The 72,089-nt window shown below is 34.7% G+C and overlaps 7 protein-coding genes across 7 annotated transcripts; 5 read left to right on the top strand and 2 right to left on the bottom strand.

The window, feature by feature from the left end:
• Positions 1 to 6,096: 6,096 nt before the first annotated feature.
• Positions 6,097 to 6,791, top strand: LOC140005805 (mini zinc finger protein 2-like). Its single transcript, XM_072046765.1, has one exon. It carries the CDS (start codon positions 6,307 to 6,309, stop codon positions 6,577 to 6,579), a length of 273 nt encoding a protein of 90 aa, XP_071902866.1. The 5' UTR covers positions 6,097 to 6,306; the 3' UTR covers positions 6,580 to 6,791.
• Positions 6,792 to 14,518: 7,727 nt separating this feature from the next.
• LOC113739399 (gibberellin-regulated protein 6-like) lies at positions 14,519 to 15,905 on the top strand. Its single transcript, XM_027266608.2, has 3 exons — positions 14,519 to 14,710; positions 14,862 to 14,895; positions 15,396 to 15,905. The coding sequence occupies exons 1-3, from the start codon at positions 14,621 to 14,623 to the stop codon at positions 15,581 to 15,583; spliced, it is 312 nt and encodes a 103-aa protein (XP_027122409.2). The 5' UTR covers positions 14,519 to 14,620; the 3' UTR covers positions 15,584 to 15,905.
• Positions 15,906 to 20,707: 4,802 nt separating this feature from the next.
• On the top strand, positions 20,708 to 21,532 carry LOC140005649 (uncharacterized). Its single transcript, XM_072046672.1, has one exon. The coding sequence runs from the start codon at positions 20,708 to 20,710 to the stop codon at positions 21,530 to 21,532; it is 825 nt and encodes a 274-aa protein (XP_071902773.1).
• A 5,929-nt stretch (positions 21,533 to 27,461) lies between these two features.
• Positions 27,462 to 31,601, top strand: LOC140006136 (probable arabinosyltransferase ARAD1). The gene is made up of 3 exons (XM_072047979.1): positions 27,462 to 27,742; positions 28,044 to 29,357; positions 30,425 to 31,601. The coding sequence occupies exons 2-3, from the start codon at positions 28,410 to 28,412 to the stop codon at positions 30,956 to 30,958; spliced, it is 1,482 nt and encodes a 493-aa protein (XP_071904080.1). The 5' UTR covers positions 27,462 to 27,742; positions 28,044 to 28,409; the 3' UTR covers positions 30,959 to 31,601.
• Positions 31,602 to 34,793: 3,192 nt separating this feature from the next.
• Positions 34,794 to 41,173, bottom strand: LOC140006135 (uncharacterized). Its single transcript, XM_072047978.1, has 8 exons — positions 40,943 to 41,173; positions 39,804 to 40,103; positions 38,716 to 38,787; positions 38,056 to 38,120; positions 37,463 to 37,619; positions 36,627 to 36,710; positions 36,434 to 36,523; positions 34,794 to 35,297 (listed from the first exon to the last, which is right to left on the bottom strand). Exons 2-8 carry the CDS (start codon positions 40,074 to 40,076, stop codon positions 35,139 to 35,141), a joined length of 900 nt encoding a protein of 299 aa, XP_071904079.1. The 5' UTR covers positions 40,077 to 40,103; positions 40,943 to 41,173; the 3' UTR covers positions 34,794 to 35,138.
• Positions 41,174 to 53,734: 12,561 nt separating this feature from the next.
• Positions 53,735 to 54,751, bottom strand: LOC140005648 (protein FAR1-RELATED SEQUENCE 5-like). The gene has a single exon (XM_072046671.1). It carries the CDS (start codon positions 54,749 to 54,751, stop codon positions 53,735 to 53,737), a length of 1,017 nt encoding a protein of 338 aa, XP_071902772.1.
• Positions 54,752 to 69,069: 14,318 nt separating this feature from the next.
• On the top strand, positions 69,070 to 71,350 carry LOC113738443 (uncharacterized). Its single transcript, XM_027265644.2, has 2 exons — positions 69,070 to 69,558; positions 70,826 to 71,350. Exons 1-2 carry the CDS (start codon positions 69,142 to 69,144, stop codon positions 71,147 to 71,149), a joined length of 741 nt encoding a protein of 246 aa, XP_027121445.2. The 5' UTR covers positions 69,070 to 69,141; the 3' UTR covers positions 71,150 to 71,350.
• The last annotated feature ends 739 nt before the right edge of the window (positions 71,351 to 72,089 follow it).

Genomic DNA, 72,089 nt, shown 5'->3' with positions numbered 1-72,089 from the left:
AAAATTGATAAAATTTCAGTATACTACTAAAGTTTGGTTAAACATTGATGACCAAACAAGATTGATAGAAAGGCTTATTTGAATGAAACTCCAAGAATTTGTTCACTTTTAGAATTGAATTGATACTTTGGAGGGCTAAATTGAAATTGACACCTTTACTTTTTCATAGATCAAGATTTACACCTTGATGCACAAATTTGTTCATAACCAAAAAAAAAAAAAAAACACACACACACACACATATTCCACGTTTTTACTTGAATTTGGTGGAAGACATGTCAAACCAAATCTTCTCAGATTGACAATGTCGTTTGGTGATAACTTAAAGTCTTGTATGCTTTTTAAACGCATAAGATTTGACTTCGATATTAAACGGATTTGCTTTAGAATTCCCTTTGTTTTGGATTCCCCAATTATAGCATAAGAAATGACAGACTACCTCCCTGAGATTTGTCATAATTACAAACACAATGTGGATTGGATGCTTCTCAAGTCAATCAGCACATTTAAATTTTAACACTTTTTACCCCCGTAGTCTTTGAGGACATATTAAAAGAACTGAAACTTGAAATTGAGAGAATACCTTTAAGATGATGAAATCAAATAAAATGCGTTGAAAAGGGACCAAAACAATGAGTTTGTTTGGATAAGAGTTTATTTGGATGATTTATTTGAGATAATTACTGTAGCATTTTTTGTGATGTGATGTACGTGAGATAAAAAAGTGATTGAGAAGATAAAAAGATGATTGAAATTTGTGAAGTAAATTATTTTGTTTCAAATTATCTCAATCAAAACACACTCAATGATTTTCTCTAAGACATATGGTAACATGTCAAACAATGTACTAGACGACGATGCATTTTATTTTATTTTATTTTCGAAAATGACAACGATGATTTAGACAAAGACATGGTAAGATGTCATTAGCAATTTGTTGTTTGTAGTCATTATAGAATAAGTAGGAAGTGGAATTTTTGTTGCTTGTTGACGTTTCCAAAGTTCCATCGATCCTTTAAATAATAATTCACATTCGATTTGGTATCAACAAAATGATACACCTATAATCATACATCTTTTTGAAAGAAAGAATGCGATAAGACTTAAAAAAGAAGTATATATGTTTGGAGCTAACTGCCTTAATTACGACCATGTCTCAATTTACTCCTTTTACTTCATAGAAACTTCAACAAAAGAAAATATTGCACAAATTATCTGATCAAATAGATAAAGGATTAAACCATAAAAATAACATAAGATCATTCCCTTGTGTACTTTGTGTGTGTAATCAGCGCTTATAATTCCTTTCTCGATGTTTTGTTTCATGTCCCTTGAACTTTTTTCATTTTTTTTTTGTTATCACCCTCCTTATCTATTTCCTAATTACGTTAAAGTGTGGGGATAGTCATGTTTAAGCAATCTTAGATGCGCAATTGAATATTTTCAATCAAGAAAATTTGTAAATCGAATCTGCACTCAACTATAGTAAATCAGGAAAAGATTTGCATGAATCAGATTGATTGCAGAACCTTGGGACTTTTAGACCTCATAAGTTGGAGCACGGTTGGTGAGAAGCAAAATGTCATTATCTTCTACAATCATACGCTAAGTATCACTCATTCATGTCTTTTAAGTCTCCATCAGCCTTTAACTTAATCAAAAGTAGAGTAGTTAGCATTCATTACTAAACAAATCTAAATCCTTAATGCTGGATGAGTTATGATTCATCACCTTGACTACAAGGGATTAATTGCAAGTCCACAGAATTCAGATTTGACATTTACCTTTTTTTTTTTTAATGCCATATTTCTTAAAGTGTTTAGTGCTCCAAAAACTTGTAAAGCATTAGAGTACTCATCATGGTGAAATTGTTATTCTGCATAAATTGTTCTTTATGGAGCTAAGCAAAAAGCTCTTAAGCATCAACTTTGGTATTCCTTTTCCTTTATCCTTGTTTCCTTTTGAATGTGCACAGAAAAATTGTTAGAAAAATTTGGAAAAAAAAAAAGATTATTTAGACAAGGCATTATACCACCTTCCTAATTAAAGACGATTGCCTTCAATCCAAGAAACAACTAAGAATGATGTATTTCCCTTCAAGGCTACAAAAAATCTCCGGAGCTCTCCTCAGAAGAATGAGGAAAGATTAATACACCGTTAATTTTCTTATTCAATTTTGGATTTTTATGTCGTGATTCTTCTTTTTCTATTTTGAGTCTTCTTTGTTATCTGTATCATTTTCAGTACTACCTCAATCCGGTGAGGTACCGGTGTCTAATCATGGGAAGACATAACCTTCTTCTAAGTATTTAATGTTTCCTTTTGTTAAGATGGATTTTATACGTTTCTTTTCTAATTTATTAGCACATAATGTTTCTTTCCATTAGGATAGGTTCAAATACTAGCTTTTTTTTTTAAGAAAATGTAAAATACAATAGGAGGTTTTTAAATATAATTAGAACAACAAAAGTGAATGCATGTACATTCAAATAATAAGTAAAAAAAAAAAACGCATCTCTTTTATAGTTGAAAGAACATTAAGTAATATCTGCAAGGATGACAATTCTCCACAAAATGTCAGTTCAGAACAGTAAATACATTCTAAAAATAATGAATAGATAAAACTCCCCATTGTAATTGTAAACAATTTTTGCCTTCTCTTGAATCATAAGTCACAAGATTGTTACGAGCTATGAAAATTGATGGAAAATGCTGTTCATTCCAACTTAGTTATCCAATTTTAAAGATAACCAATCTCTTCTTGTAAGTGTATAGTTCTGTATCCTAACTTTGAAGTCAAAGTCAGGCATAAATCATGATTTGTGTTCCGAAAAGGGATCCATGGAATCAAAAGAACTAATTTCTTGATCTTTTCACACTATATTAAAATGTCAATTATGAGTTATCGTCTTATTGTAGTAAAAGCAGTCAGGATTCTGGTGAGTTGTGAATGTCCTGACAATGGTTGATTTTTGGTTGGAAGCAGCAATGCACCGCTTTAGTTCAGAGACATAAGACATGCACCATAACCATTTAATCCCCCCCTCTTTTTACACTATGAAAACGTCAATTATGAATAGGGAAGCATCAATGATGAAGGTCCTTTTTGTACTAGCTTTTTGGTGATTTCTTCCGGATTTTACTCGGCCTGTTGGACCTGTTTATAGAATATAAGCGGAGATCATGAGCACTTAAAAAAGTCAGGCTCCCAATCAGCATTTGTGTATTCTAAGAGCCCCTTTCAACTACTAATTGTATGACATTCCATCTATGGCATATGAACAAGAGAGACGAGGCTTTGATTGGTTATAAATAAAACTACAAGACTAGACAATTTTGGAAAAAGAAAAAATGATGTATGTAGAAAGGCATTGAGTGAGCAGGGTCACAAGCTTGAACTGTTTCAGTTAGTTTTAGATTTGATGATAACATTCTTCAAAAGCTAACAAAATCTGAAACAGATGAAAATGAAAGGAGGGGAAACAAGAGTGGGGAAGAAGCCATTATGTGTGGACTGAAATTGGTCGTGTTGTTTTTGTACAGTTCTATTGCTAATAAGGTTAAATTATACTCAATAACCTTTTGAATGGTTAAGGGCCCGAGACTAACACCGATTGGTTACTTTTGAAATAACTCTCAAGAGGGGGGGGGGGGGGGGGGGGAGGAGGAGGAAACAATCAAAAGATGGAGTTTTCAATAATTCTTTTTTTACCATGGTTGTATGGTATATACTTACGGGTTATATTTTCATGCACATAGCATAAACAGATTCATATTATGAGCAGAAAATTTGAAGTTCAGCTTATAATTAATTATCATGCATCCGAACCTCCAATGTATATGTTGTCATTATAGAAAAAGTTAATTCTTTACTTAACAAACGTCTTTTGTTAATTTCAAATCTTTTATTCTAAATTGATCTCCTCCTGCGATTGAAGTGACAATAACAAAAATGATCTTGATTTAGCCCCACAAATACGTATTTTTGTCCCTGGCTTCATCCTATCAGATGGCTACACCCATAACCTGATTAAAATAGACATAACGACGATAAAGAAACGAGAGAAAATAATAGTGGGGTAATCCAATTCTCTAAAGCTCATGAAGGATCGATTCTTCCCTCTGCTCAGGACATACTATATCCAGTTTGGATTCAGCACTTTATAGAGAAAATTATACGCTTTACTGATGCATTGTCTCTAACTAAAGTTCTAGAGGCTTATTGAAAAAAAAAGTTATTAAAGTAAATTATTTACAATCTCATTGGATAATACTCATGCTGTTTGCCATCTGAGGAAGTCCATGGTTTCCAATCTTTGGTTTGGATACATGCCTGCGGTGAAATCACGATATTGTAAAAATTTTGTTGATTTAGCCCCCACACGTGTTGTTGTTGTGCCTGGCTTCCAGCTCCTCTCTGTATTAAGGTCTTCCCTCCAATCTTTGGCAGATAACAATGAGCCACCAAATATGCACATGCTACTGATAAACAGTTAGTTCGTGCGTTTGTCAATGTCTGCTCGTTTGAACTTGGTAGAAGATAGGATTCCCATCACGAGTCCTCCACCATCACTGATTGACCATTTGAATAATTCTTCACTTTCCAGTCTATGAAACATAGTTCTATCCTTCCTAGGCGTTTGAAAATTGTTAACATAAATGTTTTTGAGTTCTTTCATGTAGTATTTTTCTTGAGGATGCATTTGGACTTACAAAGAGGGCCTTTTACAATAATGATTGTAATTCCATTAGGTCTAAGGCAAAGGGATTATAGTAAGAATTGCTGGTTGATCAGTTATTAGCTGTATCATCAAATGCAGGACTTGAAAGTTGTTACATTGTTCTTGAAATATGGGATCATTTGATTTGATGATCATTAGACTTTTTGAGTGAAAGGGTACGTGTTGATTCCTCCGCACGTTGGGCAGTCTACTCAGTCATAAGGAAATGAGAAATTAGACAAGAGTTGTTGCCACAGTCTTAAGGGCCATGGTAAACCTGTCTTTTAAACACAATTTAGGACCCACAAATTGAAGAATTAGAGGTAAATCAATCACTTTTTGCTATTACTAAAGTAAAACTTTCCCATCAGGTTGAGTTGGATTTTATTGACACGGAGTTGGCTGTCTTTTGTTTTTCCACGAAATGTGTTAGGCAGGTGAACCATCATTTCCGGATGGTCATTCTAGGGTTTGCAATGGTTTAAGTTGAGGATAAGGGTCTTCTCATGTCTATACGTGTACGTATATTTTACCATTTGAAAGAGAACTACATTCATTGGTTCTAAACAAACAGTGCATTCAACGAAAAGAATGTATACGGAACTAGATAAAAGAAAATGGCTTCACTTGCAAAGAACTTCACTAGACAAATTGCAATTCATACGATCGAATAAGAGAATTTTTTGACTTGGAAATTGGCCTAAGACTAGGATCCATCAATTTTTTTTTTTTTAAGTTTAAGTTGCTATTTGACTTAAAAAACTTAGAATTAATCTTCTATACACTGGCAGTATATATATTTTCATCATTGAATGCATTACACATAATTCGAATTTGAATTTGAAACCCAAATTTTATACATGTGTCATATATACAACCGTAATAGCATATATATTATCAGTGTATATAAGATTTATTCAAAAACTTATCGTAACTTACATTGATGCTTTCGAATCGAATAGTTCTGAGTGTAACATTCGGTCCAAACTGGCCAACTTGTTATGCTCATGAGGTAACAAAATGGCATGGAAACATGAATCCTGCTCAACACCCTAGTCGATCCTTTTGAGGGCATCACTCTCTTTAACGGAGATAATTGTCAAACTCTTGGATCTTAGTCCCTTCAAAATTTTGGACCAAATATTTAATGAATGTACCTTTCCACAGTAACGTGGCATTATGAAACTAGTGGCCTAAGGAAGTGGTCCAAGATGCATTGAAGAGGATCTGCGCCTAAACAATAAAAAAAATGAAGAAAGTCTACAACAAATTAACAATGATTGAGTAAGCCAATTAGCCCTATTGTGGACCTTCTACCCTCTACTTCTAAAGTGTGGAAACTGACTATATAAATATACAAACTTAGGGTTAGGTTAAGGTGCCAGCCTACTCAAAACTTCTTCCTTTATTCTAATACTGCCACCACTACTACTATTTGGGTGCTACTAAACTAGCTAGGCTCAGTTTTTTCCTTTTCAAAAACTTACCAATAATATAAGGTCACTCTCCTAACTTAATTTCCTCCTCATCCACAGCAGAAGAAACTAAGACAAAGGAGGATCAGCTAGGGTTATCGAGAAGAAGCATGAAGAAGAGGCAAATAGTAGTGAGGAAAGAGGGATCTCGAAGATGCTCGAGTGGCTCAGCGGTGAGGACTGTGAGGTATGCAGAGTGCCAGAAGAACCATGCAGCAAGCTTGGGAGGATATGCTGTGGATGGATGCAGGGAGTTCATGGCAAGTGGTGAAGAGGGAACCAGTGGGGCGCTAACGTGTGCTGCTTGTGGCTGCCACAGGAACTTCCATAGGAAAGAAGTGGAAAGTAGTGCTGCTGAGGCTGTTTCTGAGTCTTCTTCGTGACTTTTCTTGTTCAAATGATCATCATGTCTAGCTCAAAAGGCAGGGAAACATGGACAGAAAGGTCAGATTAAGGTCCCTCTATCTTGTATGCCAGTGGCTCTCACAGCCTTGGTATGTGATTGAACTGTGTATAATTGTTGCTCAATTGATTGATGATGATCATCTTAAAAACAGATTTAATCGAGTGAAAAATATCAACTATTGGAGTTATACTTCTTATGGAATTAATACGCTGGTTTTTTCGCCTTCTTCGTTAGTTGTTTCTGCTCATCAATAAACTGCAACTTGATTTGATTTTGGACTGGACAATAGAGGGTTAAGACTCAATAACAGACAAAAACACGTTTATTCTGCATCTAATTTGCCAAAATCTATTTGATGAAGAGGGTTTAATGTACATTAAGTTAGAGGACATACTGAAAAAATCCTTAACAATTCATTGTCTACTCTTCAATTAGATAGTAGAAAACCTTAGTACTGATGTCAAATTTTATGATGCAACTGGCTTTAAGACTCCATTATAGGATTTCCTTTTTGTTCATTTTAGGAGGTTACGCATAGAGGAGTATGCACAGGTTAAGTAATTATCTGAGTTTCGTATTGGCAATAGCCAAATGGACGTAAAACATGATCTCCGTTCTACGATCTTTCAATGTCAAATGTACTTGTGAGCCTTTTCTTGTCTTTCATTCGAGAAACAACAATTATGAAAGCTTTGGTAATAATACTGATAGGCCGTTATAGCATTAAATTTTTTCATGGAGTAGCAACACTAGCTAGTACATGACGCGCAGTAGTAGCTGGTACTACATCTTTACAACTTCATCTTTATCACTTTCTGAGGCTGCAAAACAGGCATTCTGTCCCCTTTTGAGGCTGTTCTGATTATGCGAATCAATGCAACAGCTAATATTATAGGCTGACTTCTTTGGAGCTTTCGGCATTCTGAGGAACCAAAAGACAGGATAAGCAAGAATGCAACTGTTTTGCATATTTTCTATTGATACATTTCTGAAGAAGCAACTTTTTTTAATTAGGATTCATTCATCTTTTTTATTAGATAGGAGAATTTGGATGTTTATCAACCCCTCCACAGGCCCACATACATATTTTGCTTTTGGTTTTATCTCCATAATTCAAACCTTGTTTTGTGATTTCTTAAAGCTAAAGCTGACTAAAGTTCAAACTACAAATAAATTAAGGTGGTCTACAACGTGGTACTCTTTGGAATGATCAATCATAGATGAAAACCTAATAAAAAAAAAGAAAAGCCAAAGCTACCTGAATTTAGAACATTTTAATTGTGGTGTGTATTTGAGCAAACGAAATAATAATGCATGATGGGAACTTTATTCTGCTTGCTCTAATATTAGCCAATTGATAGTGCTTCTTTTGGTTTTCGCCTCACCTTAATGATTGATGCTTGACAGTGGCCTTTCCTTGTCCATGTGAAGATAGTTAGGGTGTTCGATCATGGTAGAGGTATAATATTGGTTGAGTCAATTCCAACCAGTTAATCAAAAAGCCCTTTAATTTTCTCAGATTCATTTCCTGCTGAACTTGGAATTCAGGTTGAAATTTTAGAGTTGGTTTTCTAACAGTTTAGAGTAATATTTCGAAAGAGCTAACTAATTGAATTAGCCTAGTTTAGTTTGATCGAGCTTTCCCTGAGTCGGAATTGCCATTTCACTGCAATTTGATGTCTTTCATTGGATATCCTCAGATGAAGCTTCAGTTCAATATTCAGCAGAGGTCTATCCACTGAAATGTTTTCCTTATGGTTCTTCAGTCAAGTTTCTAGGATTGTTTGATAACGTGAATTGCAGCTTGAGTACCCCATCAAAATGATCATCCTCGAGAAAAAAGGAAAAGGAGTCCAGCATTAAGGACCCATATTATGACCGTTGATACAATATTAAGTGGGTGGCACGTTATGGTTTTCATGGGTTTTCTCCTATGGATTTATTCACGTTTGATTTGATAGGATGCATTAAAATTGGCATGTCATGGGAGTTAGATAAGAATGAAAAACTATTCAACGTTCGGAGACAACTTATTTGAGCCTAGTTTAAAAACTAATTAAGCTAAATATGAGCAACATTTTGTGTTACATAAAGTGTGAAGTTTGGCCTAGTTAGCATAAAACTTGAAATTTACACGCAAAAAATTTTAAGTTACTCAAATTGAGCTTCATATAAATTTTTTTGAGTTTTGCTCAATGAATATATAAACCATTTTAAATACATCAATCTCCATAAAATTCATAAATAAATTTAACTATTAGAGTGTTCGAGTTAATCAGACTCATTCATACTGTTATTTTTGGCCATTCACTTTTACCGGAAGGTGTTTTGGTTACAAAGCAGGTCTTACACTCCATCGATATATTCAACCATGATAGAGCAAAAAAAAAATTTTTTTTTTTTTAAAAAGAAAGATTGTATGTGATTATATAGAAGCAACTTTTCAAATTGACGTGCTCTTTCAAAGGAAACCCTTGTTGCATCCTCTGTGATACCAAAAATTGGTCGATACATATATTTCATAAAAGCTCTATGAATGTGTAACGTGTTAATTAAAATTCACTCTCCACATCCTTTATTCAAACACAACAAGGAAATAATTCGCAGCGCGAATCGCAAATTCTGATTATAATTAGAGTTAACACAATTCTCAAAAGTTTAAAAATAATAATAAAGAATCATACGTTGAACATTCTCATCATCGAAAATCTTAAACAATTACCTAATTTACACAAAATTTTGGTTGGGAAGTTATGCTATTCAAGAGTGTATATTTCTGTACTTAACATAGTACTGTATAGCTAGAACCAAAAAAAGAAAGAAAGAAAGAAAGAACACATGCAATTTAATCATTACTGCAGATCGTTTGAGAGAACAGTAACTTTGAATGGATGACCAAAGGCCCAAAGCTAAATTCAAGATCACCTAGTTGGAGCCCTAGTCGGATTTGGCCTGCCATCTTCATGAACAACAACCGAATGAGAATTTGAGACTCCTCAAGTCGTATTGATTTCCCAAGGCTACTTTAAGATTGAATACTGAAAGGACTTCTTCTCACGATTATAGATGTGGAAAGCACAAGGTCGAAAGTATTCCAACTGCTTCTTTGGTCCAACCCTACAAGCCCATCTTCAAGGGATCAACTAGAAGTAAAATATGCGCACTTTGAGATGTACAGGAATAGTGAGTCGATGTACCCTAATTCATTTGCGGTGTGAGTGAATTCTTTTGGAGGTCTTAAAAAGTCATTAGGAAAAAGTAAATAAAAGCAAGGTCTTACTTTGATCAATTACTTGTGTCGTCATAAACCATTTCGCAAGACTCATGGACCAAAGGATTCTTGCTTGTGCTATCTAATGGGTACAAGCATTTGCTCATTTTAGTGATCTTGGTATGCATTTTTTTCCCATAGACCAAGGATTTCAGCTTCCCATAAAAAATAGACTTATTTCTATTTTTACACAAATTAAGAAGTGTTTTTTTTTTGTTTGAATGGAAGAAGTATTAGTTAATATAGTTAAGGGATAATTTCAAAAACCTCCCTCGAGGTTTTTAACAATTTTACCTAGCTCCATCAAGATTTCAAACATTACACATATATCCCTTAAGTTTACCGTTTTAGTAACAAAAACTATTCAATGGTCAAAATTTTGAATGAATAATCCAAAATACCCTCATAAAATTATAAAGTTCATTTTACCTTTCAATAAAATTCTAAAAACGAAATATGTACAAAATCTCAAGCTCACTTTCAACGCTCAACTTTACTATTCTATATTCCCACATCTCAAATTAGTAGCATTATCACCATGACCACCACCATCATCAATTCCTAAATTCTAAAACCTCAATCTAAGTTAAAAAAGAAAAAAGATAAATCAACACCGTTAAACTCAAAAAACTTCACCAACTGTATTAATAGAACATCCTATCCTTCAAATGTTGCCAACATCGGTCCCATCCCTTTCCTTTTTAAAACTTTCAACTTACATCTTCTTCTATTTATCTTTAGATCCTCCAAGCAAAGCTAAAATTAATTTGTAATATGTTCAAATTGTGTTTAGGACATAATTGGCTATTCGACAAGTAAATCTTGTTTCTATTTTCATTAAATGTCTAATTATGTGATGAATTCATATGCACAAGATTAGAAGCGGATTGTTTAATTGTATGAAAAATATTAATATGTTAAGGTTACTATAATCATTTTATAGAATCAAGAACGGTAAATATAATATTGAAAACCTCAAAGGTACCAAATGAAATTATCAGAAACCTCTATAGAGGTTTTTAAAATTGTCCCTATAGTTAAAGAAAGAAAGCCTACTTTTATACATCTTTAAAGTGTAAAAACCTACAAAGGCAATTGTGGAATGGACACATACTCCTACTGTTTAAAATGTTTACCCATGATCCAACTTGGGTAGCATTGATCCGTGCTTTGAAGGCCGTACGGTTTAGTTTTTTCGTACTGATTATCTTTGACTAGTTATTTTGTGTGGGAAACGAGGAACTCATTAAATGTCTTGCTTTAGAAGTTGATGAGCACTTTGACCTCCAATATATATACTATGTTATGGTTGCATATTTCGGTATCAACAAAATTTAATCTGAAGATACATTAATTACAGTTCAGGTTGGTAGTAATCTTTTGTTAGTTTTGACGGTTTGAACTTTGAAGCCTGGACCATAGTTAGACTAATTGTCAGCGATATTTGATGTGGTTTTCTGATGTTTCAATAGATATATTCATTTATGAGTTATTAAATGAATATGATATATCCAGAAATAATAGCTTGTAAGAGCCGAATTGGCTTGGAAAAAATCCTAAGCTACTAGGCAGGATCCCTAGCATTTTACATGAAAACTCAATCAAGCTGATTGGAAACTATTGGGGAAGCGCAACCATATCTGAAGGCTTCAAAGATATGTTTTTTTACTTTACACATAATTGAATATGAATTTTATATTATTTTTTATAAAAGTTTTTAGGAGTTCTTGTGAAAAAAATTACTGTAGCAACTTTTAAGGATGTGATATTTGTACGATAAAAAAGTAATTTAAAAACATGTTCACGATAAACATAAAAAAATATTTTGCCAAAAAATTACAATCCAAACAAGATAAATTTTTACAGTATTGAATGTTCTACACTGCAAGTCATTTATTGAAGTTAGTACTATTAACGTTGCCTTTCAAAAGCAAAACTTTTTTCCTATGGATGCGATTATTTATCCACATTTTTGTGGATTTTTTTTTTTATTTTTTTCAACCAAGTGTTTTTGTGGTTATGAGAGACTGACTTTTGTTTACATGTATTCCTTTTCGAGTCTAAAACAATCGATTTTGCATAAGCGAAAATGGGCAATGAAAACTTAGAAAATATTGTGTTATTGTAATATATTTGAATATTTATTATACCTTCTTACGTCAGCAAAATGGATTTTAACTTTTTTTTTAAAGAAAAATGGCATCACTCGACCCTCATATTTTATGGATAGTATTTTAGTTAGGGTAAATTTTATATATACGTTAGACTCATGATACATGTGCAAAAGTTGAATTTCAAATTCAAATTTTGTATAATTGTCATTCATCTAAAACTAACAGTGATAGTCAGTATAGAAAAGATTAATCCTTTTAGTTATTTCACAAACCAATATTGCATCTTTTTGGTTTTTGAACATTTTTTAAGTCATATTTTTTCGCCCATTAAAGTTACAGACACATTACATGTGCGAAATTTATAGGACAAAATTGGCAATATACATAGGTAAAACCACACCAATCATCTCTCACATTGTAACGATATTATATTATAATCCCTCACATATAAAATGAAGCAATTTGGTCTTTTACAAGCTAAACGCAAACGTTTTTGATGTCATCTAATTCATATATGTCGAATTAAGCCTTTCTTTGCTTTCAGCTCGAATTAAGTCAAATGTTTAAAATCAGACCCAATTGTATGTAGATTGCTCTCAGCTTGAGAGAAAAAAAAAAGGTTAACCACAAATAAATGAATAAAAAGCAAAACAATTTTCTTTTCGACAACTATAGTCGAATTCAATTGTACCCCATACACCTATTTGCAAATTGGTCCCTTTTTGTTAAAAAAAATAAATTCAACTAATAAAAATGCCCTAAAAACCAACCATCGAAAGGGGACGTGCAAAAGCTGTGTAACTCATGTTCTTCATACAAACATGCATGTTTGTATAGTTGTCATGCAATTATCCAACGAAGATTATCATCAGGCGTTGAAAAACAAACAGAATATATAGAAGAAGAAAAAGAGTACTAAAGCAACGCAGGCAATTAATTAAGAAATGGCAGTTGCGAGCCAAACATGACTTTTTCAGAAGAAGCATATGGCGAGGCAGAAAACAAGGGATGGGTTACAGCGGACGGTGCGGTGGATTGGTCTCTGGGCGCATCTTCGGTTCATGTGCTTCCCTCAGATGGCCTCACATGCCAACTTTTCTCCCTTTACCCAATTATTCACCTCTTTTTTTAATCAGTCCGTCTGAGGAGTGCTCTACTCGTTAAGGTATATTTCATACGTTATGTTTTTAAAAATATAAGATTAATTAAAAAAATAAATAAATATAAGGGATGATAATAACTATTTTTAATATGTATATATATAGTAAGTTAGGTGAATGTTATTTGTGCTAACGAGTACCCTAAGAACACTCGTTAGAAAAATTCTATTTTAATTTCAATCAAATTTTATACTCCCTCCGTCCCAATTTAATAGTTTTGACTTCTTTTTCGTGCAATCTAAGAAAAATTAGTTAATTTTATTATAAAAAAAAGTAAATCTAACTTAATGTTTTTTTAAAAAACACCCTTATGTTAAGGTTGGGAATATAATTAATCATTATGCCTTTACATCAATTATAACAACAATACTGATAAAAAGTTGCATCATTCAAGATATGAATCAAAATAATTATTAATGAAAATGTTAATTGTATTAAATAAGGTAAGTTATACTCAATGATAACAAAGTACACTAAATAAGAATATTTTAAAAACTTAAAAGTTAACTATATTTTTTAATTAAAAAATAAAATATAATTTGAGACGGATGTACTAAAAACATAAAACTATTAAAGTGGGACAAAAGAAATATCCGCTACTTCTCATATAAAAAAAAAAATCCAGAAATACTGCTCACACTCGATCCTGCTGCCATATGCTCAGATTCATATTTCTGATTCCTGATTATACCATCGTATGGTTCTTGTTTAATCATTCCCTACCAACGTTCTCATCTTTGGGCTGATGGACAACCAACATGTGCCCTGCGGGACACACAGAATGAAAAGCTCTAACTTGGTACTAATTTATTTCTTCATTAGTTATCATCTAACGTCAATATCCATTTGGTGCAGGGAAACTGATCCAATGTGCTAATGCATTTCTTTGTTTTCTTGGGGTCCGCCCCCACTTTCCAACTAACTACCCCACTTGTAACACTTAATCAATCACCGGCAGTTTCCTATGTATAATAATAATGAATTTTCTGAAAAAGGTTGGATAAATTGCAGTGAACCCCTTATGGCTTGTGGATGTCATGATACTTACAAGGAGATCCCATATAGTGATTCCTAAAATTGTACTGCTAACCTTTTTACAACCTTTTATCATTGAAAAGTGTCTGAATTGAAATTCTTGATATGGAAGAAACCCTGCAATGACTAGAAGGATATGAAGACCATTTTTCACCTTCATCAACAGAATTTACAGAAACATGAAATGGGGAGGTCCATACAATTTCAAGAAGTTTTAAGGTATGCCCATATAGTTATTATAAAGTATGAGGATAACAATGTAAATTAATCCTTCTTTTGCCCTTTTCCTTCCTTTGTTGCAATAATCTGTCTCTATATATAGTCCAACCCCACACTAGGCTTTACACCACCAGCAGAGCAGGCAGCAGTACTAAACTCATCAAAGCTTCTCTTTCTTGTTCTTCTTCTAGCAAGGCTCCTTTCACTTGGTGAGTGGCAATGGCTAAGATCCTCTGCCTTGTTATTTTGGCCATCATGGCCATCTCCATGGTTGCAACCACGGCTATGGCCAATGCCCACATTGATAGGGTAAGTTTACTCTGCTCTCTCTAACCCTTGAGCATTCATGGATTGTCTGAACCATACATTTTATTCAAGAGCAAATTGCTTCTTTGATTAGTACTGTTTTCTCACAAGGAGTTTTTTTTTTTCTCACGAAAATCTTTTACTCTATTTGCAGGCACGATATGGTGAAGGGAGCCTAAAGGGTTACGGTAAGTACTCCTCCTTCACATTTGTTCCTTCTTTTTTGATTGGCTATTTTTTTTTTCTCCTTGTTGCTTGCTTTAACTTCGTTTGATTTTCTTGAAAAGAGCTAAAACCTGAATTTAGTGTTAATCGTTGTAGTTGGAGCTAATTAATATTCCAACAAAATAATATTCCAAGTATTTGAAGTTTGACCACAGGGAGGAATAAACAAATGCAATTCAAATGTACACACATCTTTTCACACAATTGTACGCCACTAGTCCCAAGAAAATTGCAGAATTTGCTTTAAGTTAATTATGATCAAGAAAGAAAACAGCAGCTTTCATCATTAACCCATTTTTTTTTTTTTTTTTTGGTAATGGAGAATCCAAGTTTAAAAATGCAGCCTGGTGTATTCTAAAATTTTGCATTGCCACCCCTTCTCATATCTGATATTTGCTCTAAATATTCAAAGCTACTACGAATTTCTAAATCAAAACTGCTACTTTATATGTTGTCACACCAGAATGCGGCTCGCAATGCAAGAGGAGGTGTCAGAAGACACGGCCTTCTTTGAATCAGCCCTGTCAACTCTTCTGTAACAAATGCTGTGCAAAGTGCCTCTGCGTTCCTCCTGGATACTCTGGAAACAAGCAGGTTTGTGCTTGCTACAACAACTGGAAGACAAAGAGAGGAGGGCCAAAGTGCCCTTGAATACTTTGTCCCATTATCACTCTCAAGTCCCCGAGGCTCCTAACATGGCACAAGCTGGTGGTGCCAGAGCTGTTGTTTAATTTGTAGTCTTTCTGATTCCTGTCAGTTGTCGTCTTTACTCTTCAGTCGCTACAAGTCATAAGTTCTATGACTTTATATTGACAAACTTTTACCTAATGTTTGCTCCTCTGGGCAAAGAAGTTTTGCCTTGCCCATCAGAGAGCAGTAGTGTCACCACATCAGTTTGGGTAGTTTGTTGTATTTGTTGCTTCCCCTTAGTGGGATAATCCAATTTTCTTGCAATGCAATTTAGGTTCAATAATCATCAATCTTCATGTGCAACCAGGAATAACTAGATTCCAGACTTTTCCTGACTGATTTTTTAGGTTGCTTTTGAGTTTGTTGCTCTCCATGGAAAAGTAAGTACTATTGCTACTTGTATATGGGAGGATAAGCAGGGAAAAAATTATTTGGAATATTGTCCAAAAATTAAAATGTCAGAAAAATTGTAACTGGACAAAGGGTAAAATATCAAAAAAAATTTCGTGATTTATTTAATTTAATTCTTCTTGATTTGAAAATCTATAAATTTAATATTATAATTTCGTGTGATTTCGATTAAATTAAAAATTGAATGACAAGAAGACAGTAGTGATTGTATTGGCTTTGCTTGGCGGAGAAGTGGCTTCACAGTAGTGTTTGGATTCCAAACGTTGGCAGCTGTAAATGGCTATTGCCATGTGTTGTACAACAATCTTCAAGTATTTCCACGTGGGGAGCATGCATGGCAATTCAGGTCTTCCAACTTTTCCTTTACAATTTTGCTTTTTTTAAAAAAAAATTATTAATTGCGCACAAGGATGCGAGTCAAGACTTAAAGAGCAGTTTGATCTCTTTAAGAATTTTGAAATGCTACATTCCATTATTTTTGTGACGGTAATTTGGGTTGAACAAATAATCTATATAATATTTAAATCCAAAGGAATGACAGTTAGTGTGAACAATTTTGGTCATTCTTTAAATTTTTTATTTTATCCTTTCAAAAATTTAATTTTTATCTTTATCACCTAATCACATTTTGCCATTATAACAATCTATAATCAATTCTAATCTAACTACCAAATTACTATAACATTATAAATAAAAATTCTTCAATGAAAAATTTATATCAATTTGATTTATTAAAAGACAAATTTTGTATAAAATTAATTCATTTTAATTATTTATAAATTGCACACACACACACAGGTGTACCCTTAACATTGGTTGTAGTAACCTCCAATGCATGCATAATTAAAGTTTTTGTTTTTCTAAGTTTTTGTAGTAACCTCCTATGCATATTTTAAACTTTTTTAGTACGGGATGGTGGGATTTAAGAAGTAGGGAAAGAGAAGGAAAAGTTGATCTTAAAATCTTTAATTCCTGGGGCATCAATTTTACGTAATGACATATATTTATTTTTACAACAACATGAGAAGAAATGGAGTTTCAAATGTTAGAAGTAGATGAAATTTTGAAGATAAAATGACCTAGTTGATATAACTTTATGCTTTTTCTTAAATGTGACACTTTATAATGTTTGTGATTTGAAAAGGGTGGTAATTGGACTATATCCATATATTGTTTTTTAAGTATCATTTTCTTCATTTGTAACTTATTGTAACATAATATTCACGCGCATAAATTTAAGAATAACTTTTTTTATACACTATCAATGTATAATTTTTTTTTTTTTTACACTAACAGATTCAGATCATACCACATAGTATGAATTTAAATTTGAAAGTAAAATCATACACATATAGCAAATATCCAACACTACTTGTATCAAAAAATCATTATACTGTTAGTGTGCATAAAATGTTGATCCTAATTTTAATTGCATTTCATTGAAGTATCCATGGGGAATCCAAAGGATTCGGGTTTGGGTCTTCTTTTCTCCATTCAGGTCTAGTGTGGGTCAAATTTAAAAGACTAATGGGTTTAAGTTTGGATTTAGTGGATTCAACCCTGTCTTGCCCTGAATGAACATGTTGGGATACTTGAAACAATCTCATTGCTTTTACACACACAAATATCACAGTCTGTCAACTTTACTAGTTCACTACGCTGAGTGGTTTCAGATATAAAAGCCTTTGCAGCCTTAATTCTTAACTGGAACTTGAATTCTTGTTCTCGTCCAGCTCTAGAGAAAAAATTGCAGTGAATACTTGATGACTGGTTCCTTCTACTGAAAGTAATTTTGGAATGCCAAAAAAGGGCAATAAAAAAAAAAGATGAGATTTTGATCGTACTACTCATAAATTAGGAAGTAGGATGTAATCATGATAAATTATATATGTGTAGTGTAAAACCATAAACAATTTCCTAACATAAAATAAGAAGAAATGAATAAGTTCTTTAAGTTCTTGCATATATATATTTTACAAATTCAAACGTTGTGTTTTCAAACAAAATCTCAACCCCAATTGATCTTCAACAACAGGATAATTATCTGTTCCATTATTAGTCTTTTATTTTAAGGATTAATTTTGTATATATTATTGTCAGTGTACATACTTTCACCGTTATATGCATGATGCATGTGTAAAATTTAAAATTTATTCATGAACTGTATAGTATCAGTGTATATAAAATTAACTTTTTCGGAACCACATTGATAAGACCCAATTTTTATAGTGCAGGAATTAGTGATTTATTGCAATTTCACACTAGAACTCTTAACAAATAGTTCTGCCTACAAACCTTTTGTTCACATTCATTTCTTAAAGGAGAGAACTGCTTTATTGATTTTAGAAGATTAATCCCAAATAAGAAATAGAAGCGCAATAGCATCCATTCTGGAAAATGCGTTGGAAGATCTTAAACCTAAGCCCTTCATAAGTTTCTTCTAGGGCTGCCAAAAAGCCCGCTAAGCCTATACTTTAATTAGATCGGACAGAATTTGAGTTTAAATGTTAGGACTAAACTAAATTTGAGCCAAGTTTGAGCCATGCTAGACTCAGATTCAATTAAGACCTAACCTATATGTGTGTGTGTCTCTATACATACACACATACACACACACACATACATATATATACATATATATAATAAATATTATAATTTATAATTATACATATTATGACATAAAATATTAATAATTTATATATTATCACCCACATTAAAAATGGCTTCTTCACATCTTTCCTTTTTTTTTTCCTGTTGTATCTCCCCACCCCAAGTTTTAGAAAATTTGATTTACACCCATTGAAAATTGAAAATTTTTAAAATTTTAAGCTTTTGTCCTCACAAAATTTAAGCTTTCGATTTACACCCATAGAAAATTGGCAAAGCTGACACATACTGGCTGTTCCCGTATCTTGCTGAAGGCTAAAGCACACTAAGACTAAATCCAAAAAAAAAAAAAAAGATTAACAATTTTCACATTCGTTTTATAACTTTTTGCAGACTACCTAGCTAGTATACATGTTTGATTTAACATCGAAAAGATTCAAAAGGTATGCAAGAAGCTAAAAAGTGTATATGAATATCATCAAGGGCAAAGTCAAGACCTAAAGGTTAGGCGGTGCAAGAAATTTGACAAATGCACGTAAATAAAAAATGCAAAAGAGAAAAAAAAAACTTAGTTATTTATTGAGGGAAAAATCCACTTTTCGTCCCCAAACTTTAAGTTAGAGACACATTTCGTCCCTCAACGTTCAGGTGGTACACATTTGGTCTCTGAATTAATTTTTTTTGGACACATTTGGTCAGAAAATATTAATTTGTCGAAATTGGACGGAGAGGGTCACGTGCGTTGCGCGTGGCCGTTAAGTGATACACAATACTCCGTCAAACAGTCAAAATCAAACAAAATTTACAGCCTCTCCCCAATTTCATCTTCCCGTTCCTCACTCCTCGATTCTACCCCCTTTCAACTACACATTTGAATCCAGAAATCAGTACATTGGAGGTTAACGAATCGCGATTAAAGCCAGCATAGGAGGAGTGATGTCGATTTGGAAGAAAGAATTGAACGATCAGCCGCCGCCAACCTACGGTAAATTTCTAGGGTTTTCACATTAATTGGTCACCAGAATAAATTATGTAAATTTAGCAACTTTTGTGGCTATAATATGTCAATGTGGTCCCTGATGTTTGTGTTGTGGGTGTATGAGTGAGAATCTGAGTTTTTTTTTGGTGAAAAGATTAAATATTTTTATTTGGCTTTGTCGGAGCATATATGGTAGAATAATCTGCATGTGGTCCCTATTTTCGATTATGATATTTAAGATGGGTCCAAGCTGTTCGCATTGTTGGTTACATTTTTACTGCTATGAGTTGCTTTGCCTGATTCATTGATTTGTATGTGAATTTTTTTTTATCAGAACAAGGTTCTACACTTATAACACTAAAGTGTCACCACGGCGGGCTGATCTCGTACACCCCTCATCCACATTATGAGGGTGGAGATGTTAGTGTCATTGACTATTTAGAAAGCACAGGTTTAAGTATTTTTGAAATAGATAGACTCACTGAAGCTGGTGGAGTGTACGGACATAAAGTGTACTATGTTTGGGATTGGGAAATCAGCAACTTTATAAGGATAGACAGTAGTAGACAATTAAATGGATATATTAAGACGAATGCTGGTTTAATTAGGGAAATTATCCTATATCTTGAGGTCTTATTCCATGAAATCTTAGTTCAACAACTAGACTATGATCCATATAAAATTAGTGATGATGAAAGAACTGATGGCTGTGGAGTGAATAATACAGTTAATGATGACCATAGAAGGGAAGGAAATAGCAATGGAGCTGATGGGGAAAAAAACAATGAATGTGATTCAGGGAGTGAATCTTTCTTCTCCGCAGTGGATTCGGATTATAGTATGACTGATATGACTGATGATGATGATAATGAGTTCCATGAAAATGTAGATGACACTGCAGAATGGTTAGGTGTAGATCACCATAAGACTGATATGCAAAATAAGACAACCGAAATTGAAAAAGATGACAGTTTGGTGATGCCTGAATATATAGATGTTGCCCTGATTCTGAATCTGATTTTGAGACTTTCCATGAATCAGATGAAGAAATAAATAGGAGTGAAAATGTTGTGTTCAACCCAAAAGACATGGATAATCCACAGTTGAAATTACAAATGTTATTCAGTAGTATAAAAGAATGCAAGTTGGCTGTGACTAATTATAGTATTAGACAAGGTAGGCCATGTAAATTTGTGAAGCATGATAGATTAAGAGTGAGGGCTAAGTGTAGAAGTGAAGGCTGCCATTGGGAGATTTATGCAAGAAAATTGGCAGATGAGGGTAGTGTGCAAATCAAGACAATTGAGGACACTCATACATGTGGTTTTACTTATGACAATCCACTAGTAAATTCTGGATGGGTTGGTAGAAAATATGCTGAGGAGTTTAGGACTAATCCAAAGGTGAATATGGAGCACTTTAGGAAGACAGTAATGAGAGAAAATAAGTGCTCTTTCTCCAAAAAACAAACATATAGAGCTAGAAATAGGGCTTTCAAGATTATTCATGGCAGTGAAAGTGATCAATATGGCAAGTTGGGAGCATACATGAATGAAATTCAGAAATCCAACCCTGGTAGCTCCATTATTTTGAAGACTGTGGATGAATCTACAAGCACAGCAACACAACAACAGAGGTTCCAAAGGCTGTATGTGTGTTTCAATGGAGTGAAACAAGGATTTTTAGATGGTTGTAGGCCTTTGATTGGAGTTGATGGTACATTTTTGAAAGGGTCAGTTGGGGGAGTTCTATTGATAGCTGTTGGATTCGATGCTAACAACAGCATCTATCCAGTTGCATATGCCATAGCAGAGGGAGAAAACAAAGAATCTTGGGCATGGTTCTTTAAATTGCTGAAGGAAGATTTAAAGATAGAGAGGGATTATGAGTTGACAATCATGAGTGACAAGTAAAAAAGCCTAATTCAGGCCTGTGACCTTATTTTCCCAAATGCAGCTCACAGGTTTTGTGTGAAACACATGCATGCAAACTTTTCAAGTGCTGGATTCAAAGGAGAAGCTCTCAGAAAAGCTTTATGGACTGCTGCAAAGGCAACTACACCAGCTGAATTTTCCAGCAAAATGGAGGAAATGGCAGCAATTGACATTGATGCAGTTAGGTGGTTTGATGATAAACCCCCAGCTCAATGGAGTAGAGCCTTTTTTAGCACTTATCCAAAATGCGATATTTTATTGAATAATCTGTGTGAGTGCTTTAACAGCAAAATAGGTGATGCTAGGGAGAAACCAATCATTGAAATGATGGAATTGTTAAGGCTATATCTGATGCAAAGGATGCAGCAAAATAGAGACTTGGCTAGATCAAGATGGAAAGACAATGCGTACTGTCCTAGGATCGTTGATAGAATACAAAAAAGAATGGAGAAGGCCACCCAATGCTTTCCTTTCAAGTCAAGTGATGATCTGTATGAGGTTTCCTGCCCATATGGTGATTATTATGTTGTCAACATCAAGGAGCAATCTTGTTCATGCAGGAGATGGGAACTGACAGGAATTCCTTGTCCCATGCTATATCTGCACTTTGGAGTGCAAAAAAGGATCCAATGCAGTTTGTTTCCAGCTGGTACACAGTGAAGAAATACTTGAAGTGTTATGATGGATATGTGTCTCCAATGAGTGGAGAAAGAAATTGGGAGAACATTGGTGTAAGTGGTCCAAAACCTCCCCTGTACAAGAAACTAGTTGGAAGGCCAAAGAAACAAAGAAGAAGAAATGCAGATGAAGAGGAGCAAGCAAAGGAAAAGCAGTATACCAAGAAGAAAATGAGTAGAGTTGGGCAAATCATCAAGTGCAAATATTGCATGCAAAAAGGCCACAATATCAGGCCTTGCCAGCTTAGAAAGGATGAGCAAAATGCTGCTTCTACTGAAGCAGGTCCAGCAGCCTCCCAAATTCCAGAGAATACTTTTGCAAATGTTGAAGATGACTCCAGAGAATGTAATGAAGCTGAAGTACCACTCACGTGTACTCCCCAAATTTGTGAGAACAACTTAGTTGATACGGTAGCTAAGGTAGATATTAGTTTTGCATTTTTCTGATATTGCTGTTACTACAATCATTCTTCAACTTATTATTAGTTTTTTTCATTGATTTTGCAGAAAAGAAAGAAGAAAAGAAAGAAGGCTGCAATAGGAAAAAAAAAGTAAACGATTTTGCTATTTTGATTATTTCCGCATTTGGTCACCTTCCCACATAATGTTTTTGTTGCTTTTGCAGAAAATGAAGGATCAGGGGAAGGAGGATGCAACTACACCAAATGAGGTTGTTGATGGTATTGGCACAGCAGCTGCTCCATCTTCACCAAATTTGTATGAGGTTTTGGGCCTAAAAAGGTCTCAAGTGAAGTATAGCCAGCCTTTACACCCAAGAAAAAAAAAGAATGATGTCCCTCTCAAGATAAAGTCTGGACATTTGGATATTGCAGCTGGCAGTGTTGCTGGTTATTCTGGACTGAAGGGGAAAAAAATGAAATAGTCATACATTGCATTGGCAGATGCCTTAGATTAGTCTTTTGTTGCTATTTTTTTGTGTCCATGACAATGACACAATGACATGTTAGTCTTTTGTTGCCGTAGATCAGCTTTTGTCAGATGCCTTAGATTAGTTTTTTGTTGGTGACAGACAATGACATGTTAGTCTTTTGTTGCCTTAGATCAGCTTTTGGTTTATGTCTATGGTCCACAAACAAGTGGCAAACTTGATGTTAATTTTAGTTGTTGAAATGGAAATGATGATAATTTGTCCACATTGAATGGTTTACAACTGGATCTCTCATTCATTATTGCTGACTTGGTATTCTTCTGGAAACACAACACAAGTAAATTGCCAAAGTCAAAAGTAAGACATTTTCATTCGTTACCAAATTCTGCACACTATTACAACAATTCGTCCAGTTAAACAAACAAAAGCAGGGCCAATACTGCATTACATATACTACTTCTACAATATGCCATCTGCCCAGCTATTATTTCACTCCAACCTGAGCATAAACTTTCCCTCCTTTGTATGTCGACTCTTTCCCCCAACAACTAATACAATAACAAGCATAGCTAACAAGAAGATAATGCAAATCAGAATTTTTTTCCTTCTACGTTTTTTTTCAATTGTTTCCTCCATTCGATTCATCTTTCTCAGCAAACCAGGTATGATGCTCCTTCCTCTTACACAGATTGGTTCGTCCAACCATTCAAAATATTTACATCTATCCAATTTCTGTAATACAATTACATTTGTACATCATCAGAAATCGAACGAATTTTCACAATTGTCCTCCACAAAATATCCAACAAAATAACAAAAGCTTACCGGCCATCGTGGACAACCATAAAATCTTCTTCCAGGGTTGTCATCCCGCCAACAAGTGGTCAATTTTGCTTTTAATCCACACCCACACACGACACGGCAGCTGCTGGACGAATTTGAGGAGGCTTCCGAGCTTCTGGACCTCATTTTTTAGGGCAACTACACTTGATTCAACTAAGTTCTTACTTGTACAAGCCAACCTAATCAAACACTTTTCCCCACTTGGCTCAATTTCATCTTAGAATGCAATTTTTTAAGCTAGGGTTTTCAATTGCAACTTTTTGTCGCCGTGCAAAATATCAGAATGGAGGAGAGAACGGGAAGATGAAATTGGGGAAATTTTGTTTGATTTTGACTGTTTGACTGAGTTTTGTGTATCACTTAACGGCCACGCGCAATGCACGTGACCTTCTCCGTCCAATTTCGACAAATTAACGTTTTCTAACCAAATGTGTCCAAAAAAAATTAATTCAAAGACCAAATGTGTATCACCTGAAAGTTGAGGGACGAAATGTGTCTCTGACTTAAAGTTTGGGGACGAAAAGTGGATTTTTCCCTATTTATTGAAGTTAAATTAAAAGATTTTCATCTCATCTCTATGTCGACGATGGTGATAGTTTAAATCTTCAATAGAACGGAAGTAAAGGAAGGAACTTAAGAAAAATTAGTTGCGGCAATAGGTAAGGATAGTTTTAAAAATTTTAGGAAGTACAAATAGAAAAGAAATTAAAAAGTACAAATTTACTAGCTAAATTTCTAATCTTTTGAAGTTTAGGGGTGCAATTGCCCACCCTCACCATCACATGGCTTTGCCCCTTGAATATCATTACCAAGCAAAGATCTTTGCCTATTTGTCATTGCATCTACTCTATTAATCTATTGCAAACCCACCTAATGCCAATTTAATTATTTTTATGGCATTTCATTTGGTCTTTGCTTGCAGAAAGACTTTTTTTTTTTTTTGGTAAGAAAAAATGTTTTGGGTAGATTCGGCTCTGATCACCATCACAGATCAGGACATACCTCCGGAACAATACGTTGGTTATAGAGACCCACTAATATAGCTCTCATATTAGCAGTGGAATTCAAACATATAACTTTTTGTGAAAAGTGGCACGTCTTTGTCAACTAAATCAGCTTGTATTGGGCTCTAAAAAGACTACTTACATGTTTTGTTGTGCGTACGTTGTCTTTATTATTGTTTATGCTGTATAGAAAGAGATGTTTCACCCATGCATCTTTTAGAAATTTAGAAACACGAAGGGAAAAAAAAACCGGTATCTTAAATTAAGGGTGCTACGCTAATTGTAGCAAAGAGAATAGGTCATCGGCCTTGATGGAGAATTGACTATATTACCTTGCTGGCAATACCTAATTGATTAACTAAAATTGTCATAATTTGTTACAATATCTTCTCCGAATTTCCTCTCTAAATTGCATCTTTTGCTGCACAAATTGTGGTTCTCAAGTTGCTATCTTGATGCTTTCATAATAAAACTACTGACCTACTACGACTTTTCTCTTTTGCTACACTCTTTGTCCTTAGCATTTTAAATTTATATTGATAGTGACTTGCTGTTCTAGCATTCATATAGAGGGCAGCATAAGAGTATAAATGAAAGTAAAATATATATTATCTCTCCTCTGATATGAATTTTTTTAATGCTAATTCAACTCACAAGTGCTGACAATGTCACAATGCATGTCAATTAAGGGAAAATAAGAGATCTATTATATCTGTTGATAATTTTTCAAATCTATTATAGTATGTGTTAAATTGTAGATTTATAATTTTTAGTGCATGTTTAATCTATCATTATGGCAGTGATATAAATCACATTGTGCAGGATGATTTCCAGTAATCTGATAATGAAATTTGCTTTTATAAAAAAAAAGGAAAATAAGAGAGATTTTTGAAAGTATGAAGGTGCTAAGCGATATTAAAACAAACCTCAAGATAAGTTTATGAAATTATCCCTTTATTCATTGTTCCTGTATCTTGGGTCATTATCTCAAAATTTCAAATATCATTTTTTTTAAAACTTCAAGGGTGTTAAGTGATATAAAAAAAACCTCATATTAGGTTTCTAATATTATTCCTATCTTATAAGAAAAAACATAGTCACACAGCAAAGTTACCATTTAAGAGTTTCTTTCGATTTTCTTCAAGTAAGATATTCTTGGTTCATAAGTTATTGTATTTTCTATTATTTCAAGAGAGCCAAACCCAAAAAGTCAGTTTTTTTTTAAAAAAAAAAAAAATAGGCATCAAGGGATTATGTAAAAACATTGGATGTTTCAAGTTCAATATTACATTGCTTGAGCATCTTGCATTTGTTGTTGTCAATGATAAATACTTTCAAAGGTTTTCTTCCTTAGGGCCTTAACCATTAATGTTGACACCAAAAAAGTGTGTTCAATAAGTATTTGTCTTAAAAGAAAGGACAGTCTCATTCATTCCATGGATTGATTGCTAATAACAAACAAATGTGAAATGAAAACAGTGTTGAAGACTGAGTCAGAAGATACCAAACTAATACAACCCTTCATGTAAAAAGTTCATATGCCTTCTTGTTGCATGACATTGACACACTGGCCATTGCTTCCTTTACCACTTGCATGATCCAACCAATTGTAAAGTTGGTTTCTTTCTTACCTTTAATATATTCTCATCCAATATATTGAGTTCAATATGAGAAAACAAAGTGCTGGCCAAATGTTTCACTGTAGAGGGCCCCCAAGGACTAACAAGCAAGTCAACATAGCAAGAGGAATTCCCCATAGCTTGTACCACATGCATTAGATGTTGTCCACCAGTGGCTGTTTATCTAAAACTCCATTAAATAAATGCATTTTATTTAAGCCACAAGTTTTAAATTCAGAATCTCCTGTATATAATTCCTTTTACGGAACCTCCTTTCTAATAAATACTTGATTGTATTTCAATGATTGTTTATATAATTTTTCCTCTAATAAACACTTTTTTCTTATTTCTATAAGCAGAAAATTCTAAATTTAGAATATATTATTTTCAATTTCTCCCACGCAACCCTCCTCCCCCCTCCCCCAAATAAACACTTGATTGATCAATCAACATTTGGTAAAGTTGGTTGAACCCAAACGACGTAAAACAAAGATAAATACAAATATGCTTCCAAAAAAAAAAGATAAATACAAATAAAATAAATCAAAAAATAAACCTTGGTCAACGTTTAATTATGTACCATTAAGAAGTTTAGGTAGCAATGGGCAAGTAGTCTGTATATCAAGTCTACAGTAGACCCATTAAAAGGACTCGTACCATATGCCTTACATGTTGTACTTCCTATAAAATGAGATGACCTTTGATCATTGAATGCGTGGTCTATTATAAACCAAACGTACCTAAACACAGCCAAGAAGCATTAGTTTCCGCACCATCTACCAAACAGTGACACGTCATCATTTTGTCCAGCGTACAAGGAAAACTTCCTAATAAAAAGTGATTCATTTATTCCGTTAATAAAGGGGTTTTGTTCTTTTGGGCACGCCAAAAGTGTCTTGAAACTACTCTCTCCTTTTTTTTTTTTTTTTTTTTGTTGGTCCACTTTCAAGAATGGCATAAAAAGCTGAATATTCAATTAATAAAAAGACTAGAGAACTAGTCTTGATTGATATATAGATTGTCATTAGAGCCACTGAATTCTCAAATGGGATCACTTTCAAGAACTTCTTTTTTGGGTGCCTGCGGGCAATGCTCTCTTAACTGGGACCTGTCTGCTCCAAACCGATCAATATTTAGCTCAAGAAGAAGCTAATTAGGTAATTTGCATTTTTGTTTTATTTGTGATATTGTGATATTTTCCCATGAAGAATTAGTTAGTCTTGATGACCAAGATCCTAAGAAATAGCTACTGTAGTTAATATTGTATTGTTCTGTTTCTTAAAGATCATACCTTTAGGAATTGCTACTTTTCTTGAGCTGAAAAGGGTGCGTGCGTGCGTGCGTGCGTGCGTGTGTGTGTGTGTGTTTTTTTTTTCTTTTTTTGACCTCCTCTTTTGGATGAAATTCTTGGGAAAGTTTTAATATTTTGTTATTCTTCTGTATTTATTTTGCCTGCAGGTTGATATTCCTGATTCTTCTGAACAGTGAGAACAGAGAGTGATTGTAGACTTAGGCAAATACAGAGGAAATTAGCTCTCTTTTTCTTCGGTTTTTATTTCGTGGGATGTGAAATTTTGGATTTTGGGTGAAAGGTTAGAGTTTATGGACTGAATTGGCAACCCTTTTGAGTGTTCCTACTTATTTGGATGGCATTGACACTATTCTGGAGCTTCATTTAATTGTTTCTTAAAAAGGAACAGGTGTTTTTTGTGTAGAATCTAAGCCCATTTTGTCCTGGAAGGAAGTCATTAATTTCTCTTCTTGAAGGTACTAAGCTTCAAGAGGTTCAAGAAAGTGACTTTTTTCAGTTCTGCTTCTTGAAAAATGTCTACAATGTCGGAGAAAAGTATACTACCCTCAAGGTTTCTTTCTTGCCTGATAGGCCTTTCGCTGTTTCTTTTACTTCTTTCATCATTGTCCCTCTTCCAATTTTGTGGCAGTTCTTTCAGAAACATCTCGGTTCTTCAGGTTTTCCTTGTCAATAGTCCATCTAGTTGCTCGAAAGACAATGTCAACCCTTCTGAAACTTTAACTACTGAAGAAGTTAGAAATGAAGAGGTTCCTTATGTGAATTTCACTGAGAAGTTGGATGGACTAGGACATGATGCAAGGAGAGTAAAATGTGATCCAAGTAAGGCTCTTCTTAGGGTCTATATGTATGACTTGCCTGCTGAATTTCATTTTGGATTGTTGAATTGGAGAGGAGGTGTGAATCAATTGTGGCCTGATGTTAGTGATCTGCATCAAGTACCTTCATATCCTGGTGGTTTGAATTTACAACACAGCATTGAGTACTGGCTCACACTTGATCTCCTATCATCAAATTCTCCAAATGTAGATAGACCATGTACTGCCATCAGAGTGGAGCATTCGACTGAAGCAGATATCCTGTTTGTGCCATTCTTTGCATCTCTAAGTTACAACCGTCATTCTAAGCTTCACGGGAAGGAGAAAGTCAGTGTGAACCGATTACTGCAAGATAAATTAGTTGAGTTTCTGAAGGATAGGGATGAGTGGAAACGATTGCATGGGAAAGATCATTTGATTGTAGCCCACCATCCGAATAGTTTGTTGAATGCAAGGAAGAAGTTGCATTCTGCCAAGTTTGTGCTTGCAGATTTTGGAAGATACCCTCCTCATGTAGCAAATCTTGACAAGGATATAATTGCTCCCTATAAACATATGGTGAAGACAATTTCATCTAGTGACTCAGCCCCATTTGAAAAACGGCCCACACTGGTGTATTTCCAAGGTGCAATCTACAGGAAAGCTGTAAGTCTCTGCTCTTATTTTCATTTGGTTCTTCTACCCTAGAATTGTTTAATCTTTACACATTTTGTCTGCAATGTTGATCTTGTGTTGCAACCCGTGAGTTGGAGCCTCTTGGGTTCCCTGTTTTGTTGTTATTATTCCTACAATCTCTGTGATGTGATCCTAACTTTAGGGAACGTTTTGGGGCTGAAATGTGGTAACTGAAAAGGTCTTCTGAGGTTTTCACTCAGTCAGCATTGAGCATTTTGAAGTCTTTCAGCTTTATGTACCCATATGACTTAAAATGGAAGGCTTGCAAATTGCTGCTGTTATGCGTGAAACTTATTCTTTTTCACACAGAAAAAATTACTGAGTTTTATAAGAACCTTCAAATGGAAAATGCATTGGTTTTAGATACTGACAATAAATCTGCAGGACGACATAGTGGTTGAAATGGTCATTCCGGTTATAACCTCACATCAGACTGTCATATATCCATGAATTCATGATTTTAGAATTAAAACTATTTTGAATTATGGTAACCAGGAGTTACTTTTAAAAGAAATACTTCACATTAATATGGAATTGGCATCTTATTATTCAAGTCAGGAAAATGTTGGTATCGTACGAACATGAGCGCATATATTTGTTTGTACATAATCTTGTTTTCTTCGTCGATAGTCATACATGCAATTACAGATGTACTTATGCATTGTCTGATTTGGTATGATGCTGATTGTCTGTTATTAGCTTCAATGTTTGTTAAGTTCCCCAGTTTGTTGCTACAATACCTACTTTCATTGAACAGAAATCTGGGCCACAGTGGTATAGTTTTTTGACGTCCAGCATCCTGAATAAACAGATTCTATCAGCTCATTCAAAGCCATGCACACTCGTTCACCATCTCCAGTTAGATAACACCCTTACCTCCCCCTTCAATTCCTAACAACCTAATCATACCTATACAGAAACTTTTGTTGCTTTCTTCTGTCTCACCATTTGGTCATAGATCTAAGTCTGGATTTTCCTTTTCTACAAGTCCTGATGATAAAGTTTAAATTCTCATGATTTTTCTTTTTAATTTTCAGGGTGGCATAATTCGTCAGGAACTCTACTATCTTCTCAAAGATGAGAAGGATGTACATTTCACATTTGGAAGTATTGGAAGTAATGGTATAAAACAGGCATCCCGTGGCATGGCCCTATCCAAATTCTGCCTTAATATTGCAGGAGATACTCCTTCCTCAAACAGGCTTTTTGATGCCATTGCTAGTCATTGTGTTCCTGTGATAATTAGCGATGAGATTGAGTTACCATTTGAAGATATCTTGGACTACTCAGAGTTCTGCATATTTATCCGTGCATCAGAAGCTGTGAAAAGTGGTTACCTTCTGAATCTTCTGAGGGGAATTGAGCGGGACAAGTGGACCAAAATGTGGGAGAAACTAAAGGACATTGCATCGCACTATGAATATCAATACCCTTCTCGACCTGGTGATGCGGTGGATATGATTTGGCAGGCTGTTTCAAGGAAGATATCTGGTGTAAAGTCAAGTGTCCATAGGAAAACCCGATATGAGAGGACACAGATTCTTGTTGTAGGCCAATCATCTACTTCATGAGAACCCCACAAGAAGTTTACTGACTTGGTAAACAGAGTTCCAACTATTAGAATCTGTGGGTTCTTGAAAAATGGGCTTATAGGGTCATTAGTATCTTTGTGCTGCTGTTTCTCCTGCTAAGATCCTCTTACTCTTTGTAAAGTAAGGAGCTTTAGAAAGTATAGGGGTCAGAATTAGCCGTTCAGAAATTTTTGCCACAACCTCAGCTGAGCCTATTCTTTATTATTAACCAAATAACCAGTGGATCAGAAAATTTTCCAGAGAAACAGAGGTTGATATTCGTAAGCGGGCGTTTTCCCCTTTGAACTTGCCTTGTTTTAGATGATTGGTGGACAGCCTGGACTACCATTAGCAGTACTGCAAATTCAGTTATGCGTGACAAGGCATACAGTGAAGATAAAACATTATACAGAAGTTTTCACGTCAGGTGGTGGTTCTAGAGAATTTGGCTAAGCAGGTAAAAGAAATCTTTCAAGAAGTTTACACATTTAACTTGTATGCTTGAGGATATTACATGCAAACAGGCACTGGATCAGAGTTGGATAGAAACAATATGGAGGTTAGTTGTATCCAGAAAATGTTTAAGCTATAGTTAAAAATCTATGTTTATACAATTGTAGTTTCTGATGAGACAGTTCCATCAGCATCTTCTCAGCTTCTCTTTGATACAAAAGCCTGAACTTTCAACTAAGAAATGATAAAAGAAGAATTGAAACTCAACAAAGCTATAGTTTCTAAACACGTGAGCAAGCCAACCAACCTAAATTTCTGCATCATCTCGATCTAAAGCAGGCAATCCTTTATCCAGCACCATGTTTTGTCTTTACAATGGAACACCTAAAACAAACCAATCTGTTGCGAACATCAGCATCTGTTGTGAATGGGGTCTGACCCTCTTCGAACTCTCCGTTTGTTTGATTGATTTGGATCAAACATCGTTGCAGGGGCGGGAGCTAAATTTAGCTGCACATGCAGGTCCTCTGAAGCAACAGAGTTTAGAATCCGCGAACTTCTTAGGAACAATAACTCTCCTTCATGTAATCTGAGAGCAAGATCTATACTTCTAAGACCAGAAACCTTCTCTAGTTGGAAACAGAAGAATCCAATACAGACAATTAGTATGATTATCCTACAAGAAGAGAAGCTCATTTTTGCTGCAGTGCGAAAGCAAGGGGGATAACGGGTATCTCTTGTTTTGGACAATAAGAACAGAATAGGTGCTTTGTCTAAAGAGTAAAGACTACACTATACTGTCTGGTTCTTGATGCCTCGTTCTGCCATATATAAACATCTGCCTTATTTTATTTTTGTGGGATTTGGATGAATAAAGGTATAAAGCATAGAGGGGCCCTGAACATCTGAAGAAGTTAAGATTCACCCAATGATAAGCCTGCCATAGAAGTAAATGTAAGGCTGTTTTAGAAGACACTGACTGGTTTGAACAAAAGTTAAACTGGAACATCATTCTAGGGAAGCCAAGAATCTTTATGTAGGTTCCCCACATCTCTATCATCTGCCTTGCTCTTTTGGACCAAACAAGGACCATATCAGACTCTTAGACCTGTAGACCAATTGGCCAAGTCATCAGATCATATTCTCACGTGTTCAACCACTCTTTTTGAGTTATGAAGTAACTGAATCTGAATGACCCCTTGGCTCAGCTCAATAGACAGATGAAATTAATTGTGAGCCCTGCAAGATACAGGACTATAGGAGACGTCAAATATGGTCACCAAATTATATTTCCCTTAACGAGCTGACTACCAAATGAAGCATAAGGTACAGGCCTGACTGCAAGTTAGGAGTTCAAACCTCTACACCTGTAGTAAAATTCAAAAGGTGTGTAGCAGTGCACCCCTTTGGTTTAGAGGTGGAATCCTCTCCCTCTAATCTCTCTTGATTTAGTTGGACCCTCTTCTAATATATATTAGAGTAAAAGTAAGAGTTATCGATTGAATATATATATATATATATATGTATACGTATTTGTGCACCAATGCACATGCAAGGATGTTTGCATTTGAGGGGGCAAAAAACTATATTTGCAAGAAACATAACATGAGATAATGATACTATTTACGTGACACTAATTATTTGTTGATTGAACATAGAATAATATTTGATTTAATTCTTCAATAACGCGTAGCTAAAATTATGGATTTTAACCCAACTTGAGCTTTGAAAAGCTCCAACTTTTTTGTCCTACAGCTCACCAATTAGGTGAATATTTGTGTTTTGACTCCAAATCCTATCAAGACAATTAACCAGGGCATAAATCATAATATGTGATGTATAAGGATAATGAAAAGTATCTTCAACATTCTTTTGTAGCCTTAGGAATTTGAATATTGAATTACAAAGTGTGAGTGGCTCCTTTGGTAGAACAAAGGCATAAGCCAGCCAAAGTTGAGGTTGCTACAGTTGCAAGAAAGCTAGATAAAGCTGGGGGAATGTTGGGCAATGTGGGGATAGAAGCCTCTTCTAAAAAACCAAATCCCTGCTTTATGCTATCTCACTTTAGCATTCCAAGCTCTTCTCTCTATGCAAACAAAAATCCCAGTCTTGGTTTCTTGTGCTTAATGGATTTCCTTTATGCTTTTCTTTTCTCTTCTCTATCTTTGTTTTTAGCAGCCATGACCATAATTAAATCCATTCAAAATTTTAGCGACGAATTGAACCCCATAACACCAAATTATGGCCTTACCATTTCATTTTCTTGCTCCTGGCCAATCTCTAGTTTCTTCTTGTTACCAAATTGACCCTTTTTTTTTTTTTTTTTTTGAAAAACCCCCATGCAAAGGAACCCTTAACATATGTTAATCCAGAACCAAATGCCATGTGATTAAGAAATTTTTTGATTAGGTTTGCATTAGAAAGTACACGAAATTTCTTATGTTCCTGGAGGAATGGTGTATTGGGGGTGGTTTATTTACAAGTTATTAGTAAAAGAGATGGAAATGCAGTAATGTGATCTAAAAGCCAGTCAAGAGTATTTTGTTTAGATTCTTTTGGCACGGTTTTAAAGCAAAAAAGAAACATACACGAGCAGTTGCTTTCAGATTATGCATCCTAGGACAATCAAATTTCAGTAGATAAACCTTCTTGTTATACACTTATACATCTTATCTTAATCAATTTCTTGGCTTTTCTTCAAAGTGTCTGAGGATCCAAAAGAAGATTAAAAAAAGAAGAGAAGAAAATCCCAAAACTTATCTTCAAGGCAAGATTGTTTCATTGCTTCACTAATTTGCTAAATCTCTCAAGCACGTTTCTGTGATGGATTAGTGGGATGAGATTGGTTTAAATTGTTGAAAGTGTCTCATCCCATGTTTGGTTCATCTTGGAATAGGTGAAGATATTTGTTGTGATAATAAGTGTAAAAAACTTTTAAAAAATTTTGTAATCTTCAAAAGAATTGGTTGAGCAAGGATAATATTTGGTGAATTGAAAACTGACAGTCAAGATTTACCTTACCCCTAAGAATTCAAAACATGTGAAAATAAGCACCAAAAAAATTCAAAAACCAAATAGGGCCTAACGGTAAAGAGATCACCAACTGATCCAATAACACCAAAGTCATCTGTTCATCAGCTAGGCAGCAAAACAAAAAAAAAGGGGGTAGCCCAAGTAACTAAACAGGGAAAACAAATTACAAAGCGGCCAAGTCTCCCTTGTCCCTTAGATTCTCTACAGCTGCAGATATCAGGAAATGGTTAACTTACAAAAACCAGTTTTAAATACATCTTAGCAGATTCCTTTTCTGGTACTGAAAGCCAAGTAAAATGCATTCAACTGAACACTATAACAAGGGGAAATGCAAAGGTGTTAACAGGAATGAAGACAAAGAACGGTCATAGTCATAGTAACAGCTTCTTGAGCAAGTACCAAGTACAAATCTTCACTTATTTACAGAATAATCATATTGAAAATTAAAGCAATCCACAGCAGCAGCTGAAGTGATTGCTACTTTAATATGTAGTTTACAGGTCTTATACAATGATTGAAGTTAAGATATCGTGGACAGCAGGATCAACTCACAACCAGGAAAAAGAAACCCGCAGAAACAATTGCAAAGATCAATACATATATTTCCTCTGGTGCTGTAAAAAATGTCGGAAGAAACCGTAATCATCAGTACATTCCTCTAGACAAGCTTAGAAGAAGACGGGAAACCCAGAAGTCATTGAGCTGGCCCTGTATGTGCAGTTACTGCAGGTTCGTTTGCTGCTACAGGCGCTGGTGCTGGTGTAGGTACTGGTGCAATTCTGACTTGAATACCCCTACGTTGCCCAGCCTGCAGCAGAAAAGCGACCTCAGCTGCAGCCAGTGCTGCTGCTTCCTGGTTCAAGAGAAGAAGATGTAAAGAAGAAATCAGTAAGGACATATAATGCAATTTCTACTAACAGAATAAAAGATAAACACAATATGCAGTAGCTAACAATTTGCTACAACCAAGCCATACAAATGAAATATGGGTATTTTTCCCCCCTACCAACAGAGTAAATCAACTCTCTAGACCAACCAAAACACACACGTGCAAAGAGCATAACTTAAATTAGAAACAAAAAGCCACTACGTGAAAGTCAAAACAAATCAAACGTAAAGCATTGAACCCAACAACAATATTGGAAATAGGGCTGTACACGAGTCGAGCCGCTTGCAAGCTGTTCAAGTCACAGCCCTAGTCGAACTCAAGCTAACGAAGTTGAACTCAAGTTCAAAGATACTCAACTCGTTAGCTCGCAAGCCGACTCGATTATATAAATATATATATATATATATATATATATATATAATATTTTTTATTTTAATAATGAAATTACATATATATTCCTAATATTTTATTATTTGTTAAGAAAAATTATTATTTTATTCTTTTTTAAAAAAAATAAAATAATTATAATTTTTTAATTTTTTTAACTCAAGCTCCAGCTTTATACTGAGAGCTTGTCGAGCTCGAGCTTCATAAACTTAAGTCGAGGCTCGGCTCAATTAGGCCAAATCTCGACTCCACTCAGCTCGTTTGCAGCCCTAGTAATAGAAAACCAACCAATAAACAGAAGCCCATGTAAACATGTGCACAATGACCTAATTAAAATAAATGCAGGAGTCATTCTCAGAACTCCTATAATTAGTTGAAGATATGCCAGATAATTATAGTCATCAAGCAACAATTTTCACATTGACAGCTATAAAACAATAGCACAATGAGGAATCTTCAGTCTACTGCAATGACCAGAGTACTTATAGAAAAGTTTAACCACCCCATCCCCAGGAACAAAATTACAACCTGAAGGGGGGGAGAGAACGAGAGAATAGAAAAGGAGAAGAAAAAAAGAAGCATGTAATTGCATATAGGGCACAGCAAAATGGTGCAACATTTGAGCCTCCTCCCTCCCTCCTAGCTGCAACTTGCTGTTTGTATAAAATTATCAGAGGAAACATAACAAGATGAGCTATAGAAATGGCTCTAACCTGTCTTTGCCTTCGACGCTGCAATACACTGATGGCCCAAGCCATGATATAGCAAGGAAGAAGGAAACCAGCAGCCCGGAGCAAGAAAAGCTACCAAGGAACAGCAGATTATTGGACACAGTCAAACATAACATAGATGCTCAATACCACCAACTACAGATGCTGAAGGAAAGCCAGAGTTCAATCCACTTACAGCGAAGAAAGTAGAAACATCATCATCATCCCCATCACCATTTCCAATGGTAAGAGCATGCCTCAAGAGTAGAAGAGCCATTAACTGCCACACAACAAGAATTAAAATATATAACTGACATGCCTCAAAGAGTAGAAGAGCCATTAACTGCCACACAATATGAACTCAAATCTGAAACCGCTAATTAATTACCCATAATCCATAGACATGACACTAAAAAATCAAGCTATTAAAAAGATGGATTCGACCCATTTTTTTGGCACATGGGGCTGTGAGAGAGAAAGAGAGAGAGACGGGGGGGAGGGAGGGAGTAACCAGTGCTCAACTTCGTTATAATATGGAGAAAGGGACCAAAATTCCACCAATGCAAAATCAAATTGACCAAGGAGAAATTAGGGGGAATAAAGTTAAGAAGGAAAACAATGCTTTTTAATAGTATGATTAAAAATGGTTGCACCACAAAACATGACTTTAGGGCTGCAAAGCGGGGAACTGCTCAAGATCATGGTAGTCCTGCCAAATTCAGATGATCGGCTAAAGAAAGTAATAAAACAGAGGAGTATCACATGTTAAGCATTTGGAGCAATCCAGTCTCAACCACCACACCATACAGAACCCTACTCTTTTTTGTTTCTCTTCTCATGACTTCAACACCAGAACATGTAGAGCAGAATATGTAACCAAAGATCCACCTCATAATGTTAACATGACCTTTAACTACATTTCATATGACCTCCTACTATATTTTCCAGGACAAAATACAATTACAAGAGCTATCCAACTTGCCAAGTAATAAAATATGAGCATAAGGGCAAGAAAGGATTCCAGTGACTAACAATTAAAGCAGCAGAACGGCAGAATGCAGCCCCACTTGCGCTTGAATCAGCATATTCATCATATTCCGGCTCCAGAAGATGGCGCTCAGCAGTAGCCATGGCTATAAGTCGAGGGTCATTCAGATCCACAGGAGTACCAGCAATTGTCCATCCCTCACTTTGAAGATATAATCAATAGATTAGGTCATAAAACAAAACAAGGGCAAATAAATATCCAACAGCATGTAAACTTACTAAAATCAGTTCATTAACAAGCAAAGGTGACTGACATCCACAGCACTTTTGAAATATTAACGTGCAAAAATGTTAACAGGCTATCAAATTTAGGAGCATCAAATGCTGAAACTGTTTGCATAGACATAAATCAACAGTATCCTTGCATTGCTCAGATAAATTTCAAGCTTCAAATTAATCACCATGGAAACTAATGTAAAAGCTACACTTTTGCTTTACCTTCATAATTTCTACATGAAGTACAATCACAAACTAACATTTATGAGCATATTCAGAAAGTAACTTCCAGCAATCAGATGATATGCATATGACTCTTCAACAAATATGGGAAGCATAAGGATGAAAGAAATAAAGCTTACCCAATGTCAATGGCTGTATCTTCAGGATGAGTAGGAGGCGGAGCAGTATAATTGGGTTGGTAAGGCTGCGCATTTAGAGATCAAGACTTTACTAAGTTACTCATAGCAGTTCATCATTTGTGTAAGTGTAATCAAATTAACACAAATTTGCACTTGATACTAGATATCTAATGGAGGACTTTGCAGATAAATTTCAAATTATTTGACAATTAGACTTTGATAAACTCCCAGTTAAAGGAGCACCAATTTCATTCTCCACCATAGATGATAAAAGATAAAAAGTCACCTCTTCAAAAATAAAAAGTAAAAAATAGAAAATGAAAAACCCAGCCCACCTTCTGTTCTGGTCTTTCCTCTGTAAAACCATTTATCGAACTTTACAGCGTATTTATTGCTGAAGCAATAAGGTATGAAATAACATATCTATAAAACCAACACGATCCCATATTAAAATGAGCAAAAGACATTGTTCACCTACAAATGTGATTTCTTTATTCATGAACCCATCCTTAAATCAACACAATATCAATCAGATCTATAAAATTAACAGTATCACACAGGTCTAGACATTCTTTTTTTTTTTTTTTTGAGGAGTTTGGCAGTGGTCCATAGTCAAAAAGAATTCAAATTATAAGCTAATTAAGAAGGTATTTGGCTTACCTGATGACAGATCTCACAAGTAATGCCTCCTTTCTCATCGCACCAACGTTGAACACATGCTCTATGAGCAAACTGATATTTGACAAGGTCAAAGCAAATTCTCAGAAGCAAGAAAATGTCATCTAGCAAGACAGATGGCACAAGATCGAGCAAGATCATCACTCACACAATAAGCATGCATGCATTTGCTTGCAGAATCGAAGAGAAATAGCATAATTTGAAACTGATTCATCAATCCATTGGAAATAATTCTAAGTGAGAAAACAAGAAATTATGACTCAACCTTCTTGACTAATAAAAGTTCAACAAATAATAATGAGTTGGAGACAGGCCAGAAAAAAAGGACAATTTTTGTGTGTTAGTTATACAAAGTATCATGTAATGCACCAATGAGCTAAGCTCTGTGTGCGGCAGCAACAATGATGTCTATAGAACTCTCTTCCTTTAATGAATCAAGATGAGCATAACCAAAAGTCCCTTTTGCTTTTGTGTTCAGGAACTTCAATTTCGATTTTGAACCAAGCAGACCACATATCCTAATCAACATGCTTTAAGGCTTGTGCCTAAACAGATCAAGTATCAGATGCCTCAAATTATTAAATTGAGATGATGAAGCAAATCACCGTAATTCAGGCATTGTCTTTTTCAAGCAGATTTTATCAAATAAAACTAGTATCTGGTCATGACAAGAACAAAACCACCAATCCCTATTAATCAGGACAGAGAAGCATTATGCTGAAATATTAAAGCAACTCCTGCTTTCTCGAAGGAGGATTTAGACAACAAAACACGGCCAAATAAAACATCTAAAATTGCTTAACCATAAGTTTTCACAGGTTGATCCAGCCAAAATTATTTTGCAGCAATAGCTCACGATATATATCAACTTCAATGCACCAAACAGGAAGCACAAATATTACAAAAAAGATTATGAAGTTTTTTATCACGTCAGCTATTTAAGTAACTAAATTGGATAGAGTGCATTCATAATTTCCTTAATGTCAATAGCTGACGGGATCAAAAACTTGTCAAAATTTAAAGGTACACATGCTCAAAGATTAATATTTCCAAACTTCAGCAGAAAGTACCTTCAAGCTGCCACTGCAGGCACATGGTACCTCCAAATTCTTGATACTATCTTCTTCCTGGCAAATACGACATTCCACAGTTTGAATAAGTGGTTCATCTTCACCAACACTGTCGTCTTCGTCCTCCTTAATGTCAATGACTGAAGCTGGAGGATTAACCAGGTGAGAGCTAGAACTTTCTACAGAAGTCCCTCCACCCTCTGACTTTGGTGCTGATTGCATTGCATCAGGTGTGATTACATGGTCCACCTTAACTATCAAGTCCTCTCCCATCACTCTCAGTCAGATTGATCCAGCAAGCTACAATAGAAACACGATCGACAATATTTATTTCTAATACAAACAGAACTTCAGAGACAACAACCAACTCTACAGTCAACAAATGCATGCGGAAGAAAATAATCACCTTTCCCCTTTCAATGGCCTAGAAAGCAATAAATTATATCAGTTATTCAGACAAGGAAAAAACTAAAAATTTTCTTCATCAAGAAAAAGGGATATGAGAATGCAACTATTCAAAAACTTAGATCAAGCATCCTAAATTCACTAATGAGATCCACATAAAGCCTCAACCACTTTTAAGCAATCAGGAGTTGGAAGTAAATTTGCATAGCATCTTGCCTAAAGCTGGAATATTTTTATTCAACTTAATTGACCAAAAGAAGAATTATAAGAAAAAAAAAAACCACGCACACCCAAAATTTCAGCAATCAGACAGAGCCTGAACTACATCATAGAAGTTGGAAGAACATTGCAATAATAAAGGAAATAAAACCAGCAAATCCTCCTCAGAGACTTTAAGTTCAACCACCATAAAATACCTTTAAATTCTCTTAAAAAACTAAAAAGAAAGTGGGGCAAAAGCCAGCAAAAGTCTATATTCAAGACAGCAAATGATGCTGATAAACAAACCAAAAATCGAATTTCCCAGATGAAGAAAACAATACCCAAAATATCAAGGCAAGGCAAGGCACAAAAAGCATCGATCCTTACAAGGAAAATGAATTACCCAAAATAACAAAGAAAATTAAAAAAAAAAATACAACAAAAGGGATGCAGTAAAAGCAAGTAGCCAAGAGAACCCACATGATAGAATCAAATGAAATTCAAGAGATTGATCAACAATACTAACTACTCACCAAGATAGAAAATTGACGGATAAAACCAAAGAAATAAGAAATCCCTGTCTTCTGAATTTGAATAATGTTTCTTTCCTTTGCTTTTTACAGCCCAGAAGAGAAGAAAAAGTCGTCTGAACTTGATATTCAACTCCGTTGATTCGGTGAACTAGATGATGAAATTGGATTTGTCTGATTGCTATTTCGTACTACTAGAAAAGAGTATAGATAAATTTTCTTCCAAGTCTACGCGTCGACATTCGTACCGGGACCAAGACTCTTTATTGTAGAAGGGGAGTTGGTATATGTATTTCCATTTCTTTATTTGCGTATTTTGAACAAAAAGAAAAAAGAAAGAAAGAATTTTAGTACTACAAGAGTAGTACGTTTGTTAACGTTAGGAAAGAATTTCTATTTATTTATTTTGAGCTTGTTTTGACTTTGCTCAAAATACTTGACTATATTTTTCAATTCACATTTTCCCTTTTGCCTCTAAGAAGAGATGGTAATTTTTGGATGTTACTAAGAATATGTATGTCAATGATTGACAAAGGCTTGGAGGAAGGATTGAATTGGATGATAAGATAGAAGGAATTGAAAATAACAGGTTTTGGGTTAAAAACTTATCATTTATACCTAAAAAAAAACTAGCAGAAAGGGTTGGATTCAATAGTAAGGTAAACGAAATTATAAGTAGGAGATCTTAATTCACGATCTCTCATTTACCGATAAAAATAAAAAGACTTGCCAAGGCATGAAATTATTTTACTAAATTGTATCCTAAGTTGATACATAGTAAATTTGGACAAAAATATTTGTTGAATCATAATTAGTCATTGCTCTTTAGGAACGATTTGGTTGGCGATTGCTTGGAGTTATGGCTTAGAAAGATGGATATGTTCTCAATATTGATAAATAGGTGCTACATACAATATTTTAAGGGGTTAATTGATGTAATTAAATTTAATTCAATATATCAACCTAACAACAAGGGCAGCTTTAAAATTCTTTTAAAGTTGCACTCAAGATTCACACCTTAAGGTAGTTTGCAAATTAATTAAACAATTATTGCTCCTGCTTTTCAAAAAATTAAATTGAAATAATTAGAAGGCAGAGAAACTCAAAAAGAGAGCAATGAATGTACAAAAATTATCTTTTTCTTTTGTATCTTTCTTTCTTCTTTTTTTTCCCCTTTCTGTTGTGTGTACCTAAATGTACGTTACATGTTGAATATACCAACATGAATTTTGGGCAAATACAACTTGAATGTCTCTGCACTCTCTACCAATGGAATAAGGTCTATGCCAAGAATTGGACCTTTTCCAAGAAGCATCACAACGAAAGCTCCATGTTAGACAATAATTCAATCTAAAAGAGTTGAATTCCAATCCATCAAATGGAATTCTCCAAGCATATGTCTTGAGAATTATAATCACCAATAAATTGAAACAAGTATTTAAGCTGAAGATACAATTTAAAGGCCCATTTGAATTTTATATTATGAAAGTTTTTTCTAAAGAAAATAACACTGTAATAATATTTCTTCCGGACGCGATGTATGTAAAGTAAAAAAATTGTGATTGAAAATTGTCCAAAGAAATATTACCCAAAAAATCCCAAAAAAAGGAAATTCACATAACTAGAATCCAAGCAAGGTCTGATGTTTGGAATGTTCATATGTTACTCTCATCTGAGTCATAAAATTCTTAGAAATAAAAGTATACCTTGAATTCTCCTACAAGAAATGACCCATTATTAGATACAAGAAGCAAAGTTTATATACTTAGCTCTCCGTTTGGATTTGGCTGTTTTTAAGGGTGTTTTTAAAATATTTTATCGTAAGCAATATAGGTGAAAAACTTTACTAGAGATGAGGTTATTTTTGTGTTTTTGGTGTTTTTTGAGGTTGTTTTTTATGTTTTTGGTGTTTTTAAAGTTGTTTTTTGTGTTTTTGAGGTTTTTTTTTGTGTTTTTGACATTTTTAAAGTTATTTTTGGTGTTTTTTAGATTGTTTTTGTTTGTATATTACAATAATATTATATATGAAAAACTTGTTTTTAAAAAAATGGTCACTCCAAACAGAGCATTTTAGATTCTGAGTTGTTAATCACAATGGGCTGGGTCAAAACTTCAAATGCCACTAAAGTAAAGTGAAGTCAATAGTCAATACTCAAATACTACCAATTAAGAATTTAAAAGGCAAGAAAAGGTCTATTCAGTTTTTTCTTTGTTTTTTGAAGAAGAACTTTGTGGGTTTCGGTGGGTGATTATGGGTCGGTAGAGGGTAATGGATGACCAGTTTTCACTTTTCATGACAATCATTATGGTGCCTGATTTTCCATGAGTTCTTTCTGGCGAGGGTGGGTGGAAAAACAGCAGGAAATCTCTTAAAAGTTGGAACTGGCCAAAATGAAAAGCCAACACGCCTACCATTTAAATCATGAATTTTTTTTCCCTAGTGTAAGAAACAATAATAATATCCGCTACCAAACTTATGATTAGATGTGTCAAAATCGGTGATTTGGGTGGGTTTGAGCGAGTTATAACTGAGTAACGTGTATAATTAAATCAATCCATTTATACTCATTTATTTAATTTACATGTTTTTTGACAAGAAATAATGGCATTTTATTGTTATTTGATTGGTAGGAAATTCAAATTTATCTCTTTAACACTTATTAAAAATTGAATTTAAATTGAATCTAAATAGATGAGTCGAGTCAACTAATTACCTACCAATTACATGGATTTAATTGGGTGCCCATTTAGATCCATTTAAAGTTAATGGACGGGTTTGGACGGATTATTAGTGAGCAGGTTTGGACTAGTCAATATAATTGGGTTGTGATTGATACCTCTACTTATGATTATCCTATATCTAGAGAGAAAACCAAAAAAATTTTTAAAATAATTAAAAAAACACATATTAGTAAGAAGAAATAGGCAGGTCAATGGTCATAGTTCAATTGGGTCTAAATTCCAGATTTGCATGGGCTAGACGGGATTTGGGAGGATTCTTGATTAGCATCACTAAATTTTTATAGGGCCCAAATCTCAGCTTGTCCTCATATAGTCCAAGGTTGTTGTACAGGCCAGGCCTTATTTACTAGTTCAAGCTGCTATGGATTTTGGCTAGGCATTTGTACTTTGTGGAGGGCTTGGTGGCATTGTCACGAGTTGGTGACATGACATCTCTTCTTTCCTTTCTTTAATGGCTTAAAATCAGATAATAAAATTGCCTATGAAGATAATCTGATCATCAAGTCATATGGACTATCCAAAGTACTTGTATTCTTGAATTATCAAATGCATTAAAACATATTATACTTATTGGGCCACAATGATCCAAACACATTAGCCAAAAACAAAAAAACAAAAAGGAGATTACGAAAGATGGAACCTTGCAGACGCATTAGCTAAAATTGACTAGGAATCTCGTAGTTACAACTTATCCCAAATAAACTGGATTTTGAGAATACGATGAAATGATAAAATATTAACCAACATCCGTTTGAATTGTTGGCCACCAAATATGACTCATAATTTTAGTGGGGTGAAAGAACAAGAATTTAAATATTATCGCCCATCGCTTTGTCACTATATATGGTTTTTTCAAATTCATATGGATGTGTAATACCTCCATCTAAGTTAGATAATGATTTAATTTTCGTCAGTTCCCCAATTGGCCCAATTGAATCTCCACTAGAATAAGCTACCGTAGGAGTAGAGTTAGAGTAGATGCTGATAATTGATCGAAAAAATAGAAAATGATGAAATATTGGTCACTATGTTAAAAATTATCCATTAAAAAAGTCAAACCAATGCCCAAACCAAGGGGCCTGACCAACTCCAGATGCGTGTGGGCTGCAGAAGGGAAAGAAATGAAACTGACAACTTGCAAACGAGAAAAACTTTAAATCTTTTCTCAAAACTAGGGTGGAAGGAAAAGTTAATTAAATCAAAATTTTCTCTCATTTTGGCCTCAAATATCTCCTTCCCTCATTGTTCAAACGTTAGTAAATACAAAAGGCACACAATAAACTTAGTATAAAATCTTTTGCATATCTCTTTTGAATTTCCAACGAAAATAAGATTTGTTTTCCTTTTTTTTGGCCCTAAAGTCTCAAATAACATGAAAAAGGATTATAGTTTCATGTCCAATTCAAATATCATCCTTATGAAACATGTGGAATTTGGTTGAAAGATTCTCTAATACTAACAAACTACAATTTATTCTTAGAAGGAAGCAATAAAACCTAAAGAGATAGAGCAAGGCCTAATTGAAAATGAAGCGAATTATTGATTGTATCACAAAGACCCTTATGTTCACGTCCCAATCGTCCCCTCGAAGGAATATGTGTATCTAAAAAGTCTTTCATACTGTGCCCAATCTCGAAATTAGTTCTATACATATAACCAACAATGAGAAAAATAAATGCAATAGGGCAATATCAGTCAATCATAAAACTTTGCGTTTGCGGATGAAATCCCCCGAGAAGCATTAGAATGGTAAAGTGATGAAATTAATGACACAGAATATCTACTAGACTTTGCAAACTTAATTTCAACATTACTTTGTTTTCATCTTCAATAATTTGTTTAATATTTTTACCTAATGACCTATTATATTATAGGAAAAGACTTTGCCTATGCTTAGGGGGAGGGCCCAACTGGACCTATTAGGGAACCGACGAAAACTTAACCACCATCGGACTAGACCCGTATGGATTTAAGCCAGTTAAAGTGACAAACCACATATAGTGATAAGTGGTGGGAGGCAAGGTTTGAACCCTTGACCTGTCATCCCACCAAGCCTTAAAGACTATAGTGGTGGCCAACAGCCCAAATGGCTATTGGTTAACTTCTTACGTCTATCTACTACCCACTTTCTGCAAGTTTTCTTCTATTGTACTGTTGTCTCCTACTATTACAGCCAAAACAAAAGGTAATTACTTTTCTACAACTCAAATTACCACATGGATATTTTAATAAAAAGAATTGGATTGCCCTACCAAGACACCCGTATATTAATTCCTCACTTACACATCAAGAAATTTGCTTGTGCCAACCAATAACAATGGTGGGGAGATAAACCCAGAAAGAAGCAAAAAACTTCCTTTCTTATTATTCATCTATAAAAAAAAAAAAAAAGACTTCTACCAACCCCAACCTTGGACCTCGGACTGGATTTATTTTGTGTATTATTTATCTAGATTGGAATAACAAGTTGAAGTACTTCTCGAGAAAAATTGCAGCTGGCTACTAGATTTCTTTCCAACGTAGCGTCTTTTCTTTTTTTCTTTAGTTGTTGTTTCCATGAAGAAAAAAAGTAAAGCAATTAAAAAATAAAAGGCAAAAAGTTTGAATCTACTTTTTGACAGGCTGTGAGAGAAGGAGAAGGTAAAAAGACAAAATAGCAGACCATATCAAGACATTCTTATGTTTTTTATGCATATTATCGGACAAATCGGGGACGCTTCTACTATGCATGGATAGAATCTTCTACTTATGATGGGCAGAACCACTAGACAGTTGACAACTCAATAAGGGACCAACTTAATTGATTTTGGTACATCAACAAGGATAGATAACTGGTGTATACAAAAGCGTACAGTAAAGTATCTATAATATATGAAGAATCGCCCTGTCAAATACAATAATACAGTAGGCATCAATGTAATGCTAAATTCAAGGAACTAAAAATCAAGACACCTAATACAAGTTGTCAAACTTTGACTGATCTAGGGTTACAAAGAAGACCCATGGTGGAGGCGATAGAAAGAGAATGACAAAAGATATCAATGGCACTGTAATGTTGACAAATTTGTTGAAGGGTATCATCTGTCAAATGTAGATGGTGTGTAATGAGAAGCAATCTCATGTTGCAATGGAAAGCATGAACTCCTAGAACAACAAAGAAAAGAAGCAATCTCGGCAAAGGAGGAAACATTTGTGGATAAAATGTAAGTTTCGTAGAAATTAGTGAGGACAAAATAGTTGATACCTGATATATTATTGAATGGATGAAGTAGTTCATATCTAGTGATAGAATAAGGTATTTATCTTTAATTTTTTTGGGAGCTACGGTGAACAATAAATAGCAGATGAAAAAAATACTTATCATTTTATCCCAAATTTTAGTGGTCATAGAGACTTGGGTCCATCTATCACCCAGTTGTAGAAATGTCAATTAATGAGAGGATTAATGATTATCATTAAATTGGTACAGTTGTCTAGGCTATATATTAAAAATAGTAGGCTGTGATAGATGAACCAAGCGATGATTGGACAAATAAAACAAGCTCAAGGCCAAGAATGTGCACTGTTAATTCTTCTTGGTATGAGAGTGGTGAAACTGGTGTTGTTGGAACCAACCCAGAACTTTTTGCTATAGAAGTCACACTACAAAAATGGACACGGAAATCGAAGTCAAAGAATCACACAATAGCCCCTTGAAATTGCAGGTAAATTACAGTACCAGTACCTCAACACATATGGCCAAGGATGTATTTGAAATTTTGAATGATGAACAAAAAAATGTTGTATAGGAAATTGGATTTGGTTTTTTGTTGAATCTTGAAGCTCTTGAGCTGGACAGGGATCTATTATCATGGCTGGTGGTTAATTTTGATTGCGTGCACTCTAGATGTTCATGGATGCAACGCCAGAGTAATGCCAAAGGATGTGGAGCACGTGATGGGGCTGTCATCAAAAGGCGTCAACATCGCTGCATTGTAGAACAACTGGTACACAGACCCATTGCTTGAAGAGCAGCTAGGTATCAAAGTAAAAGATGAAGAAATAATATTAGCTGAGCTTAAAAAGAATTTGTTATTTTCACAAAGTCATAATGTTGATTTTAAGGTGAAGTTTGCATTACTCTTAACTAGAAAAGTATTGGCTCCAAACAAGGCATGCCCATTGAGCAGGACCTTGATACCATTTCTACACGAGGTGGAATTGTTGAACCAAATGATCTGGGCCAAGTATGTTTTAAATGAATTAGTAGTTGGGATTAGACGGAGCAAAATGAATAAAGCTACTTTTGTTGATGGATGTGTTCTTTTTTTAATGGTAAAAAAATTGATTAAATGAAAATTACTCTTGCATGAAACAGCACAATAGCATCAATGTGAACACTAATATGATTTTTTCTTATCTATGTGCAGTTGTTCTATATGGAGCATTTCACAATCTATGGTAATCCCTATATTTCTCTAAATACTCGAGCGATACCGAGACTGCATTTCTAGGGAGAAGATAGACCAAAAAGGAGGATCCAAAAATTGAAACAACTTAGGGGCCAATGTAAGTGTCAAGATAGTAGTTAATATAAAAGTTTAATACCTATTTTTTATTTTCGTTACTATTATATAGGTTGAAGTGATTGTTGAAAATTTGATTTTGATTTCCAAGGCATCTATGGAGGATAAAAGAAACTCACTTATGGATAGGAGGATGATTGATTTAGAAGAATCCTACAAAGAGTTGAAAGATGGATGTAAAGTGGTCCGCAAGTCAGTGATTATCTTGTCACGATCATTGGAGTGTATGTAAGGGGTAATTATTAGTGAAATAAGAAGGCTAATAGAGAACTTTGATAATGAAAAGTCTTGTGATTATAGAAACAAGGTGAAATTAAATATTTCAAGTTATCGAATACCTCCTACGATGATTAACATTTTTCTGGTGATGCTCAAAGCAATGGGGTACCAATCCCATTATACGGAGATGACAGGGAGGTGTCAATAGATGTAACTTCTCCAGTTAAACTGGCAAGTGTCGAGATAATAGCTGATAAACCAGCTACAGATGTGAAGAAGAGAAAGGATAGCTCATTCCCTACCAAAAAATGCATTAGAAAGCCTTCTAGACTTCCAAAAGCTGACTCAGAGGTATCATCTAATGGGTCTGCAAAACTCAGACTTTTAAGTATTACTCGCCAATGTCTTGCATCCAAGCACAAGAGTCCTGAAGTAATGGACAAGAGAACATTAATGAAGAAGAACATTGATCAGAAGCAAAAACACAAGGTATTATCATTTGTTGGAGTATTATTTGCATTAATGAGTTGTGATTTTCTAAATCATCATATTGACTAATAATTACTTTTGTTGCAATGACTTGAACATGAGGAAACCCATTGATAGATGCTTAGGCCTCACTCTTGATCAGCCATTGAAACTGTAAGTCAATATTTGAAGATGTTGATAACACGAGAGCTTCCTGCCTCACTAAACTAATCCAATTAGTTTGACTTGACATGCAGCGAGACAACAGTTTTGGAGATTTGCGGTTAACAGTTGCTACATGTTCTAGGTTGATTGATCTGCTGTTCAATCATAGGTTGCCAAAAGAGTTAAGTTGACATTTTTTTGTGATTTTAAACTAATTGGTTTTAAATTTTTTTGGGTACAATTTATAGCCAGAAAACTAAACTGACAATATTTGGTGTGTCAAATCTTTAACACAACACAACAATTGTTTCTGTTATGGGCCAAAAGGTATCTCGGTCACAAGTTCGGTCTCTTAGACCTAGTGAATGGATCCATGTTGAGGTAATTAACTGCTATTGTGCATTGTTGACCTTGTGAGCTCGAAGTGTTATATCTAGTGGTCCTCACCGTGTTTGGTATCTTCCAACTTCCATTCAAGTAGATGTGATAATTTTTTGTTTTGTTTGCTTATTAACATTGTGTGAAACTTGTATTTAGTTTTCCCTACTCATTAACATTGAGTGAAATTGTACCAGCAATTCATTCTTGGTAGAACAATTTGCGCTGACGTCCTTTATCAAGATTATCTCACATATTGCAGTTTTGGAGGATATGTCCATGAATGTGTGAACAATTTTCATATGTGACTTAGCTCCCAGAAGTGATGCATTAATGAAGCTCAAGAGAAGGAAGTTAAGATTGTCTTGAGTGTTCCATACTCTATTATTTTTGCTGACCTATGTTTCACGTGAGTGTGATTTCAATTTTTTGCTAATTGATTCACTCTACGCTTGAGAAGTGTGGCATGATAAATGAGGCCCTTGTATATGAGTTTTCGAGTCAATATAGTTATGACACTTCAAACTTCACATATTCCCGACCTAATTGGTGCCCAAAGCAAGATAATGGGTAGATTTCAAACTTATGACTCATTCGTTTACTTTATGTAAATGAACTATTTGGCTGCTCTGACTCCATTAATCTATCTACTGTAGGAATGACTGCGGTTTATACATATGCAAATTCATGAAACCTGGTGAAGAAATGAAGGCTGACTTTAGAATCAATGTCTGTGTTAAGCAATCTTACTTACGTAATTATTTCCTATATGAGTATGAATTCCAAGTGTCTGTGTGAAATGAACCACAGGTTGAATTGAATCCAGATCACATTGGCTTTGTATTTGATCTTTTTTTTTACCCAACAAACGAGGTTCGGCACTTGTGTGTCTATGATTTTGCTGGATTGGAGAATCTGTTTACCTGAACATCTATCGGCATGGATGAAATAGCCTCGTGTTGACTGGGGAATGCAATTTCTACCATATGAATTTTTTTGCAAACAAATTTAGGGATTGATATTTATATATGAAGAGGCATTTTTATCAGGCATGTTATTTCATAGGTTTCATACTAGTTTTTTGTTTGGACTTGCTACTGGATAGATCTTATTATCTAGCCCATTGGTGTATAGCTATTTGATAGGTCACAAGTTAGTCCTTTTGATTGAATATAGCATTGGATTTTTTTTGTTCAGGCCTATAGTTGTGGTTTTTTGTTGGGCCCATACTAATGTAATGGCATCTCAATTTGTTACGAAAGTAAAAAGTCTTCCATGCTATCTCAATTTGTTGAGGATTTTAGATATTTTTGACTAGTCTTCATACCCATGCAATTCATTCATAACTAAGTTTCAACAAAAAATATTTTCTACAATAACTAACATAGAACAATGACACTACTGATTCCAATTACACCAAAATTCACCAGAAATCCAAGTCATACAAGTAGAAAATAGTATCTTTTATTCTAAGAAAAAAAAAGATTTTCATTTTGGGAATTATTAACAGAAAAAAGAAAATAAGATTTTTGAGAAATTACACTTCATTCATAACTAAGTTTCCAACTAAAAAATATTTCCTACAATAACTAACATGGAACAACGATCAGAAGATAGTATCTTTTGTTCTAAGCAAAAAAGAAAATAAGATTTTCATTCTCGAATTATTAACAGAAAAAAGAAAATAAGATTTTTGAGAAATTACACTTCATTCATAACTAAGTTTCAGCTAAAAAATACTTTCTACAATAAATAACATGGAACAACAAAATAACATATTAGCAATCATTAACCCAAATCAAGTGCAAAATAACATATTAGCAATCGTGCTTAAAGTACCAGGATTTAAACAAAAGCACAACAACAACGATGCCAAAACAAATTGCAGTACATTTTATCTTCCAAATGGTTTCTTTTAAGCCATTTACATCTGTCTAGAGTTTAGTTAGTGCAGCTTTCATGGTAGATAGACCCATTTCTATTGACTGGGAGTTGGTTGTTTCAACTGATGGAGTATTATGTAACACAGGTGACTCTCTGGTGGACTATCTAATTGCCTGGACATACACATCACACCACCCTTGAAATCCATTACACCGATTCTGTAACCAGCATGAAAAAATTATAAAATTATTTTTATTAAAAAACCACATATTCAATCATATATTACAAACAAATGAATTTAAATACCGGTCACGTTCTGCTTCGGACATGTATAATAATACTCAACCATATATTACAAATAAACAAATTTAAATACCACTCACATTCTGCTTCGAACATGTATAATAAAATCGGCCAAGATTTGCATCAGATTTCTCAACAATTTTGACTTCGCAATAATGCCCACAGCTACATTGCTGTAAGGGCCACTCGTGATTTGCAACTGAAGGCATGCTTCCAGTTGATGACCGAGTATCAAATCCTCGTCTTTCACGTATTTCTGATGAAGCGAAAAAGGTTCACGACAGCTCACTGTTTTTGGGTTCGCTTCCATTACTTTTACCTTCGTCCACTCACAACTGCCAAAGCATTCGTATTTGTCATACCATCTGAGACTCTCCCAAAGCAACCGTATCGATGAGATTGGGCAAGTTATGTTTCTATATCTATCTATATAAATTAAGACATAACGGGTCGACATATATGACAATTTCGACGGGAATTCTAATTTTCAGTAAAAATTCAACACATATGAAAATTTAGGCAGGGATTCAAATCTTTGGTGAAAATTTTTCACCTTAATGAAGTTCTTCTGAACCTTCATAAAGGCTTGTCAATCAGACCCAAATTCAAATATAATGAAAAATTTAAGCAAAAAAAGCCAAAAAAATATAACGATTCATGTAATGAAAGCAACATTAAAGCCACACAATTAAAGTAACAAGTCTCCAATTTACATGACTTTATATCAAACTAGCAAAACCCACTATTAAAGCCATGAAAATTCTTAGATGGATCAACATAGTGTGTAGTCACCACGTAGGAAATTTCAAACTAAAATTGATATCAATATCATTATCTTCATCCGTTTGCTCCTGCTCTCTACCCGTTTGAGTACCTTGACCTTCTATATCGTGGGACTCTTGGCCCACTCCAACCCATGGTGTCTGTAAAAAAGAAAGATAAAACATACAAATATAAGAAAAATATAAGTCAACACCTAACAATTGAATGCTTTAACTTTGTTGTACCTGCCCAAGATCACAGGTTGTCTGTGACTGCAATTCAAACCCCCTTTGCACCCACGTAGGACTTAAATTGCCATGCAACCCGTCTTGCGACATGCCAATGAGGCGGGATAACTCATACAACCCATCGAACACTATATTTGGCTCTAAAGGGCAAGTTCGCTTGTTGTGTCGCTCTTGTGAGCTGTAAAATAAGACATAAAATGAATTACGCTAGTTAATTTATCGAGATACATAAGAAAAAGAATGAAGTGCTTAAAGATTATTATCTTACTGACAGTTCCCACACTAGTTATGGACATGCTTCTCTTTTGTTCTCTTCTTTTGGTCTTCCTTTCCTCTGGTTACTTAGGGATCACCAATCCCAACTACATGGCGACGAGAGGATGATCTAACGTCTGACCTTTGCTCAAGCGATAAAGTCTGCATGTTAGTTATCTCCCTTTGGATGACATCCAACAAGTGCCTATAGCCATTGGATGTCTTTGATGCGTAAAAACACATTGTATTGCATGCGCTTGACAAACGGGCATATCGTGCCATTGCATTCTCTCTATGACTATGACCTTAAACATATGGCAACATGGTCATCATAGCATCTCTATTTGTTCACACGAACACTGCATAACTTGTTACTCCCGATTATATAGGACTCTTCATTGTCTATTTGAATAGGCATGAGCAATGAAATGGATGCACTAGACCCCATTATCCATCACGTTGTACCTAAAATACACATCTTGACTCTTCATCTCTTTCCTAACCTTCATAAATATGCGCCTTGTGAAGATTTCTGCAACATGCAGCTCTAAGTAATGCATATCAGTAGCGGGTAAGAGGGAGGTGTGCTTTGTCTCTGCGTCCAACCTCGTCTCCTCATGTTAAAGCCATGCCATAGCTAGGTCAAATGCCCTAACTGACTTAAATAGTCTTTACTCTTTGTGTTGGTATATCTTTAAAATATCGTTCATCTTCTCTAAACGTTGTGTGCTCCTCATGTCACTAAAAAAGTTCCATCGGAGATATGCTAATGCCCATCTTTTCCTCTTCTTGTAGATGTACTTAATCTAATCGTTATTCTGGAGGTTGCATGAGGTGATTAAATTGGCCCATTTTGTCTCAAACTGGTCAATGGAGCAATTTCTATACATGCAATTTTTGAACCATTCCCTGAACTCCTCATTAGCAATATTTGAGATGAGATTCTGTTGTATGTGCCATGAACAAAAGCGATGCTTTGCATTCAGGAAGCACATCTTGATTGCTTTCCTCATCTGAGGCGCCTCATTTGTCACAATTGATAATGGTTGTTTGCCGTCTATTACCTCGAGGAAGTTGTTAAGGATCCATTCATAAGTTTTAACTTCCTCATCAGGAACAGTAACGCATGCAAAAATGAACATGCAAAAGTGATTATTAATGCCATATATCACAACCAGTGGATACGGATATCTATTTGTGTTGTAAATACTATTAAAAACTACGATATCACCATAATATTTGTAGTCTTCCTTAGAGCGAGAATCCAACCAAAACAACCTTCCCAACCGGCCATTGTAGGTAACTGTAAAGTTAAAGTATACTTCAGAGTCAGCATCCTTCTTTGTAAATAGATATGCAACTACACCCTTCGCATCCCCATCCGCAATTTCCTCCATCCGACCGCCATTCATTCTATTATATAGATCTTTCATAGTGAATAGGACATATTGATATCCACCACACAGTTTCATAATTTGGCTGGTTTTCATGCCCACGCGACATAGTGTGTGTGCTTGGGCATAGTTAGCATCAGAGACCTTGCGGTGACACTTCAAGAATTTCGTGGTACTTGGGCATGCTAATTTGTGGGTATGGAGCCTCACAAATTCGCTAACAACATATTTATCTTCCTCGAATGCGTATCTTATCTTGAGAGTTGCTTGATAGTCAACTCTAGTATCTGGCCGAGGTTCTTTTCGTCGGTCCTCTCTATTCACGTGTTTTAGATCTCTCCGACCTTCTCGACTACATACCCATTGTCTATAATGCACCCTTCCATTGTCATCTATAAATTTATAGCCCTTTCGAACACTGAAACCCATTGCCCTAGCAAATAATAGATATAATATCTCTATTTATTTCATAGTGTCAAATGTCATGGACATCACATCATTATCGTCCAGGGTTGCATGGTTGATGGATACATCGTTGCCTTGTTGATCACCAGTCTCACCCAACTGCTCTCCTCGAATAGACAAGTCATTACCTTCAATGTGGTAGTATTCTGATGGTAACGCAAGGTTGGTATCCCATATCAAAAAATTTTGCTGATAATATTTAATGAGTCTCTTTTCTTTGGGATCATCAACCTCCATTGCTTTTGGAATATTGATCTCAAACCCTAAACCAAAATAAAATAGTGATATTTTAGGTTGTGATGTCTTCTTTGTTGGAGCACATGATGCGAATGAGCAAGAGACCCATGGTGTTCAAGTAGACCCCGTGAAGGTCCCTCAAGACCCAGTGACACGTGCAAGAGCTAAAAGATTCAAAGAGTCACTTCAAGCACTGGTTCATGCCGCCCAAACTCAAGAGAGACCATGCATTGAAGGAATAGAAATGGAGGATCCTTGCAAGACTACCAAAGTGTTGCTTACAATTGAAGATGCAAGTGATCAAGTTTGGGCCGCGATTGAGTAGCTCATGTTGAGCTTAGATACGGTCATATGGGCCTTAGTCCATTTATGCTTTGATTAGTTAATTAGTTAGTGATTAGTGGGTTAGTTTCGGCCAAGAGAAGGCCCAAGGGCTGGCCGAATTTTCTTTGCTATTTTTCAAGTTCTATTAGGGTTAGACAAGGCTATAAATAGCCCCAAGTTAATGTTTACATTCAGTTTTTTCGATATTATTCAATAAAAGTCCAGAATTTCGTCCATTGATTGTGGCAAATTCCGTTAGATTGTGAAAGCTAGTTTGAATATCCTAGAGTTGATTCTAGGTTGTTTATTGACTTATCAATCAAGCGATCACACTTGATTGTGGCGTCCTCTACCGTTGAATTCGTTCTTGAGTGGTCCAAATTTCGGTTCAACTCCGCCAATTCGCAATGTGTTCCTCTCCGGTCTAATCTTTGTTTCCGCGTCTCACACCATCTAATATCAGAGCAAGGTTAGAGGTATCACGTATGTCCCTTTTTATCGTTTTGAGTCTGTTTTGTTTCCATATTCGTAGTCACAATGTTAGGGTTTGTCTCAAGTCCGAAATCTGTCTTGTGTGTTTCCTTGTCGCGAATCTGTTTTGCGTCGTTTGTTGCTGTCCGAACTGTCCAACCTTGATTCTTCGTGATTTTTGTTTCCATTGTTGTGTTTAGTGTTGGATTTATTGTGTTTGTCCAGCAAGTAAAACAAAAAAAAAATAATTGGTGGCGGCTAGGGTTTCTTCCCTTCTTGTCGTGTCTTGAGTTTCATTGGTCTTGTGTCGCAAATCTGTCCAGAAATTCTGTTCGATGTGAGTTACTTGCTTTTGGTCAGATTATAGTCACGTCTTGTGGGTTTGTGTCGTCCTTGGGTTATACCAACAGCCCAGCAAAAGATTAAAAAAAAAAATCAAAGGAGTCGCATACCTGATTGTTGTGTTCTTGAAACATAATTGCTGGAATTTGCGTGAGGGTGTGACTGACCGAACTTGTTTGTCATTGAACCTTAAGTTTTTGTGTTGTATCTTGCAAATCTTGAATGCCAAAAGCATATTTGGGGAATTCTTGAGTTTCTTGATTAACTTTCTTGAAATTCTTGAAACAGATTTGGAAATCCTTGGGAAAGAGTCTCGGGTTCTTGAAAAAAAATTTGGGAGCAAAAACTTCTATTTTCTTGGCAATCTTGAACCTTGAACCGAAACTTCAGATTAGTTGGGACTGAATCTGATCTCTTGAGAACCAACTTAGTGAGCAGCAAAGAAAGAAAAAAAAAAGAAACGAACGAAAGAGAAAAAAAAAAAGGAAGTTGCGGCCCTAGTTTCCTAATCAAGATCAAAGTCCCACCTTGAACAACAACTAATCCTAATTCTCTTTGGATTAGCAGTTGCCACGAGACCATTCAGCCAGGCTTCTACTCAACCACAAAGCCCTAACCGACCTAAGACAGCCCATACACTACACTATCCAGTTTTCACAAAAAAAAAAAAACCAACCGCTACATCTTTGCCAAACCCAAATCAGCCTGCAATTTTGATTCGGTTGAGCACCACTTGGTGAGTCGATTGGATTGCAATTTGCGGGCCGACTTATACACCAAACTACCTCCAAAACCTGACCCAAAGACCAAGAACCAGCAGCTCCAAGAAATTCCAGATTTTTCGAGTAGAGTTTTCTAGGATTTTCAAAACTTCAACCTTGTAATCCTTTGTCTTGTTTTCCTTTTGAGTCATTAGTCATTGTTAGTCCTAATCTGAGTTTTAGGTCGCGTCTAGGTCTTCATTCACCTCCATTTATTGCTAATGTCTTGTGTCACTTGTTGACTAGTCAAGAACGAACTTTGCGGTGACGCTAGCAAGCCTAAGGAATTGCTGGTGAGATTATTAGAGAGTGATACACTTGAGTGAAACACGAGCGTGAGTGACCTATATATTATATATAAAAAAAAGAGAGAGGTAGTTGTTTTGTTTGTTTTTGCAGGTATACCTAAGCAGGTCGAGTGGAATTGGAGACCAAACCATGGACCTAGAACTACACATGGAGGCCATGATGGAAGAATTCAAGCAGAGTTTGCATGAAGCTTTCGAGCCTCTTCATAGACGCCTTGACCGAATGGTGAATAAGGATGTCAAGAGGAGGGGTTCTCCACAATTCCACCCCAACGTCTAACCTAACTCTTCAAAATCAGTATAGTGTGGGAGACATACCAACAACTCCTCCAACACAAACTTGAAAAAGAGCTAGTTGAGTGTGGTGATGAGCATGCACTTATGGTAAAAGTTGAGAAAAGTGTCAAAGAGAGAGAGAATGAACATTTAAAAGTGTTAAGTGTGAAAAATTTCATACATGATTCTGCCATAGTGGAAAACAAAAGAGAAAGCCGATATCTATTGTACAATTTAAGGATGTGAAGAGAACTTCTTATTGTACTAACCATCTTAACTTTGCATTGTCTAGTGTTTCTTGTTTTGTGCAGGTTAAGCAACGTGCAATCGCATTGGTCTTAAAATGCTCCATTCCTACATCCTTTAGAGAATTGAAGAGCTTTCATGGAGTTTGTGCTTTAAGTGTGGTATCTCTTTGTTATCAACAAGTGACCAATCTCTCACCTAGAGTTGATTTATTTGTTGGTGATCCAAATGAAGTTTCAAAGGGAGTTTTTACACTTGAAACTTGTTATAAACTTCCCTCTTATTTCGTTAGTAATAATTCTTTCCTCATTGTTCCAAATTCTGATTCCTTACAACCTGATTTTATTCTTCAATTTGAAGGTACAAAAGCTACCTATCTCGATCTTGCTCCATTTGTGCAAGATAGGCCATACCAACAACAACTTGCAATGTATTTTGTAACTTTGCACAATCATATTCGGGACTTTTCTAACTTGATTGAGCATCACTATGAAGATCCTTATCTTGTGAATGTGAATGGTAAGTTGTCAAGTGATTCTATACCTACAAATGCTAATTGTGTGATTTATTGTGTAGGTCCAAATTCGACCATTCATGATAAAAGGCTGATTAGAGAGCTTTGGAGTGGAACCTGAAATTTTCACAAGCTTTATACAAGATGTTTCTTGTCTTGGAGAATGTCGTTGTTCGAAAGCATCATAAGGTTGTCCAAGCGACATGTGACATGGCTGGTGCTCATTCATCTAGTCCCCACATTGCTATCTTATAAGCGCACCAACATGGAGTTCCATTTGCGTATCTACTATGGTTTTCGATCCAGGAGGGAGATGTGCGATGTTCTTCCTATCATTAACATTTTCCCCCAAGATTTGAGGCAAATCCTTCTCAAGAGGAGGGGAATGATGCGAATGAGCAAGAGACCCATGGTGTTCAAGTAGACCCCGTGAAGGTCCCTCAAGACCCAGTGACACGTGCACGAACTAAAAGATTCAAAGAGTTACTTCAAGCACTGGTTCATGCAGCCCAAGCTCAAGAGAGACCATGCATTGAAGGAATTGACATGGAGGATCCTTGCAAGATTACCAAAGTGTTGCTTACAATTGAAGATTCAAGTGATCAAGCTTGGGCCGCGATTGAGTAGCTCATGTTGAGCTTAGATACAACCATATGGGCCTTAGTCCATTTATATTTTGGTTAGTTAATTAGTTAGTAGTTAGTGGGTTAGTTTCGGCCAAGAGAAGGCCCAAGGGCTGGCCGAATTTTCTTTGCTATTTTTCAAGTTCTATTAGGGTTAGACAAGGCTATAAATAGCCCCAAGTTAATGTTTACATTCAGTTTTTTCGATATTATTCAATAAAATTTCAGAATTTCGTCCATTGATTGTGGCAAATTCCGTTAGCTTGTGAAAGCTAGTTTGAACATCCTAGAGTTGATTCTAGGTTGTTTATTGACTTATCAATCAAGCGATCACACTTGATTGTGGCGTCCTCTACCGTCGAATTCGTTCTTGAGTGATCCAAGTTTGGGTTCAACTCCGCCAATTTGCAACGTGTTCCTCTCCGGTCTAATCTTTGCTTCCGCGTCTCACACCAGCACATGTATGCTCAATGTTAGTCAAAAAATAAATTTTCTGGTCATCCAAATAATCACTAGGAGGTTTTTTTTCCTTACTTTTTTGACCCATTACCATACTGCTTCAATCCTCCAAAGCCGAAATAAGCCCAATATTATTTTATATATCATAGAAAATAACGAAATAATATACCTACTACTGGAATTTATTTAATGTACTTAGTCAGTTTCAAATTCTAAATTCTCTGGCTCATGTTACATACAAGAACTAGAGAATGCACAAAAAAAATTAAGAGCAACTAAGCACGCTATTATTTTATATATCATGCAAAATTGGACTTCACTTAACCCATTGCTCCAATTTTCAAAATATACTAACTTCTTCTAATTAGATTCAAATACTAAATTAAAAAACAAAACTCTGCACTATGTTACATAAAACAAAGTGTGGAGGCACAAAAAAAAAGACATTTGCTTGTTACCTTTCTTTAGACTGTTCCATGGTACGTTCGTTGATTTCGTTGCCAACCCTTCACTACTAGCGTTGATCTCACACTGATAGCCCCCCCCCCCCACACTTGCCTTCTTCCTAGTAACAACTACAATTTATAACGGGGATTCAATGTCATTGTACCTAGTTGTTGGGCTTTTTTTACTCTTTCATTAACACATGGTCTTTAATAATTTATTTACTACTAGCTTTAATATAGACAAGTAGCCAATTCTACCATGAAATCCCTACTTTTCCCATTTTGGGACAATCATTATTTCGGACTTTTCTTTGCACATAAATTTTCATCTTTTTGTCCTCTAACCGAATATATTTATCATTCATTCATGTTTACTTTATCGTGCATATTTTCAAATGGAGATAGGATGACTTTAAACTTTTTGAACAATACATTACACAATTTTATTTATTACACCATTTACTAACTGCTTTATAATCGGCATAATTATCTCCATATCCACTCCTCATCCCCATTTAAGAAATTCATTCATAATGCCTTTTGGTCTTGACATTACATTTTACCATTGCGCCATCAGCCAAAGTTTATTGCACTTCTAAATTACATTTACTTATATTCATGTATGTTTTTGGGTTGTGCAAAGCTATATATTTTTAGAGTTTTGTGTGATTACATTCATTTCAAATTTCAATATTTGAATGATTAACCCAAATATGAGCACCACCTCATAATGTTTCCAAGATGCCTAACATACAATGAAACTAGGTTAATTTTTTTTTCAAACATAATAAATTTTATTCCGCATCTACTCCGACTCTACATTAAGGGGAAGGGATGGACCCAAAGGGGTCAACGGAGAACTCGGAGATGGTTGAACGAACCGCCACTAAACCAGACGGGTGCCTTTGCACTCGTTGGTGAAATTATAATTAGTATCATACTCCTATAATTAGCAATATTAAATTAGACACCAAAAACTCTCTAATTATAATTAGCATTGTACTCCTATAATTATGATTGTACAAGATATATGGCAATCACAATTCATTTCATAGCTTTGAAATCATAATTGATATTGTAGATGAGTAACCACAAATATAATTGAAAATTTTGTTTTAAAAACAAAACTAAATTTGTCGGCGCCTAATTATAAACATAATTGACATAGAGGACTTGAATATATGTTTGAGGGAGAACATAAATTGTTCTTTTCAATATGAGCCAAAATTAGATATGACTAATGATAAACGTAATTGATATAGTGAACTTGAAATCGGAAGAGAGATTGTATATGTTCAATACATGTGTTAAAGTGAGATGTTGTCACTCAATCAGAAGTTGATATTAAAACCGATGATAAGTAACAAATATAAGTTTAATTTTGTTTACAATAGAGATCAAACAATTGTAATAGTCTTAATTAAATTGGAATTGGACAACTGCTATTGCAAGGTGTAAATTAGACTCCAAATTGATTTTCAATACTAGCTTAAAAGTCATTATGTCAACTATATAATTATGTTTGTGAATCAAATTCACTATGTTAATTATGATTATGATTACTTGTCCACAACCACAAATGTTGATTTCTTCAAATAATGTGTTAATTATGTTTACATTTACTCATCTAAAATTTTGATTCCTGTTGAAAAGCAACTATGTCAATTATGTATATATTCACTCATTTGCATCAACTAACAATTCAATTTAAATCAGCATAACTCTTTAAAGAAAGAGTAAACATTTATCGCTTAATAATCTTGATTTGTGATCATACGTATGGTTTATATGTATAATTTTGATTCTTTTTTTTTTTAACAAATTCGATCCTATTGTTTCTACTCTTTCCACTATTTTTTACTTCTCTTCGCGCCAATTTGTAGTTTGATGTCTACCCCACATATCCCCTATTTTGGGGTTCATAGAACATGCCCACAACTTGTCTAGGGGTGCATGTTCATTTACAATAATACAGTCCATATAATACAGTGGGTCCCATGTTTAGAACTCTTTCTGCCCGGTCTTTGGTAGCTATTTCCCTTAGTTGTCCTTTGCCTGGTCCATGCTCATGTGTTGTTCTCATCCCTTTCGTTCTTCCTACTATACAAAGCTAAGTCAACTTTGCACCATAGCTGAGTTCGACAAATTGGTATTCCTTTCCCATCGATTATGATGTACGTTTGGATGGTGTCTGTAACTTGGTTTCGAGTTATGGACTGTCATCTACTCATTTTTCAAATCTATATCACAGTCTGTAACTTTCTTCAAAATTACGGACAAATCTAAACCATATAATGATTTCTAAGCAAACTAGTAACATGTTAATCTGATTAATGTTTAATCTTATCAAAAACTTAATTTTTTCCCTCCCCTCTTGCTAATCTCCAAATCCCAACTTTCTAATGTTTTTGTAGAACTCGCTATCTCTCATCCATAAGCTTTATCTGCCTCCCTCATTTTTTCTTTATCTTCTTCAATCCTTTCTCTGCATGTATTTCTTCTCTCTCATCCCACTACCTACTTCCGTCCCCTCATTCTTTATCGTTTTCATTTTCAAATTATTAAATGTGGGACTTTAATAATTAAGAGTAGCATTCTCATACTCTTTGTGCATATGACATTAATTTGAACATTGAAACGGTAAGAGAAATCATTGTCATTAATCTGTGATTTGATATTGATTTGTGGTGAATGGTGGATGTCTTCAGTTATTGGAGATTTGAGACAAAGACCAAAATTTTATGGATTGATAGGAATTTCTCTCCCAATATTGCATCAACATGTGACATAGTTTTTGGATTCAGATGGAGGTTACCAAGCAATAGCAATTTGTAATTCTCTTTGCTAACCCTTTTTTTTCCAAACAGTAAGTCTTTTGCAACTAATCCCTGCATATGATTTATAAAGATTAAATTAGTCAGATAGAGAGAGATGTAACTTGGGAAGAAGGGCAAAGTTGGATGCAAGAGGATATAGATTGTGGACAGTGAATGGTGTGGATGAGATGAGAAAGATTTGGAGTGCCAAAAAGAAAGGGATTTTATTATAAATAAAAAACCAGAAAGGGAACGGTTTTTGTAATATATTAGAGTTTCAAAATGCACTTACTATAGCAGGTGACTATAATCTTCATTCAAACAAATAGAAAAGATCATTTTCATTCAGTGTCTATTATCTTTTTCATTCAATTACTATAGCAAGATTACAGAGTCTATTATCTTTTTTTAATAGAAAAGATTATTTCATTCAAACAAATTTGCACTAATTGCAGAAAATATATCAAACAAATATGACACAAATACATATAGATCTGAAATCAATAGATATAGCAGATCTAAGAAAATAATACAAATAAAGATAACATCGATGCTCCTATATATCTTCTATCCGAATGAATCAAGATAGTCCAATACATCATTGCATGTCTGCTGACAATCAGATTTGATTAAAACCAGTTCACGTGCAAAGAAAAATTTATATTTGACAATAATGGAGAAATTATAGATCTAAAAAACTAGATTCTAGATCTACAAAATCTCAAATTTCACAAAGATAAAAATGTAAAAAACTCTTACAAGAAAAAAACTTAGAAAAGAATAAAACTCTCACTAGAACAATCTAAAAGAGAAGAAACTCTCACTAGAAGATCTTAGGAGGAGAAGAATCTCTCATACAAAATCCTAGAAGAGAATTTATTCAATTAAGAAAAACTAAAAACTATAAAGAGTAACTTTTCCCATGGGGAAAGACTAGATTTGGTCTCTCTTCCATGGAAGAAATGAAGAAGATCTTGACTGGAAGAATTCTAGAGAGAAGGGAGAGAAAAAAGTTTTAGAGAGAGACATTTATAGTGTCTGTGATCTAAGTACTACTCTATATTATATTATGCATTATGAATTAAAATTAATCTTCTATACAAATTTTAAATAGATCAATTTTATCCCAATTAATTAGCTTAGGCAACTATAATTTAGATCTATGTACGTTTGTATGGTGTTTTCCTACCAGAACTACAATACTTTGTATCGGGATTAATTATGTCCCTGTTTGATAACTCAATTTAGCACCTAAAATTAATGGATTCAGATGTTAATGTATTCAAACACGTTTAATAATAAAAAATTGAACATCTAAATTAATTAAGTGGTACTGAATTTTTAGACAAAACTTCTTCTTAAAAATAAGTAATAAACTATTTATTTATTACTTAATGAGATACACACTCAAATATGCCAGATTACTACTTAACAATTCAATTATTTAATAGATTTAGCTTTAGATTTTAGATTTCAGTTTTCAAACTTCAATTTTATCAAATGCAACCCTATGTCTATGGTCTCATATCGCAATTGAATATTTAAGGTAAGAGAGAAAAACCAACCAAAAAAACAATTGACATGAATTGGGGAGATTCCTTAGAATATAGGTATTCAGCAAAAAATTCGGTTAAATATTGCTGTTTGGACCGCAAGTATCAATATATGCTCGTTGTACCAAAAAAAATTTGTTTCCAAAAAATTAAGAATTTTCTGTCATGGCGTGACAGATAGGCCCGAACTTTTTTTAAAAAAACACAGCAGGCTGTCACGCCACGTAGACGCTATGGCCCAGAAAATTAGGCCATGGTCTGACAGACAGGCCCAGACATTTTTAAAAAAATCGACTTGGCCGTCGCGCCCTACCAGAAAATAATGACAGACATATAGGCTGCATGACAGGCCAGACAGTTTTTTTTTTTAAACCTGGTTTACACAATTTTTTGAAAAAAGAATTGGGGTTTGTTAAAAGATTTAGGGTTTGTTAAAGGATTAGGGTTTTGGGTTTACTAAATTTTAGCAAACTTAAGTTATAATATTTTGTTAATATTAATTTTTAGCAAGTTATGGGTTTACGGTTTATTGTTAAAGGATTTATTATGATTTATCAATTTTAATTTTGTTAATATAGTTATTAATAACTTACTTATATATTAAATCAACCGTAATTGTCTCAAAGACAAAAAATTGCTACATGAATTGCGATTTATCTATTTAAAATTTTATATAAAATGCAATTACGTAAAAAATTAGTAACATGTTCATAGAAACTAAGAATTGTTCATAGAACGCATACACAGTGAATGCACCCTAACAGGTCGTTATTTGGTATACCATACTCATATTAAACGATTAAATCAATTAAAGCGGCTATAGATTTACTTATACCTCTATATCTATTAAATTAATGACTGTTCGAATCAATTGCAGTTTACTCATCCAATTGTAGGGCCCTCTATCTCCGTTCAAATTTTACAGCTTCAAACTACACAAAGCTCAGATAGAGAATATGGAGGCTTCGTTTAGATTTTACAACTTTAGACTAAGAGTATGAAGGCTCCATTTAGATTTTACAACTTCAGACTACACAAAGCTCGGACAGAGAATATAGAGGCTCATTTAGAGAGATGAATACAGACGCTTGTTTAGAGAGATATAGGAGATGCGGACTTCAGTGCTATTTAGAGAGAAGGATGAGAAATGGAATTTAGAGAGAGAACGAGGGAAAAATGACTGAAGTTGCGCTCCAAAAGTTGCTCCGCCCATGAATATATAAGCGAAGTGGGTTGCTTATAGCCTTTGATCCAACGCCTATAAGCAACGGTCACATTTTTTGTTTTTATATCTCTCTGACCCAACATAAAGTTTAAAAAAAAAAGCACTCTGTCTCTTTGGTAGGCCTGTCAATCGAGCCTAATGAGCTGGGCTTTTATAAGCCCAAGCTCAGCTCATTTAATTTATAACACCTTCGGGTTTCGGGTTATGAATTTCGGGTTAATAAATGTGAAGCTCATACTCAACTCACATAATATTCGAGTTATAAGCTTTATTCGGGTTTAGCCCAAGCTCATTTATTACTCAATTTTCTTAATATAATTACTATAATTATTAAGTTGTAAAACTGATTTAACATTCACAGAACTGCAATATTAAAACTAAACATGAACGAGTAATAATTCTTAAAAGGTACATAAACCAAGAATTTTTCCAACAATATTTATGTCTAATTCGTTCAAAGTACATTAATAATAATAATAAAACACATGGTCATAAGCCAATATATTTTCAAATATTAGAACTTTTTCATAGCCTTGTGACTTGAATCCAAACATGCCAACACAAAAAGAAATCAATCAATATTATGTCAATATAAAAATTTACTCAACGAATAAAAAAAAGTTAGAGTTTTAGATATGCTTTATCAATATTTTCTCTCAAAAAATCCGGTAGAGAAGTTGATTTTAACTCTTGGACGGAGGAGGAGCTGGTAGAATAAACAGTTAAACACTACTTGTTAGTCTAAATATCAACAAGAAATCAAATAATTAATGAAAATTTTTAAATATTTCTACTAACCAATAAAATCAGGATCAAATTCTTATTCAAAATCAATTTCCTTAGGTGCATCTTTAATCCAATCTTGAACACAAATTAATGCTTCAACAATGGAGGGTAACAATGAGCTACGAAACTTGTTCAAAACATGTCCCCCTGTACTGAAAGCACTCTCAGATGCAACTGAAGAAACAGGAATAGCTAAAATGTCTCTCTAGAGCTAAAGGGCAATCCCAGATAGTAAACCAAGATATATTATACCATTACATGACCCAAAGATTTGACATCTATAGTTAAATCACAAAAAATAAAAAATAAAAACCAAGGTGCAGTTTATAAGTGCCATAAAAAATAATAAAAATAAACTCTAAACAAAAAAGGGGGAAACACATTGGATCGGAGAGATAAAGGATTTGGAGACCAAAATTAAAAATTACCTTGCCTCTGGTTTTGGAGACGAGGAGATTGAAAGTTGCAACTGAAGAATCCGAAGTGCGAGCCTGCGAGGTGGTCAGTGGAGGCACGGAGAGTCCGAAAATTGTTGATATTTGGTGAAGTGGCTGGTCGTGAGAGAAATCAAGGGTAACCAAACAAAGTGCTTCGGCTGGCTTTCGGACTTTGGAGAACTCTCACTTGCGATTTTGATTCTTTGAAGAAATGAAAACGAATGAAGAATCACTTCGGTCGATTCGGTGGTCTTGTGGAGCTTTGACTATTTGTTCCTTGTGAGCTGTGAGTGTGACTGTGAGTATGAAGACCGAGCTTTGGTCTTTGGGTTCTCTTCTCGAAGACTAAAGACTCTTCACTCTTCAGCGAAGGCAATAAGACAAAAGGATTTATTAGGCTCTGAAGACCATAGTTATTAAACCCGGCCCGGCCCGGCGGTTCGACCGGTCAACCCGGCGAACCGGCCACTAAACCGGGCCGGTTCTTCAATTGGATCGTTTCTGCATATGAACCGTTGACTTTTCAACGGACCGGCGGTTCAACCGGATTAAACAGGAAACCCGGCCGGTTTTGTGGGCAGACCGAGTTTGAGGAAAAAATGTTTGTCCAAGCCTTTGCTTGGATTCGAACTCCAGACCTTCGGTATTGTTTGTGCGTAGCTCACCACCAGGCCACTTTGTTGCTTGTTCATTAAAGGCCATTCTTATGCTATATGAATGTTTTGTTAATTTCATCTTTATTTTTTTAAACTCTCCAAAACAAATGTATTTGGAATCTTTTAATAAAACTTATGACCCTTATATTCTATAAATTATAAAATAGATTTCAAAAATAACATATTACATAATTTATTTTAAAGACAAATATTGTTTTTTAAATATTTTTTTGCATTTAAAATTTGTAAATAACCTAGATAATTACAATAAACATCTACACTTGAAGTTTGGTGGATTACTAATTAAATTTATGTTTTGCTGATTCTTATATGAATTAAATATTCTATAGCAAATTAAATTAAATGAATATTTGTTATGACATTATTTATTACAATTTATCTCATATATCCTATATCAAAATTTATAAAATATAATATTTAAATATATGTAGTGACCCACTGGTTCAACCACTCACCCACCGGTTGAACCAGTGACCCGTTGACCCACCTCCTTCGCCGGTCTCCTCTCCGGGCCGAGTTTAATAACTATGCTGAAGACTCTTCAATAAAGAGTCAGACTCTTCTTGAATGAATAGAAATTAGTCAATGAGACAAAAAGACTTAATTAATTGTATAGTTAGTTTTAATTACCAAATATTATGTAATATTTATAGAACTGATTAATTGTATATAATATAATATCAAAACATAAATATTATATATAATACCTATATATATAATTATATTATCAAAATATACATATTATAAATATTATCTATATTACATTATATATAGGGCGGGGCCTATCGGGTTTGAGTCTAATAAAATCCAAGCTCAGCCCATAGTTAATATGAGCCTAGTTTTGAGGCCCAAATTCAGTCCGATTCAATGATATTGTAGGTTTATCGGGCTTTTTATCGAGCCGAACGGATCGATTCGGGCTGCCCTGCCCTATTGACACTCCTACTCTTTGGGCCGTCGCGCCATGCCTACTGTGTTTTTGAAAAAAAAAATTCTGAGCCTATCTGTCAGGCCTAGAAAGGATATTCCCAAAATTTCTAGGCCATTGTGCATATGTTGATACCTACGATCCAAATAGTAATATTCGACCGAATTTTTTGCTGGATACATATATGCTAAGGGATCACCGTCAAATTTATTTTTCTCTTTCTCTCTCTTTCTCTTATAAACTTAAACTAAGCCTAATATATATATAAGTATAGACTCTCTTAATAACTTTCAAACTTTTCATTCTTTTTTTATTTTTTATTTATTTTAATACATAAAATCTAAATTTAAAAATTTTAAATAATGGATTATAACTAATCCCATCAAACAATGAAATTTAAAATTTAAATTTTAAGACTTTCTAGTATCTCTAAGTTTAGAATAATAGTTATAAATTATAATGTTGGATTTTCAGATGCAAGGAAAAACCTTCAATGTTTAAATTGAGACAAGCCGTAGTATCTCCTAATTTGCGTGATTTCTAATGTAATTTTAGTCTTGCAGGTGTCCTATGTCAGATTGTGTTATAAAAACATATTAAAAACATTTACACAATATAATGGCCAGCAATACACTAAAGTCTAGATCAATATTGAATATTTTTGGATTAAAATTATTTTGTAATGACTTTTATTTTTAATATTATAAAACTTTTTATCATGTCATTTATGAGACAAAAAGTTGATTAGTAAAAGTATAGGAAAATTAAAGATTTTTTAAGAAATAATGCTCCTAAGTCGAGAATATGCTTGGGAGGTAGTTTAATTTAAAATTAACCGAGTTAAAAAAAAAAAACCCTTAAATTTGTAGGGTTCTTCAAGCTCCTTTTCCTCCAAACGCTCCCTCCTCTTTTAACTCCCTAAACTATGGCGGAAACAGAGCAAAAGCAAACCCCAGAAACCCTAGCCGACGGTGAGGTGAAGGAATCGTCCACTCAACACATGGAAATAGTTGAAGCCCAAGATGATGACGCGGCGGTCGGCGGCGCCGGCGGCTTAAAGCGCGTCAGAGATGAAGCTGACGAGGAGGGAGAGAACAGCGAAGATGTCAAGAAGTTGAAGGCTGATGATAAGTCCGTAGAAGAGGAACGGCTTGAGAAAACGGCTGACGCGGAGCCTAAGTCGTGTTCGGAGCCGGAGCCGGAGCCTAAGTCGAGTTCAAAGCCGGAACTTAAATCGGGTCCCGTCGAATTGGGTCCGAAGAGCTTTGAATCGTCTGTGGAGATGTTTGATTACTTTTACAAGTTTCTGCATTTCTGGACACCTAATGTGAATGTCAATAAGGTAGAATCGATTTAAGCTGATTTTATTTTTCTTTTCTTTTCTATTTATTCTTTTGGGATTCTTGAATTATTAGTCAAAGTTTAGATTTTTATTGAGTGTTTCTGTTATTAATTCTAAAGGGTAATCTGTTTATGCATCCCATTCTTTCATTAGTAGTTGAACCTGTGTAGCATGTTTTGAACGATTGTTTTCTTTTGATTAATAAGTGATTAGAAGAAAATGTTAGTTTTGCTAAAATGCTTATTCATGAGAAGAGTTGAAAGAAATAGGTTTGATGGGAGGAATTACTATTACATTTAGACGAACTTTTGGAGGGAAGAATAATCATACTGTGGAAGGTAGGATTGAGCTAAGTTAATCCTAACAAGCTCGAATTTGTTGCAGTTTGGTGTATATGAGCAGGTGCTTAGTGAATGTTGGGTCTGTTGTGAATTATTTGGTGATTGCGAAATTTTGTTGAAGTTAAGATAGCAAAGCAAAAAGTCTCGAGTGGTATTTTCAGGGGATTGTTCTTTAGTTTGGTGATACTGGATCATGGAATAGAGAGGTCGAATGTGGTGGAAAAACCTATACGCTGTATGGTTTTCTGTTTCGCTTGTTATTCAAAAAAATTTTGAATTTGGAATTGATGGTATGCATTCAAGAACTTTTATTGGTGAAAGTTTGATGTTGTTCGTCTGGTATTATAATTACTTGCATCTGTCTTACTAGCCAAAATTGATAACATCCATGTGGGCCTATTTGCTTTAAGTGACTGATGTGCTAAACCTTCCCCATTGCCGCTGATGGTGATCTTTTGGTTGGATTTAATTGGCTGTTTTTTCAAATTTTTGATTGTGTATTGTAGGTTTGTTGACTTGTATATTTTTTTGGGCAATACATCCTTTTGTAGCTGCGGATTTAGATCATAGGCTGATCCTTTTTCATGCTTGTCTTATGTCATGTCTATGGCATACTGCATGCAATTGAGCTTCTTAATTGGTTTAGATTATAAAAAACTGTGAGGCACAATGAGCTGTATACCATGCTCGTGGATTTTAGTGAGAAAGGGTTGCATGATCTGTTGATTTTAAGTTTTGAGCGAGAACTTTGTTGCTCTTCTTTTCTGTTTTCTTTAATTTTTGAACTACTTAAGGTTATCTTGTGTCTAGATGAAAAGGCGTTAGCGACTTTGAAGGTGTTCATGATGCATGGAAAAGAATTTATCTTTGATGAATCTGTTTCTCTGAAACATCCTGCGCATGCTTAATTGTTCTGTATTCTACAGTATGAGCATGTGATGTTGCTAGAGTTGATCAAGAAGGGTCATTTGGAGCCAGATAAAAAGATTGGTAATGGGATCCGTGCCTTCCAAGTCCGATACCATCCAAAGTTCAAAAGTCGATGTTTCTTCCTAACAAGGGAGGATGATTCTGTGGATGACTTTAGCTTCAGGAAGTGTGTTGATCACATACTTCCTTTGCTAGAGAACATGCAGGTTAAGCATGATGTCAACAAGGTATTGGGTGGAGGCCGTGGTGGTAAAGCTGGTGGCTGTGGAAGAGGAGGACGTGGCCATTACCGTGGAAGGGGTGGCAAGTCAAGAAACTAAGGCCATCTCATGCGTGCATAAATACTTTGGTGGTGGTTGAAGGATCAATACACACTGTATTTCTTCTTCCCATCTAGCTAAACTGCTGTCTTCGCAAATTTTGGCCCATATATCTTATTTTGGCTTTTGAAATTAGCATTATTGTAGTACCTGAAAAATCCAGTTTTAGTAATTAGATCAAAATTAGCTTGCAGATGGTTATTTTGGCGAGTTTACTTGGTTTGCTTTATAGTTGCATGCAAAATATGTCCTTTTTTTAACTTTTTTTTTTTTTTGGTAAATGAAAGGTTTTAAATCCAAAAGCTTTTGTTTTCTTCTTCTTTTCCTTTCTATATTTAGATTTCTGTTCGTTTCTTTACCATTTCTGTTACAATATACGAATTTGGACAATAGTATGTAATTGAGTTTAGTATTTCTTGTAATAGTTTTGATACTCCATCTCAATATAAAAGAAAAATGGTCTAGTTTTGTACCCCGAAATAGAAAAGATAAAAAAAATAAAAAATAAAAAATCCTTGTGCTTAGAAAGAATTGGTTTGAGTCCGGCAGTGTCCCTGTCGCAATTGCAAAATGCCAATCTAACTACCAGATAAAACAGTCAAATGACCATAGGGCTCGCCATTCCAAGCATAATTCTCTTCACTCATAGATGCAAGAAATTACACTTTTTCCTCGTTTTGCAAGAAATTATCCAACATTAACCTACGAATTACAAAGACTACTTGCTAATGAAAAAGGAATGAATTCCACCTCTCTGGGACTTATTGCTGTTACTCAATGTTTAACTGGTGGATCACTATTCCGAGTTAAAGAATAAGGTTCATGTAAAATCTAATAAAATAACCCAATATGAACCAGAAGCAATGCGCTTGAGCCATCAGAAGAGTGCTAAAGGATTACTTCTTTTTTTTTTCTCCCAAAACGTTAAGAGATTTGTATT

Source organism: Coffea arabica, chromosome 4e (assembly GCF_036785885.1).
Source record: "Coffea arabica cultivar ET-39 chromosome 4e, Coffea Arabica ET-39 HiFi, whole genome shotgun sequence".
Lineage (NCBI taxonomy): Eukaryota > Viridiplantae > Streptophyta > Magnoliopsida > Gentianales > Rubiaceae > Coffea > Coffea arabica.
This window is presented reverse-complemented; position numbering and strand designations above follow the sequence as displayed.

Bases quoted from the DNA above. Each gene is read 5' to 3' on its own strand.
- LOC140005805 (XM_072046765.1), top strand. From the start codon at position 6,307: ATGAAGAAGAGGCAAATAGTAGTGAGGAAAGAGGGATCTCGAAGATGC.
- LOC113739399 (XM_027266608.2), top strand. From the start codon at position 14,621: ATGGCTAAGATCCTCTGCCTTGTTATTTTGGCCATCATGGCCATCTCC. The intron at 14,711-14,861 runs GTAAGTTTACTC...CTCTATTTGCAG, and splicing joins CCAATGCCCACATTGATAGG to GCACGATATGGTGAAGGGAG. The intron at 14,896-15,395 runs GTAAGTACTCCT...TTGTCACACCAG, and splicing joins AGGGAGCCTAAAGGGTTACG to AATGCGGCTCGCAATGCAAG.
- LOC140005649 (XM_072046672.1), top strand. From the start codon at position 20,708: ATGGATAATCCACAGTTGAAATTACAAATGTTATTCAGTAGTATAAAA.
- LOC140006136 (XM_072047979.1), top strand. From the start codon at position 28,410: ATGTCTACAATGTCGGAGAAAAGTATACTACCCTCAAGGTTTCTTTCT. The intron at 29,358-30,424 runs GTAAGTCTCTGC...TTTAATTTTCAG, and splicing joins GTGCAATCTACAGGAAAGCT to GGTGGCATAATTCGTCAGGA.
- LOC140006135 (XM_072047978.1), bottom strand. From the start codon at position 40,076: ATGGGAGAGGACTTGATAGTTAAGGTGGACCATGTAATCACACCTGAT. The intron at 36,711-37,462 runs GTTAGTCACTGG...GTTGTGTGGCAG, and splicing joins GCCGTTCTGCTGCTTTAATT to TTAATGGCTCTTCTACTCTT. The intron at 35,298-36,433 runs GTTAGAGCCATT...CTCTTGAACCAG, and splicing joins AGCGTCGAAGGCAAAGACAG to GAAGCAGCAGCACTGGCTGC.
- LOC140005648 (XM_072046671.1), bottom strand. From the start codon at position 54,751: ATGGGTTTCAGTGTTCGAAAGGGCTATAAATTTATAGATGACAATGGA.
- LOC113738443 (XM_027265644.2), top strand. From the start codon at position 69,142: ATGGCGGAAACAGAGCAAAAGCAAACCCCAGAAACCCTAGCCGACGGT. The intron at 69,559-70,825 runs GTAGAATCGATT...TGTATTCTACAG, and splicing joins CTAATGTGAATGTCAATAAG to TATGAGCATGTGATGTTGCT.